This window comes from Fundulus heteroclitus, chromosome 1 (assembly GCF_011125445.2).
Source record: "Fundulus heteroclitus isolate FHET01 chromosome 1, MU-UCD_Fhet_4.1, whole genome shotgun sequence".
Classification (NCBI taxonomy): domain Eukaryota; kingdom Metazoa; phylum Chordata; class Actinopteri; order Cyprinodontiformes; family Fundulidae; genus Fundulus; species Fundulus heteroclitus.
The window spans coordinates 41,598,717-41,662,838 of record NC_046361.1 but is presented as its reverse complement, the minus strand read 5'-3'; the positions used below and the strand labels follow the sequence as shown (position 1 = coordinate 41,662,838).

The 64,122-nt window shown below is 44.7% G+C and overlaps 3 protein-coding genes across 7 annotated transcripts; 2 read left to right on the top strand and 1 right to left on the bottom strand.

Annotated features, from left to right (window-relative positions):
• Positions 1-16,613: 16,613 nt before the first annotated feature.
• On the bottom strand, positions 16,614-24,944 carry LOC105917268 (sorting nexin-21). 2 transcript variants are annotated; one of them, XM_012852022.3, is made up of 6 exons: positions 24,749-24,944; positions 22,510-22,788; positions 20,587-20,783; positions 20,369-20,510; positions 19,618-19,783; positions 16,614-18,481 (listed from the first exon to the last, which is right to left on the bottom strand). In XM_012852022.3, the coding sequence occupies exons 2-6, from the start codon at positions 22,775-22,777 to the stop codon at positions 17,977-17,979; spliced, it is 1,278 nt and encodes a 425-aa protein (XP_012707476.2). In that variant the 5' UTR covers positions 22,778-22,788; positions 24,749-24,944; the 3' UTR covers positions 16,614-17,976. The 2 variants fall into 2 exon arrangements, with proteins under 2 accessions (XP_012707476.2, XP_012707477.2); XM_012852023.3 differs by having other exon boundaries at positions 22,510-22,785.
• Positions 24,945-26,076: 1,132 nt separating this feature from the next.
• LOC105917267 (deoxyribonuclease-1-like 2) lies at positions 26,077-52,633 on the top strand. 3 transcript variants are annotated; one of them, XR_004931944.1, is made up of 11 exons: positions 26,077-26,205; positions 41,724-41,896; positions 42,635-42,723; positions 44,454-44,468; positions 46,127-46,213; positions 48,772-48,866; positions 48,950-49,062; positions 49,372-49,529; positions 49,620-49,716; positions 52,178-52,371; positions 52,404-52,633. XR_004931944.1 is itself a non-coding variant. In XM_012852019.3 (10 exons), the coding sequence occupies exons 2-10, from the start codon at positions 41,732-41,734 to the stop codon at positions 52,307-52,309; spliced, it is 951 nt and encodes a 316-aa protein (XP_012707473.2). In that variant the 5' UTR covers positions 26,077-26,205; positions 41,724-41,731; the 3' UTR covers positions 52,310-52,633. The 3 variants fall into 3 exon arrangements, 2 of the variants coding, with proteins under 2 accessions (XP_012707473.2, XP_035999184.1); XM_012852019.3 differs by having other exon boundaries at positions 52,178-52,633; XM_036143291.1 differs by lacking the exon at positions 44,454-44,468 and having other exon boundaries at positions 52,178-52,633.
• Positions 52,634-55,034: 2,401 nt separating this feature from the next.
• LOC118564577 (minor histocompatibility antigen H13-like) lies at positions 55,035-62,881 on the top strand. 2 transcript variants are annotated; one of them, XM_036143279.1, is made up of 12 exons: positions 55,035-55,408; positions 56,412-56,447; positions 57,591-57,689; positions 57,754-57,836; positions 57,908-57,996; positions 59,358-59,443; positions 59,524-59,649; positions 61,363-61,420; positions 61,488-61,608; positions 61,684-61,786; positions 61,861-61,946; positions 62,675-62,881. In XM_036143279.1, the coding sequence occupies exons 1-12, from the start codon at positions 55,214-55,216 to the stop codon at positions 62,826-62,828; spliced, it is 1,236 nt and encodes a 411-aa protein (XP_035999172.1). In that variant the 5' UTR covers positions 55,035-55,213; the 3' UTR covers positions 62,829-62,881. The 2 variants fall into 2 exon arrangements, with proteins under 2 accessions (XP_035999172.1, XP_035999176.1); XM_036143283.1 differs by lacking the exon at positions 56,412-56,447 and having other exon boundaries at positions 55,036-55,408; positions 62,675-62,877.
• The last annotated feature ends 1,241 nt before the right edge of the window (positions 62,882-64,122 follow it).

Below are 64,122 nucleotides of genomic sequence, written 5' to 3'. Positions count from 1 at the left end.
AAAACTGAATTGAATTGAAGCTGCCCACTGAGGGTGGGGTTACATTCGCAGAACACAGATGTTGGAACTTATAATTACATCGATAAATACAAATTTCTTTCTCTCATCTTCCTTTCAACAGTTCTCCATAGATTCTCTACGGGGTTCTCAGGTCAGGTCCATTTTCAGAGTTTTTTACATCAGCTTCTCCTTTTTCTTGTTATTGTTTTATTTTGTCTTTAAAACCAACCTGGAAATTAGAACTTGACTATAATCTCTGTTTTTTTACCCGTTAAACGTCATTAATTAGGATAAAATCTCATTTAGTCAAGGCAAGTTTGTTTATGAATCACTTTTCAGAAACAAGACGACTGAAAGTTACATATTTAGATGTCCAGATAGAAATTTTATCCTGCTTATATTGTCCCCTTTTCTCAGGCTAAGACTCACGACCTTCCGGCCACCGCCACCGCGAGGAGCTCCATTTTGTGGACGAGTATGCCATGCCAATAACAGTGCAGGTGGACAGTAAGAGGGGGCGTGGCCACAGGAGGAGGCGGTCCCACTGCGCGATGGAGTGCAGCGTCCCATCAGAAAGACACTGGGAGGCGCTGAGAGCGATGTTGGTCTGATGGAGGGGAGGACGGCCAGGGAGACGTCTACGGTGCGGGGTAGGTTCTGAAGCTACACGTGGTCGAGTCCTGCAGAACCGGCCCAATCTGTCCTCACGGGACAACCAAGTCCAGTCCTCTAGCCTGAGGCGGGACCCTGCACTCAAATGGTTGAATTCATGGCATCGCTGCCTTTATGCACAGAGGAGACAAGGTTCCCAGAACCTGCCAGAGTGTCCGCAGCAATCTCCAAGAGGAAGCAACTCTGCAGTGATGCAAAGAAACAGCAGCATGAGTTAAAGGTTTTCCATTTGGAAAATGGAGGGACTGGTGTGGTTCAGCTGGAGGCTGGCTCCTCCTGACGGAGACGAAGCAGAGAGTGTAGACAGAGTCAGATTGATCTGCAGTTTGGTTCGTTGTTAGGAAGATGGCTTTGGCTCCAAATGTCTCCAAAGTTCTGCAGAGGTGAAAACTTCAAAAGTAATGAATGAGGCGATCAGATGAGAGGAAATGTGATTTTATGACGACTCCTGTAATTTCTGGTACGGCAGCAGGTTTAGTTTCGCCTTAAAGCTGAGCTTCGTGCTCTGAGTGTCTCATAAATATTAACGAGCTGAAGGTGGTTCTACTGTCAGAGCAGAACGAGCTCAGGTTCTACACATTTAAATGACATCATGGCTCCATAACTCAGCCTTATGCTGGAGGTAAATGCCGTTTTCCTCCATACAGGAGCTACTATGGTCACATGACCGTGTCACCTGACCCATACCCGACCAACAGCCACATGATGATGTCACCTGACGTGTATCCGCCCAATGGCTACCTGCCCACAACGTCCAACGACCAGCACCCAGGTAACAGCTACCTGCCCAGCGTCTCCTACAGCTTGGACCACCTGGACAGGCTGGACTACCAGGTGATTTTACCCTTAATGAACCCGGGGGGGGGGGGGGTGCGGGGGGGGCTTCCTTTCTGCCATTCTGCCCTCCGCTTGTCTTCCAGGGGCCAGAGATGATGCCCTACCAGCCGAACTCGGAGAGCTGTCTGATTGGCTGCTACAGCGCAGAGGAAGGCAAGCCTCAGACTTTCCCCAGACAGGTACACCAGATCCATGTTCTACTGCAGCTCTGTGACTTTTGTGCCTCTGGTACAGCATCGTTTCCACGCTGGAGATACTTAAAGTCAGTGGAACAGAACCATTTCTAGTGTTTCTGGGTCCGCTGCAGAAGTGAAGGCTTTATTTGCTGTGAATGGAAACATTACACCTCTGGGTTATGTCCTCCAGAACACGTGAGCAGCTGCACCCAGGGAGTTAGCTCCCCCCCCCACACACCCACCCCCCCCCCCTGGGCCCGTCAAGGTCAACACTTGTGTGTTTTCTGTGTGGGACTGTGGATGTTTGGATTTAGAATATAGGAGGCTACATGTGAGAGGCCTCAGATCCGGAGGAGACCAGGCTGTGAGCAGAAGGGGGGGGCAGGCTGCAGCCTAGCCAGGGGTGTGATTATCTCTGCTCTGCTCCTCGATAACATGCTGTAACATGATGGAGTTTTCTTTTATTTAATAAGTGAGGGATCAGTTTTCATTATTTCCCACAGCACCACCGTGTTTTGGTTCTGCAGCCTTCATCAGGGTTAGAGACACCCTGGAGCTGCTGGAGTCTTCACCAGATATCTGACCCTGTCCATGCACATCGGGAGCTGGGGAATTGTACCAGCAACCTTTGTATCTCTGGGTGCGCTGCAGCCCAGCACTTCCCTCAGTGGTCCACATTCAGACACTGTTGCTTATTACAGGTGATAATCTGCTGATAACTGCACAACCTACAAAAGATCAGAGTTTGCAGCGTTTGTTTGTAGATGAAGGCTCAGCGGTTTAGCATCTGTGCCGATTGGTCGGGCTGACAGTGTGCAGGAGTTAGGGAGTTCGTCCTGCGGTCGGTGGGTTTGCTAGTTTGATCCCCTGCTACAACCGTCTCAGTTGTTTTTATCCGATTGTCTCCTGTCTCCTTTTATTATTTTATTTTCAGTCGGACTATCGTCCTCCCTGGAGGCCTGACCGTCCTCTCAGCTACCTACCCCTCAGTGAGCTTGACAGCGGGTTGGGATGCGGGCCCCGACAGCCCCCACCACAGGGTGGCGCTCTCAGAAGCTGAGACAGATGCCATGTCGTCGCTGCCGGGTCACACCGCTTCCTCCCAAGGTCCTCCTCGTCCTCGGAGTCGCTGATATCGTCCGAACCCAGCGACTCCGGCTTCCACAGCGTCAGCACCGGGGAAGCACAGACGGCTGCACAAGATCCCCAGCGGCCACGCTCACCCGGCAGACTCACCACTTCCGCTCAGGCCACTCCCCTCGAGAGCAGAGAGCACGCTGGGATTTGGAGTCCATCCCCGAAACGACGCCGGTGACCACGCTGGACCACCAGCAGGCTTCCCGGTGCTCTGTGGGAACACAGCACGACCACAGTGGTTCATTTCCACAGAGCTGAGAGAAGTCCCACGTTACCTTCGCCACCATTCACCGCCGTCGCCCCTCCATGGGTAAGTAGAGCTGAAAAGACGAATGCATAAACGTCTCCAACCAGGGCGGACCTGTTTTGGCCCCTTTCTATTAATTGATGCTGTTAACCAGCTTGCAGTAGAGGCCAGTGACAGGCCAGAGAAGACATTTGACCTCTTGATTCAGTTCTGCCCCAATTCAAATGAAGTTGGGACGTTGTTTAAAGCGCAAAGACAGAATACAATGATTCACAAATCCTTTTCAACCAACATTCAGTTAAATACACTACAAGAACACCTATAATGTTCAACTGATCAACTTCATTGTTGTTTTGCAAATATTCCTCATTTTGAATTTTGAGGCCTCCACCATGTTCACATGGGAGCAGAGCAGGAGAAAGTTCTGCTCCCCACGGTGCTGAGGGGGGGGAGGAGGAACAGTGAAGGGGTGGAGGAGGAGGATCTAAGGGTGCAGGAGGGAGTGGAGATGTGAAGGAGACCAGAACTGGTTGGGGGGGGATCGAGGTTCTGGATGGACTTCAATGTGTCCAGAAGGATTTTTTATTCTATTCTGACTCTAATCAGGAGCCGGTGCTGCTGCAGGACTGGGCGGATTTGATGAAATGAGGAGGATTTGGTGATAATATGAGCAGCTGGGTTCTGAACCACTTGAAGCTCATGGAGAAGTTTTAGAGGAAGACCAAAGAGAAAAGAGTTACTGTAGTCGATGCGGGAAGTGATGAGGCTCTGGACAAGAACTGATGCAGAGTGAGGGGAAAGGGAGGGACGATTATGTTTGGTGAAGATCTGCAGACCGGGTGATGTCACTGATGTGAGACACCCAGGTTCCTAACCTGAGGGGAGGGAGAGACTACAGAAACCATCCAGTGAAACGGGGGAAACTGTCAGCTTTGGATAATTAGAGGATCTCCAGTTTTATCACTGTTCAGTTTCAGGGACTTGGAAGTTAACCAGGACTTTATCTCAGAAAGGTCAGGAGGTGACGGGAGAGGGTGGGAGTTTTAGAACTTGGCTCACATTAAAGATAGAGCTGGGTGTCATCTGCATAACTGTGAAAAATGGAAGATACTGCAGATAGGAAGAATGTAAATAATGAAAATTAGGGTCCCATGAAAGAGCCCTGGGACAGGATGGATGGGAAGTAAAGGACTTTAGTTTAAGAGCTGAGAGCAGCCAGTGAGGTAAGAATGGAACCAGTCCAGGAGGGAGGGGGGGGGGGGTGAGTGATGCTAGTTGGGGATGATCTGTGGAAAAAAGATGGAATGAGAAATTTTATGAAAGGCTGCAATCAGATCCAGAGGAATGAGAATAGAAAGTACACCTGGGTCAGCTGCCATCAGGAGGTCGTTGGTGCCAGACTGGAAATGTTCATAAAGGTTATTATCAGTTAAATGAGGATGAAGTTGGGAGGCAAAAGAGAGGAGATAAAAGGTAAATTACAAATAGAGCAAAAGATTATTGTAGTTGTTGGGATCTGAGGCAGATTTAAAGAGAATAGGAGCAATCCCAGCGGTGAGGAGGTAAATATGACTGGGAGGAGAGCTTGAAAGGCAGGATTGACCAGAGCTGCTGATTTAGACTTACAGATGATTGAGAGATTCTGGAGATGCTTGGAAGTTTAAATATTGGAAATGAGGGAAAAAAACAGAATTTGACATGTTAGGAGACGAGCATTGGTGAATCCTGTGGATTTTCTCATTGGAAAACTGCGTTGTACAAATACAGGAATCTGTAGAAAACAAGCGTGGGGGGGGGGTGCATTCAGTGGCTGAAAAAAGTTGTTAAACAGTGAAAACAAAGTCCTGCCGCTACATTGATTGGAACTGATTAAAACAGAGTAGTAACTGGATTTAGTTTAATTAATTTTTTATTTCAGCATTTTAAGTCGTAAGTTAAGTCGTATAATTAGAGAACGATAACTATAAATTAGAAAAAAAAGATGTATATGTTCACAATAAAGTTATCTGTTTAATTTAAATACCGGAGACAAACCACTGTTTTTGCACCAAATAACATTCAGTTTGAATCGTGGTAATCCTCCCCAAACAGATTTGCTTGTTACTTGTAATGACGATGATTGCATGAAATCGGACCTCTCCCACATGCTCTCCTGGGGCTCAAAGGCACTTCAGTGCAGACCTAGACAGAGTAGTGGATGTCGTAGGTGTTGCTTTTTACAGACTCACCGAGGTGGTCTGTGACAGATGGAGGATGTGGAATCTAGGGGTTAGACTTAAGCTAAACAAGCGCTAGCTAGCTCTACTCACCAAACGTCTTGGTTGTTTGTTGTGTGCAGGTAGTCGTACGGAGCCCTGCCAGCGGAGGGCGCTGTGGCTGGAGCAGCAACAGCAGGGCGGAAGCGGAAAGATGGAGGCTCCAGGGAGGAGTCGAACAATAACAGATCTGAGTGAAGGCCAGCGGCCTCGCAGGGCGAGTCACCCCAACATGACCGACCCGCCCGCTTTGAGAAACACTCACCAGAACAGCCACCCCGGTGCGAGCGGCAGCACAATGGGACCGAGGAGCAGGGCCAGCTATCCCAGTAACTGTCATCCCAACGATCCCGTCAACCTAGACAGAGTCAGCCTGATCAACCATCACAGCGCCAACCGGAGCAGAGAGGAGGACTCCCTCTCCAAAAGCCCCGGATCTGCGTCCAGCGGAGTCAGCGGCGTCTCAGACTGGCGGGGCTTCCAGACTCTCTGGAGTCACATGGAAAAACCCAAAACCTCCTGCGGCCCCTTCTACAGCACACTGGGAGCCCCAGAGCGTAGCCCCCGATCTCCCACGTCTCCCCGCTCCAGGCTATCCAATCAGAAGTCGGTTAGGAATCAGCTGCTCAGAGCCCGGGCTTACCGATTGGCCAGGGAGCGCAGCGAGGTCACAACAGATGAAGAAATGCGAGGGGACGGGTCGAGAGGTGGCGAGGACGAATGGGAGGACGGTCGGTGGGCGGGGAGGGTACTGGAGTCGGACCGAGAGGAGGCGCCACATGGCGTTGTCACGGCAGCATCGAGAAAGGAGAGGCGGCATGGAGGAGCACGTTGGCGGATGCCAGGGGGCGGCGTCGTCTCAGATGGTGCTGGAGCTGAGCCACCTGAAGCAGAACCGGCTGAGGAACAGCAAGCTGCTCGACGATTGGACGACGGTGGAGGAGCTGCTGACGCACGGCACCCGGGTGGAGAGTGACAGTCAACTGTGTCCCAGTCCGCTGCTGTCAGTCACCACCGTCTGATCCAAAGACAGGCACTTCCTGTTAGCTCGGAGCGAAACCTCACAAAGGCCCAGGTCCGTTAAGGGTTCAGCTATGATCGTCCAGAACAATGATCCCCAGCAGGGGAGAACAATCCCAGCTGCTCCTCCGCAGCCCAGGGAGATACAGCCAACTACAATCAATCTGAACCATCCGGTTTGGTAAGTCAGAACTCATCAAAGGCTAATAGAGACAAAGTTAATTGGCCAAAAAAATAAATAAATTGTGATTTGATAAGAAATCTGTCACAGAATATCATTCCAAGGAACAACTTTCTAGTTACCCAACACAGATTGCTCAGATGCTTGAGATCCGTCCCCCCAAAAACCCTGCTCAGCTCAGAGCATCGTTCACAGATATCTTACCGTGTGGTTGCCAGGTACTGGCCCAGATCTTTGCCCCTTCTTACCTGTAGCTGGTGGAGCTTCATCCGTCTGATCTCTGGACGTCCATAGAAAAACAAACCTGAGCAATAATTGTCACAATTTATGAAAAACTGCCTTCCTGCTGCAACTTCTTAATGTCTGAATCTCAATAATGTCACGACGGACGGGCATGTTGTTCTGGCTGAGAATCAGAACCTGCAGGCCTGACCTTCACCGGATCTGAGAGCAAACCTCAAATACTCGGCCTCAGCTGCGACCCGTTGTGAAAAATATGTGATGAGCTCTGCAGAAACGTTCAACCAGAGACGAGTTTCATCAAACTCTAAAGTGTGAGAGCAGCGCTGCAGAGGAAACTTTCTGCAGGTCTGTGTGAGTCAAAGGCCTTTGGAGAGCTTCACAGGTCTGCTGAGAAACTTCGCGAAGCAGACCGCCTGTGACTGTCATCAAATATCACATGAGGGGTGTTTCCTGGTGGAAAAGCGTCTCATCGTCGGATGGACTCATGTGTTTGTGCCATATCAGCGTTGACTCCCCAGCGTCTCCCACGCTGCAGGACCGCTGGGAGACGCCATCACTGCACCTGGGAGGATTTCTGCACCTCTCTGGTCAAACAGCCTCAGCATCCTCTGGGAGGCTGATTCACCACCGTTTTAAAGCATCACAGTTGCCGGTTTATTTCTGAGTGTTTCTGTTGTTTTTGCAGTTTCTTCACTCTCAAACACAGCTGGTGTGCAAGTATCTCCACAGCACTGTGCTTAACGAGGTTTTCCTGTGTGCAAAAGTTAGCCTTTGTCTGTCCATAAAAGGTCAGTAGAAAGCCAGGATGTCCTAGAACTTAGCCTGATCATCTGAAGACGTTGATCATAATCTGTAAAGAAGAAGCACCAAACAAATGTTGGATCTATCAGATTCTAGGATTTGGAGGTTTTTATTCCTTTAATTGCATTTTTTGACCTTCAACCAAGTTGTGGTCCAATTCACCCCGGAGGTAAAACCTGTTTCTTTTTGGTGCTTCTGCACAGTTAATGATTGCACTTTTTGAAGAATACGAACATCTAATTCAGTAATCAGAGCTGATCGTATTTTAAACTAACTACTTTCTGTTTGATCTATAAAATTTCCACATTCATATTGAAGGACTTGAAAAGTTCAGCACCAAGAGAAAGTGATGGACATCTGTGTTGAAATCTCAGTCCGCCTTCAGACCAGAATCAGTTCAGGTGGATAAAGAGTTGAGAGTTTGGGAACATCAGTGGTTCTGTCCTGGTATAGTGAGAAGGGGTAAGACTCCAGGATCAGGATGTCTCTGATGGTTCCAGGAGAAACACCAGTATGTCTCTCCTAGAGTATGTCCGGCTCGGTCTACTTTCCTCTACGGTACCATGGACTCACACATGATGGTCCTCTGTGGAAATGCGGACGTGAGATTTAAACCTGAACATGATAAAACACCAGCTGTTATCAACCTGCTCAGGTTTTAATGACAGCCTACACTCAGGGCGGTGAACCTACAACCTACTTGGTGCCTGTCATTAAGACACGGTGCAAGACGACATTTACAGAGCAGTAAAGAGTCCAGTACCTCTCTCCAGATGTCTTGTCTTATTAACCCTTTGTTTAACGAGGAAGGCCAGTTGAGAACAAATTCTTGCTTGATGACCAGAGGCATTATGCCCGGCAGATGGAAGAACTAAAGAACATGAGACAGGGAAAGAACAAATGAGGGAAATGTAAAATATACACATTCAGATGATCACACCCTGTAAAAGTGACTAAATTGGTCTTGTAATACTGATAGTCTGGAGTCTTTGAATGAGTTTTAGGGTCTGTTTCATGCGACCGATGAGAGTGACGAGGCTACTGTAGACTGCAGGGTCAGCTATGAAGGTTAAGAAATGCCGGCCGATATAATGAGGGTTTGAATAAATGGACAGATGCCAGTGGATTTTCCTACGAGGATGGAGAAAAACTAAACAAGGAGTGGAGACGGCAGCGGTGAGTGTTAACATAAGAAGGCCGAGAGCCGGATGGTGAATGGCATCCAGTCTGTGGATGGGGAGCGCTGCCATTTTGACCAGTGGCTGTTTTGCAGGATGTGTGAAGAAGGGTTTGTTACAGTAAATGTTTTGCCCATGTGAGCAGTACATTTAGGTGAGCCTCAGAAGGTCAGAAGGTTCTGTAATGCTTGGCACACAATACAGTGATCCTCCCTCGGTCCAGTGTGTATTATAAAGAGTGGAACCTTTTTGTCAGGTGGGCATCTAACATTGGGCCACCGCGAGATTCTGGCCAGGTACTGGAGCCCCAAGCAAATCCACAATGTGACGCCTCTCAATGCATCAGCTGCAGGCTAGAAGGTGTCCTCAGGGTCTGCAGACCTTCTCACGTTCCCAATGGCTGCTGGGCGCTGTGGTTACTGCCGGGTAACGCTAGCCTACCATTGGTGATGTCAACTCTACTGCCCTCTGGTGGCTGTGTTAGACGTGGTAACTCCATACAAACCGAACCAGTTATCCCCACTGCTGGTCTGCATGTGGATCAGTTTACATCAACTCAGATTATTCACTCTTGGTGCTTAACTTTTTTAGAGAGTCATAAAAAAAAATGTATTTTACACTTTTGCTTTGAAGAAGAGTATAAATGTTCAGAAAAAAATGATAAATAAATGGAATCCCAGCTCCTCTGAAGCAACATCCAACAAAGTGAGGACTGCAGGAAGACTTTCACACAGGGCTGTAGCTCCAGTTTTGGTTGTTCCATTTTAAAAAGCCCGTCTGTTAGCGTCTGAAGTGGTGACAGCAAACAATCAGCAGTCTGTACACATCAAATGAGATGTCAGCAGCAGATTCAACCAAACTGTGGAGCTTTTTATCCTTTAAATGACAAAACGAGCCTCTTATCCAGCCTGTCACAGCTTTGTTGATGTCATTCAGGTAGTTTAGCTCTGAGAGTGGATCAGTCAGGAGTGGATCAGTCAGGAGTGGGAGAGAATCTAAGCATCACATTACTGTGGACGACACTGATGACAATATCTGACATTTATTTCATCTGTTCACAAGGGCTGCTGCCAGCCGCGATACGACTACAGGCTCCTCTGGAAGGTGTTTGTAGGAGAAATGATTGAGAGATTTTTGTCAGGGTTAAATGTTTTGATGTAAAATGTTACATAATGAAACTGTTCAATGCAATTTTGTTAAATATGAGCAAATGTCTATTTATTTTCATATTTTAAAGACTGAGGCAATGAAATCTGAGGTTTAGGCTCAAATACACACACACACACACACACACACATATATATATATATATATATATATATATATATATATATATATATATATATATATATATATATATATGTCAGGTTTTTGCTTTTTTTAATCTGTGTGATGGTGCGTATGCTGATGATAGAAAGAGAATATAAAGTTTGATACTAAACTGTCTGTAGTGTTTAGCCAAAGATATTGCGTAAATCTGGTATGTGGACAATCTAGGAGAACTATTGCTGTACGATGTAAGAGTATATTTTATAATCATATTAGTTTCATATATTTTCAGCTTTATTTTGCCTTCTGCTTTTCAAGAACATCCCGCTGGTCTGTACATAGAAGTTAGCATAAACATTTTAATGAGCCACTGAAGTGTCCGATGTCCTTTGAGATTTTCTCAGGACTGTGAATCACATTAAATCCAGTCATGCTGTGAAGCACAGAAATACTTACATCCATCCATGTCAGGTACCAGCAAACATTAGGGACCCATGTGGGCCACTGCAGGGGCAGATGAGGGCTACAGAGGGATGGACTGTAGGAAAGGTGGTACCCTCAAAGTAGGGTGTCACAGTGGGCCCAGGTGGACCTGTGGGGTGTTTCTCCAATTAACCCTGGGGGATAACCCCAAAAGAGCCTCTAGGGAGGAATAAAGTGATTCTTTCACAAAACAGCTCCATCACGACACCACTGAGAGACAACTCTCAGATAAATCTGGCAACAGGTGAGCTTTCACCTGGCATGGTGGAGCCAAAGGAGGTCAGTATAGAGCATCATGCGTACAATGTGTCAGGCATGTCCGGTTCTAAAGGGTAGACACGTCCTGGTGGGTGTTGCCCTTTTAGCTGGGGTCTATTTGAAGCACACTGTCACTGAATAGACTACCTGTGCTTCATCTGATCTCAGCTCATTTCCCTGCAACCTGTCCAGAGACATGCTTTGCAAACAGTGTGTGAGACGCTGCACCCTGCGGGGCTCCTGGTGTGTTTTTGCCTTAAATCGGGGGACCGGCTTTGGTTTGGTCTGACAGACTATTTTTTTCATTCCTGCGTCACACCTACGAGCCGCAAAGCTGTCCAACCCTTCAATAAGTCGACCATCCAGGAGCTGTAAGCGACTCCTTTGTCATTTACAACATCTGAAAACATACAGAGTAAATATGTCATGGTGCAGGGGAGCGTAAAACTCTGCTTCCTTACCCAGCCTGCAGGGCACGTCTGCTGTCCCCTGTTTACACGTCCGCCCTGCTAACAGGATCCAATGACTGACTGGCTTCATTACTGCAGTAATAAACAATCATTTTCATTCTGACGTGAAAATATTTCCCAGAATTTATCCCAGAAAATCTGAGCTTTCTGCCGTTTCAAAATCTAAATCCAACATGGCTGCCTGCCATGTAAAAAGCTTTGATGGCTGCTAGCATTGGGAGGTTAACTGGACTTCTTTCGTGTTAAAATGAAAAAATGGAGAGAAATGCATTAGAAGCTTGTACTGCTAATGGCATGCTAGCTAGCAAGGTCCCCAGGCACAGTAATGGGAAACACCCACTAGATTTATCATTTGCTGCACGGTTAAGTTGGGTTTGACTCCCAGAACCTGAGGTCCATTTTCTCAGGTAAATGGAACCCAAACTCCTTCTACACCAAAGAGATTCTGAAAAAGGGAAACTTTTTGTTGTCTTACATCAATGTGATTGTCTATTTTAACATCGAATAGGGCCAACGGACGCTGTGTATGTTGCGCTTAGCTTAGCTTAGCTTAGCTTAGCGTAAAGACATGCTAGGGTGCAACCAGATGGGCTCTAAGTGAATCTGAAGCATTTGCCGGTTTAAGGCTGGTGAAATATTTCCATTTAGCTTCAAGTTTTCTTCAGTCATGTCCAACCAGCATGCCCTGTTAACCCTTGGATGCACAACTTGTTCAAAAACCTCTGTCTGGGTAATTTCCTTCATCACAAGCGCATGAAACAGAATTGTGGAGGTCTGATCGATGTCCACCACTGACCGGTCCTCAGAGGACAGGCGAGCATCAGAACTGATCGGTGGCAGACTGAAGAAGATAGGCTGGTGCTAACGTGGCTGATGACATCTTTGTGTGTCTCCTATCTGGACAGGAAGATCTTAATCTAGTGCAGCGATCAGAGATCTGGTGCTGGTCTGCTCTAATAAACTCCATATCTGCACGGTATTTCTCACCCTCCGTCTACATGCATGTCTGGAGTCGTGGTGAAACATGGCGGGCTGAGGCTGACACGACTGGGTAGGGCGTCTTGTTCTCAGGTTTGTGATCTCCATGTACCTCACTTACTGTGAAGCTGAACCGTGATGTTTGTGACCACTTTGACCCTCGCGGGCTGAAAGATGTTTGCAGAAGTTTGACACCTGAGCTCTTGTACAGGATCTTCAATAAACTGTTTACTGTGAGTCTGGATTCTGTACAAATTCAGCAACACATCTGAAGTCTAACTTTTGGTCTTTGTCGTCAATCAGTGACTTTATATTCAATTTTATTTCAATTCAATTTTATTTATATAGCGCCAAATCATGAAACATGTCATCTCAAGGCACTTTACAAAATCAAGTTCAATCATATTATACAGATTGGTCAAAAATGTCCTATATAAGGAAACCAGTTGATTGCTTCAAAGTCCCGACAAGCAGCATTCACTCCTGGGGAAGCGTAGAGCCACAGGGAGAGTCATCTGCCTCGACCGACTGGGGTTACAGAAGAAAGAGCAGAGACACAACAAGAGAAACAAAAAAGCACAGAAGCACACATTGATCCAGTAATCTGTTCTACATTAGATGGTAGTAGCGGGTGAGCCGTCTTCTCTGGATGATGTCACAGTTAACAGAACGCCAGACCAGGTGTACCTACTATGAAGATAAAAGAGAGAGAACAAAAAGTTAAAGCAGAAATGACGACAGTCATTTCAATGTAATACAATGCAAAACTGGAGAACTGTAGACTGAAGAACAGTAGAAATCAGTAGAGTGAGAAAATTAGACCCTGATGTCCTCCAGCAGCCTAAGCCTATAGCAGCATAACTATAGAGATAGCTCAGGGTATGAGCCACTCTAACTATAAGCTTTGTCAAAAAGGAAAGTTTTAAGATTAGTCTTAAAAGTAGACGGGGTGTCTGCCTCACGGACCAAAACTGGGAGTTGGTTCCACAGGAGAGGAGCCTGATAGCTAAAGGATCTGCCTCCCATTCTACTTTTAGAGACTCTAGGAACCACCAGCAGACCTGCAGTCTGAGAGCGAAGTGCTCTGTTAGGAACATACGGGGTAATCAGAGCTCTGATATATGATGGAGCTTGATTATTAAGGGCTTTATACGTTAGAAGGAGAATTTTAAATTCTATTCTTGATTTAACAGGAAGCCAATGAAGGGAAGCTAAAACAGGAGAAATATGATCCCTCTTGTTGATTTTCATCAGAACTCTTGTTGCAGCATTTTGGATCAGCTGAAGGCTTTGAACTGCATTTTGTGGACTTCCTGATAGTAAAGAATTACAATAGTCCAGCCTTGAAGTAACAAATGCGTGGACTAGTTTTTCAGCATCACTCCTGGACAGAATGTTTTTAATTTTGGCGATATTCCTGAGGTGAAAAAAGGAAACTCTGGAAACCTGTTTAATATGGGATTTAAATGACATGTCTTGGTCAAAAACAACACCAAGATTTTTAACTTTATTACCAGAGGCCAAGTTATAAACTCTGTTTCACTGCATGAGAGTTAAGCCCAGAGCTGAGGGATATCCAGTAATATTTTATTTAAAGAAACGTTTTAAATATTATTAAAATCAGTCTTTTTGGACTCCCAGAGCAGAGATCTAACCCTAATCTTTAAGCAATCCTCCAGGCCCACATAGCTCTATCCGACCCTAGGGACTGCCTTTCACCTCCTGACTAATCAGCTGAGGCGACACGTCAACAGATGTTAGACCTTAACACACAGAACCAAGTTAGGATCTGCTGATGGCTGATGATTGTTCGCTAACGTGAGTCCTAAAGCTGGACTGGCCCAAACCGGGTCATCAACAGAACCAGAACCCAAACCCAGAAGCAGAACAGCAGATAAATCAAAACAGGTGTAGCAGTACCTCCATGTTTCATAAACTCTTGGGGTGGGACTGAAACTAAAAACCATAATTCCAGGATTTTTTTCTACTGCTGTAGTAAAGCTGCCTGTAGAAAAAAATATCTTAAAGACTTGCGTAAACGCCTACAAATATCTTTTGGTTTATTGTTGGATTTTTAATGTTAAGTTAACATTTAAAGTTGAACAACAATTAATTTCTATTGTGTAATTATATTAGGAATAAGTTGGACATTTATTGATTTATTGAAAAACAAAACAATTACTAGAGGAAAGTCTGGCAGATAGAAATAAACGTGCGATAGAAGGTCAAAGAGAGCGGCTGCCCTGCTGGCAGTGCATGATGGGAGGAAATGCTAAACTGATGCTGCTGTTTACAGTGTGTGGGGGGGGGGGGGGCATGGGTGTAGCAGTGGCCTAGTCAAAGTTCACACCTCAGCCTGGTTGAAAAGCTTTGGCGGGACCTTCAGGAAGCCGAGCAGGAGAAGGCCCAGAACCCGCAAAGGTCCGACAGAGGACCTGCTGAGGTTCTGGTGCCGGACAAAGATCTGACCCATTAGAGGAACAAAGGAGCGTGAAACAGGAAGTGAGCTATGAAGAACCCTTCCTCTGATGTAAACAACCAGAACACCTGAACCTCCAACCTTCCTCTGATGTAAACAACCAGAACACCTGAACATCCAACCTTCCTCTGATGTAAACACCTGTCTGTCGGGTTTATTTTCAGACTGAGCCGTTTGCATCAGAGCGTCGCCATGACAGCACCCACTTCCTGATGTCACGTCTTCCGGGCTCTGGCGTGATCCGTGACCGTTACCGTGGCAACCAGCGTTTCCGTGGCAGCCGCTCGTGGCCCTGTCGCCATGGAGACGTGATTCTGAGCGCTGATTAACAGATAACAGCCATCAGCTGCGCGGAGGGAAGCAGCCGCAGCGGTAAAACCAGCGGGACCAGAACTGGACCAGAACTGGACCAGAGCGGGACCAGAGCGGGACCCGGTCCATCCGTGGCACCCCGCCCACCCACCGACCCACATGGACCGAACCGAGCTCAGATTCTGCTGCTGTGACCGAACCTGGAAGCAGCAACATTCCGTCAGACCTGAGGAATGTCCTCACAGCGGAGCAGGCGGGAGCAGCGCGCCCTCTGCTGGCCAGAGGCCGGAATTACACCTGCGCTCCTACCGACAGTGACGATACAGGGAGAAAAAAAACATATCGATAAAATATAAATCATATTGATCGATATAGATAATTATCAACAAAATCAAAACTTGTATTTTTAGTGCAGGCCTGGCCGTTTTAGCCTGTTGCTTAGCAACATGTTTTTAGATACAGAACACAAGCCAAACCCTCAATTCAAACTCAACCCTTTATTCAACCAACTTTTTACCAAAACTGTAAGTTTAAAAAAAAAAAAAAAAAAAAAAAAAAGCACGTGCTCTCTGAACTCTTTGAAGGGGGCGGTGCTTGGTTCCTGGGTCTGCGTTGTGATTGGTTGGGAGGAAGTAATGATGGTATATTAACCTACATGATAGAATGCATAAAGAAGGAAAACTGTTATTCTATTGAACTTTTTATCTACCTTTTTTTTCAAATATCAATATACATCTATTGATCGATATACATTGTTGTGAATTATTGTCCAGCCCTAGGTTTATTTACGTCCCATAATTAGTGGTTTAAAGGGGACGCGTCCTGATTTTAAATGCTTCCTTTTCACATTGAAATCATTCCTTTGTGGTCCATCTAAAGTGGAGCTGCAACGCTTTGGTCTGAAATCCTCGTTATTGTTGCCCCACAGCTCCTCTTTTAGCCCAGGTCTGAGGTGCGTCTGGGAGCAACTCGTTTTGGTGCCGTCCCTTTAAATCAGACCCCGCCCACCTCCAGGTCGCAGAACGTGCCACGCTAACCCGTTCGGCCATTTTTGTAGTCTCCTGAGGGACGGTGTGGATTAATATGCCCAACAACTGAACATTTTTATTTCCTTCAGCTTGGCCTACAAAGTCACAGCTAAAACTCATTTCTGAGACGTGTAAGCTGGAAGTTCATGACCTTGTTAAGCGGCTGTGCAGCAGATAATGTGACGTTATCGTTCAAAAAGCATAACAGAGAACAGAGAAAACTGAAGGGCTTGAAAGATATGACAGAATATAAAGATGTCTGCGCAGCTCCTGGAGAGATTACTTCCAACTTCTCTGCTCTCCTACAGGATCCAAGGGCTAAAAAGGTGGACTTGGCAGATGTCTCCTTTAAGAGTGGATTAAGGAGTAATGTGTTTGGCAAAAACACAAATAAAAGCCCTTTATAATGTACAAAAAGAAAAAACAAAGAAAAATTCATCAATTTAAGCATTTGAACAATCCTGAAACTTCACTCCAATCGCTGCAAGTGGCAGACGCAGAACGGTCAGAGAATACGGCGACAAAGACGCCAAATAAAAGCCACAAAACCATGAAACAAGGCTTTGCAGAAAATATACAACAACATTAATCTGATTGATTTTAAAGTTTATTTTGACTAAAAACAGCATTTTGCAGATATTATAAACACCAAACTGTAACAAAGAAAATCTTTCTGCACATAGTAAACTCTGAAAAGGCGATTTTTATGAACGGTAAATTGATAAATCTGGACGCTACATTCACCTAACACTAAATGACTTTAATAAACAGTTAAAGTTTATTTTCCCTTTCTCGTGACAAAGCTAGAAATCTCTGACCTCTTGGTGAAATAAAACGACTCCACAGACCGGCGAAGTTTTAAAATGACGTGTAAAAGATATTCTCCATTATATGATCTAAAATTACAGACATGTGGAGCTAGAAATGTGACATTAAAACTAAAACTGTGGGGAAAAGGCCCAAAAAGCAGGAAGTCCAGGTTACTGCCCACTCTGCCCCCTGCTGGACCCAACCTGTAACTGCATGTGCCTCAGTTAAGAGGATTTAACTCAGAACTGATGGATGGATGATGTTAAAGCTGAAATATGCAACCTTAAAGGTGACGTCTCCATGGAAAAAGCTTGCTTCATCATCATCATCATCATCATCATCATCATCAAACAGAAAGGGCCATAGACTCACTGAGTTTGGGAGCAGCAGAGAACAGAGGATGAAATCTATCGATGAATCCTGGTTTCTGTTAGGATGTGTGGAAGTGAACCTGCAGGCTACGCTCTTTAATTCCCTTTAATTCCCTTTTATTCTCTTTTATTCCCTGACAGAGTCCACCAGGTGCTGCTCTGCTCCCTCGTTATTCCCTTTTCCTCGTTAAACCTCTCCAGCATCTCCAGTCTGCCGTCACGTTAAGCTCCTCAGGTGCATTTCTGTCCGGTCATCACCTGGGAGCCACGCCCACGTGTTTTACCTTAAACGAGGCTCCGCCAGGCCTTCCAGCCTTAAAGGTGGAAACTACCTGCTGGACGTCAGGCTCCACCGGGGGGCGCTCTACAGCTGACCCTCAGCTCCCAGACTTCCTGTTGGGCCGGACCAGCGCCGTCTGAGGAGAACCCTTCAGATTTACTCCTCAACAGAACCGTAAACTGTTTGATTGCTTTTATTTTTCCTGTGCAAAAGTTTCCTGGTGAACAACCCGGAACCAGCGGTCCTTCGGGTCTCTGCAGAACCGCCCAGGCAGCGTCAGGAGGTTCTGATGCAGAGTTCTACTCGGCAAGAGGAGAACTAAACAGAACTTCAGAATAAAACCGGACATCTCAGAGGAAACCATTCCAGCCTTGGCTTCTCCAACCGGAACCAGGTGGTCAGGTCCGATCGGGTCTTTTACCTGGTCTCCCCGCAGATATCGGGCTTTTATTCTGAAAGCCTCCGGTCTGCTCGTATCACGCTGCGCAGCTTCAGCCGTCCCCGCTGCCCTGCAGCTTGTGTCTGAGCAGGAAGTCCCGGACCGACCCGCGGTCGTCCGGCGCCGCCTGCTGCTCCTCCAGCTGCTGCAGATGTTCCTCCCACCGCTGCTTGTCTCTTCCCGTCTGCCACGACAGCCGGACCCCCGCCTGCAGCAGCGGCAGCAGCAGGGAGTGGGGCGCGTCCGGCTGCGGGGGGAGGGGCTTGTCCTGCGGGGGGAGGGGCTTGTCCTGCGGGGGGAGGGGCTTGATCTCCGGCCCGGTCTGGGTCTCGGCGGGGACGAGCACACGGAGGGCGTGGTCGCAGTGCTCCCAGGCCTCCTCCAGCTGCTCCACCTCCTGGAAGCAGCACTGCAGCCCCACCAAGGTGAAGAACCAATGGGAGGAGCCCGGAGGCGGGGCCTGCGTCTCGTCGTCACGGTGACCCGCCCAGCCCAGCTTGTGCTGCAGCCTCTTGGCGTTGAGCAGCGGACCCAGAGCCTCCTGGAACCGGCCGGCCCTGGACGGCAGAAGAAGAAAAACAAAGACGCTGAATTCTCCCAGCATGCAACAGCAAACAGAACACGGCGCCAGGAAGATGGCGGACGACGATGCCCCAGCTCGCAGAACGAGACCAGGAGAGACGGAAGGTTCTGCAGAACCTCAGATGGAGATCCAGCAGCTAACGTTCTCCTGATCGGTTCCTCTCCGGTTCCTCGAGCTTCACAGCTTTAACTTTATAACCAGAGCTGCACGTAAAAATCGATACAAAGATTAATATCAATGTTTTTAAAAACAATTTAATATCTATATTCTGGCTTTCAGTATGGATACACCTCCCAGCCCCTAGGGGGCGTTATCACAGCACACCATCACTGTTTTACAGGATTACAGGAAAAATCAGACGTTTGGGCACATTGTTTGGTTTCTGTGATAAATGCATTAAAATAAATGCACTTTATGTTCCTGTTAACACATCAGAGGTCAATAAATTAAACATAAATATAATATTTGGCTGGTTTTGGTGATTGAATCACTTTGAGCATTAATTTGAAAGTGATAAATATCGATATTTGAGTCACATCAAATCAAGCTGAGCTATGTATGCAGAACCGTATTGAATCGTATCATTTTAGATAATTCTCAGCCCTAATATTAACCTTCCAGGATCAAACGGCTGGATTTACATCATCACAGAAAACTGGCAGCTAAATGTCGCTAAAATTTAGTTTGAGACGTTCCTCCAAAAGTTAAAATGATTGATTAACACCGACAAACCTCAGACTGGCCGCTTTGCAAAGACCCGCCCTGCTCTCTCTCTGATTGGCTAATGCTCAGGCTCTGCCAGGTTTCATTGGTTGAGAGCAGCTTCAGTTTAAAACCTTGAATAAAAAGTCTGAACAGAACCAAGTGGGTCTCATTTTCCAAAAGAACTTTAACCCGCGCACAAAATCCACTGAACTGTCGACGTTCTGCAGAACTTAGTGGGTTCTACGCCGTCTGGCAGCAGCTGGAACACGGAGACTCAGACCTGGACGAGTCCAGAAAACCCGATCCAGCGGCTTTTAGGGCTCAGCTCATCCGGTTCTGCCCGGATCTCAGGGTTCTGCAGAGGTTCCCGGGTCACGCTGGAACCCGGCTGAAAGAAGCAGCTACCTGATGAGCAGCTGGGCGTCCTGCAGGTCGCTCAGGTAGAAGAACTGCCGCACGCAGGGCGCCCCCCGCAGGACGGGCAGGGAACACAGGTGAGACAGGTACTGCTCGAAGGCGCGGCTGCGCTTGGCGATGGTCTCAGCCGTGAAGTTCCTGCGCAGCTTCTTCCCTACGGACAAAATGAGAAAAACATTTAAAAAAAACTGGATAAAAGCTGTTAAATTAAAATCAAATGCTAAAACAAACATATGTGAATGTCTATAAATTATAAAAACATGTAAAGTGAATAAACAGGATACTACATAGACATATTAAAAACTTTCTAAATTAGTTTATGTATTTTATTTATTAATTCTTATCCAATTACGTTTACTTTGTGATAAATTTTGTGATAAAGTTATTACCTTTACCTACTGTATTTATTTTATTCAACCATATTTGATTTAATATAATTTATTTTCCATTTATTGTTATTTTATTTATTATTGGTTTAAAGTTTAATTCCCCATTTTAAACAGAACACCGGTGCTATACAAATAAACCAAATTAAATAGTCTTAAAATAAAAACTTTCAGGTGTTTTATCGTACACGTGAATAATTTCTGAAATGTATCGTCTATTTTATTCTATATTTATTTATGATGGACTCATTTATCTGCACTTATTTAACTAAAATAATTGGGTAAATTATTCTCCAGATCAACTGAAACATTGAAGCGGGACGTCAGACGCTGACGCACGGCGCTTCGCTTACGTGGGAAGGAGACGCGCTCCATCTGGTCGCCGTGGTTACGCCTCAGGGTGGCGTGGAGGCGCTGGAAGTCGGAGTAGCGGCGCGTGATGACGGCGGGGGTCTTGTCGCTGCCGCCGGACTGGATCACGTGGACGGTGTAGAGCTGCGGGGACAGAAGCAGCTGAGTCGGACCTGCTGGGGTCACGGACGCCTCAGAACCGGCGCCGCCCAGAACTGACCACGTATTTAGAGCCGCCGTCCGTCACCACGCTGGCGTCCGTCACCTCGAACATCAGGCCGTCCGCCTGCCGCCGCACGCCGTGGCCGGGACCCGCCCCTCCCAGCCCACGCAGGCTCCTCCAGCTGTCCTGAAGCTGCCGCGTCAGCATGGAGGAGGGGGCGGGGCCAACTGGGGACACGCCCACCGGGCTGGCATCTAGAGGAGAACCCAGACAGAACCAGATCGGACCTTTAGAACCTCCATCTGACCCAACCAGAACCAGAAATCCCTTTAGAGATGCAGCTGCTTCCTGTGTCACCTGTAACATACCTGTGTCACAGGTATGTTACAGGTGACACAGGTATGTATGTTACAGGTGACCTGGGTATGTTACAGGTGACACAGGTATGTCACAGGTGACACAGGTATGTTACAGGTGTCACAGGTATGTCACAGGTGACACAGGTATGTTACAGGTGTCACAGGTATGTATGTCACCGGTGACACGGGTATGTTACAGGTGACACAGGTATGCATGTCACAGGTGACACAGGTATGTATGTCACAGGTGACACAGGTATGTATGTCACAGGTGACACAGGTATGTATGTCACAGGTGACACAGGTATGTCACAGGTGACACAGGTATGCATGTCACAGGTAACACAGGTATGTATGTCACAGGTGACACAGGTATGTCACAGGTGACACAGGTATGTCACAGGTGACACAGGTATGTCACAGGTGACACGGGTATGTCACAGGTGTCACAGGTATGTCACAGGTGACACAGGTATGTCACAGGTGACACAGGTATGCATGTCACAGGTGACACAGGTATGTATGTCACAGGTGACACAGGTATGTATGTCACAGGTGACACAGGTATGTATGTCACAGGTGACACAGGTATGTATGTCACAGGTGACACAGGTATGTATGTCACAGGTGACACAGGTATGTCACAGGTGACACAGGTATGCATGTCACAGGTAACACAGGTATGTATGTCACAGGTGACACAGGTATGTCACAGGTGACACAGGTATGTCACAGATGACACAGGTATGTCACAGGTGACACGGGTATGTCACAGGTGTCACAGGTATGTCACAGGTGTCACAGGTATGTCACAGGTGACACGGGTATGTCACAGGTGACACAGGTATGTCACAGGTGTCACAGGTATGTCACAGGTGTCACAGGTATGTTACAGGTGACACAGGTATGTCACAGGTATGTCACAGGTGACACAGGTATGTTACAGGTGACACGGGTATGTCACAGGTGACACGGGTATGTCACAGGTGACACAGGTATGTCACAGGTGACACGGGTATGTCACAGGTGACACAGGTATGTCACAGGTATGTCACAGGTGACACGGGTATGTATGTAACAGGTGACACGGGTATGTATGTTACAGGTGACACGGGTATGTCACAGGTGACACAGGTATGTCACAGGTGACACGGGTATGTCACAGGTGACACGGGTATGTCACAGGTGACACAGGTATGTCACAGGTGACACAGGTGTGTATGTTACAGGTGTCACAGGTGTCACAGGTATGTCACAGGTGTCACAGGTATGTCACAGGTGACAAAGGTATGTCACAGGTATGTCACAGGTGACACGGGTATGTATGTTACAGGTGACATAGGTATGTATGTTACAGGTGTCACGGATATGTTACAGCTGTCACAGGTATGTTACAGGTGTCACGGGTATGTTACAGCTGTCACAGGTATGTTACAGGTGTCACAGGTATGTCACAGGTGTCACAGGTATGTTACAGGTATGTTACAGGTGTCACGGGTATGTTACAGGTATGTCACAGGTGACACGGGTATGTTACAGGTGACACAGGTGTATTACAGGTGACACAGGTCGTCTGATCCAGTCCCAGAAACCTGAACCTTTCAGAGTAGACGAAGGTCACCTGTGCTGCTGAGGCCCTCCTCCATCGACTCCCCCAGGTAGTCCGAGTCGCTGTCCTCGCCTCCTTCCTCGGGTCCCAACTCTCCGCCGTGGAAGCACAGCGTTCCCCTGAGGCGCTCCGTCACGCACTCCTCCTCCTCCTCCAGCTCCGCCTCCCACCACTCCTTGGTGAGGCCCTCCTCCTCCGGTCCGCCTCCCGCCTCCTGCTCCGCTCCCTGGCCGTCCTTAAACAGAGAGCGCTTCAGGCGGTCCAGGAGCCGCGCTGCCATGGCGCCACCTGCTGGAGACGGGCAGTTTAGAGACACCTGACACTTCACCTGCTTTCACCTGCTTTCCTCCAGCTCACCTGGAAACGGTCCAGGTCTGTACAGACAACTATTCCTCCTGAACAGCATCCCACAACTTTCCTCATTACAAGTACAGAAAAGTCTGATATGCCATCAATAAAACTAATAAAAAGTAATAAATTTAATTTAGATAAAATGCAGATTAACCTGAAACTGGTTCACCTCTTAGTAACGGGGAGTCGTTAGGCTCGTTATTGGTTTACCTGATATCTAAACCATAATGATCCTTTTTTAGCAGTAATATAAATCTTAGAGCTCCTTCTTCTCCTGACGTTTGAATTGAGAAAACTTTCTGGATGGGAAGAGAAACGTCTTCAAACTTCAGGGAAAAAGTCCAGTTGTTTTTGTTTTTTACTTTTCTGGAACGATCCTGACCTGATGACTGAGAATCTTCACCAGTTTATTTAATAAGTTTACAGTTTTTTTTACTTTAATCTTTGCAAAGGAAACGTTTATGTGCCCTTTTCTGCCTTAGAGTAAAGAACATGGAGGGTTCTGCTGCTCTCGCTGGAACCTCAACATCGTCCGCGATGAAGACGTCGGTGTGAAAGCTTCAGGGAGACGAAGAATATTCTGCTAGAACCACGAGTCCAGAATGAAGGTCACATGGTTCCCCGGCGCCCCCCCCCCCCCAGATGGCCGTGGGCCGACCTGGCTCCGGTTACCGGACCGGCAGCTCTTCCGAGTGGAAACCGTGTCACTGATTAATAATTCAGAGGAGTCGGCCTGCAGAACCTCCTCCGGATGGTTTCCTCACAGCAGCTACAGCGAGTCGGGACAGGCCAGAACCGCCGGCGCTGCTCGGCTTATTTGGCTGACACACCAGAACCGGCTGAAGATTTGGTTTTAGTCAAATCATCAGGAGCCTGACTTTGGTCTGGCCCGGTTTAAACTGGACCGGCCACTCACCCACCTAGGGTTCTGGGTCCAGAAACAGGATCTTCCAGGTTTAGGTCTGACCTGCTGCTTCAGAGTTTGACCCATAAATTGTTCCGTTTGGACTGAAACGCACAGAAAGAGGAGAAGAACCCAGCAGAACCCGCGACTGAGGCATTTTATTAGACTACAACAGAACAGGGAGAACCATCCGGGCTTCTGCAACACGGTTCTGACTATAAATAAAGATGGAACCTGTTACCTGTGATGCAGGTAAATAACAGACAGAAGACACGTTCAAGGAAATCTAGGAAATCCTGCTTTTCATACACCGACCAGGTGGTTCTAGGTGGGTTCTCTCATAGTGGCAGGAAAATGTCCGCCCAACTCCTTCTGGGTCCTGGTGGTTCCGAGCAGCAGCGGGATTTAAACCGACTTAGTTTGGAGCATTTGAACGCAACACAGACCAACCGGTTAACAACATGAATTATTATTAAAACTCTTTTCATTTCATCTTCTTTTGGTGGCACGCATAAATAAATGAATAAATAAATATACACCGTTTTTACTCTTTTTACTGCAACTTAATAGTTCTAAGGTGTTAGAATCCGTGAAATAATGTCCAGAAAGAGGGGAAAGCTAAAAGTACCGACTGTCCATGAAAGCATCGTCCTGAGCGGCTAAATAACAGGTGATTATAACTGAGAAATAGTTTAACCCGGGATAAATTAACCAGGTAAACGCGTTTAAAGTGTCAAAGAAGCATGAACTGGTCTCCAGACGGAACTTTGTGGAACTCCGCTAACTGACCCGAACTTCCCAGAACAGAACCGGTTCTCCTCCCGGCGCCTGCGGAGCTGTTTCCATGTTTTTTTTTTTCGCCTCCTGAACGAACCCCAGCCGCTTCTGACCCGGTTCTGACCCGGTTCGGAGCCGTTTAAGCGCCGCCGCGGCGAGTTAGCAGCGGAGCTAACAACTTTCCGCCCCGTCTCCCTCAAAGTTGCTCCGGAGACTCACCCTGGACTGGAGCGGGACCCCCTCCGCCCCGGTTAGTCCATGCCGGCTCGGTTCACCCGCTGCCCGGGGTTCTGAGCATGATCTCTGGGCTGGACCGTCCCGTCCGAGGTCTTCGTCGAACCGACACTTGGAGCTGACTGCATCCTGATTCCCTGAAGCTTTCCCCGGCCACAGCCTGCAGGAGGAGGCGGGGCCCGCTGGATGTCAGGCAGTGACCATATTAGGACATGCACTACTAAGCTGTGTCCGGCAGGGGGCGACAGAAACAAAGCAAGCGATCCTGACCTGTGGAAAATCAGATTACTTTACAAAAGCAATACGCACACAACTGCTAATTTACAAATGTTTATCTAGCTACTGTTTTACCTACTGTTTTTGTTTTAATAATTATATTTCTGAATTTAATTGAGGCACGTTTGATTTGAAATATCTTCTTCATAAATATTTTATTTTAAATAGTATTTGATACTTTAAAAGGCTTGTGGGAAATAACTAGGTAATATAATTCAAGGAGGAAATGAACGAGACATAAAACAAGAAAAACACAAAAAGTTTGATAAAAACTGTCAAATTAACATCAAATGCTAAAATAAATAATAGAGAAAATATGTGAGGGTCAATAAATTAAACATAAACAGGATACTACAATGACATATTCAAAACTATAAAATTGTTTCAACTTTCTTAATTGGTACATTTTAAGTGTATTGGTTTATTTATGTATATTATTTATCAATTCTTATCTAATTATCTAATAAATTTGAGTTATTACCTTTCCCTAGTGTATTTATCTTATTATTTGTCTAATTTCTCTTGAAAAATCTTTATTTTTTATTTCATTCATCCATATTTTATTTGATATAATTTATTTTCCATTTATTTAGTTATTTTATTTATTATTGGTATAAAGTTTAATACCCCTTTAAATAGAACACAGGTGCTATAAAATGAATTAAACTGAACTGAATTAAATAGTCTTAAAGTAATACCCACCTTCAGGTGTTTTATCTGAAGGTGAGTATTACTTTATTCGATATTTATTTATGGTAGACTCATTTATCTGCACTTATTTAACTAAAATAAGTAGGTAAATTCATGAGATTCAACGGACTCTTGATTCTTTTAAAATCTGTGTAATTACTTTTAAAGCTTTTTGTTAAAAGCCTCGCTGGCTGGGTGACGTCAAGCCGTGTTCTCGGCGTGTTTGCGCATTTCCTTTTTATTCAACTGTCCTGTGAACGCCACTAAACGCACCTTTTTGAAGACAGCAGAAAGGTTGTTTTGAAGCACGAATCTCCCATCGTGGTTGTGGAGCCTTGAATGTAACATCGTGGAGGGCGTGGCCAACGTGACGTCACTAGCGGAGGTGCGATTAGTGGAATCTCTGACAGGTCGAGCCTCCACCCAGCAGGTGAAACTCGGAGGTTGCGCTGTCGATACACGTCCCACCTGAACAGGTAAGAGAACCAGAACCAGAACTGTTTCCTGGAGCTGAACCAGTGGGAGTCACTGGTTCTGTTCAGTGTTTATTTTTGGATTTTGCTGTAGGGTTGTGAGGGTTTTCTGTTGTTGTTTTTTTGTTTTTGTTTTTTGTTTAGTTTTTTTTTTTGTTCATTCACAGTTATAGACCTCATATTCCCGCACTTTCTCGCCGTGGAGACGTTTTAATCATCTCCACGCGTGAACGTTCTCCTGGCCCGGCTCTGGGCTGCCCGGCTTCAGGCTCTTCCTGTTGTCTCTGTATGTGAGCGGGTGGTTTCTGCGGCTAGACGCGGACGTGCGCTGCACAGCAGACTCTAAAGTTCTGTTAAAGTGCCGAACCAGCAGAACAGCTCCGTTCATGTTTGGCTTTAAAAGAGTCAAATAAAGGCGGAAAATGAATCATGTGCCTTTCCAGCTCTTTCGGGTTTTCTCAAAGCGGCGTAAAACTTCTGAAGTTTGTGTAAATCTTAGCAGAAGTCATGAAGATGACTGATTCATGGCGCACCGCTGCGGGAAGGACGCACCAAGCGCCGGGGAGCGCCAGAGAATTGGGGAGATATAAGCAGTTCAAATTTGCGTAAACGTCAAAAAAAAAGTTAATGCGGAAATACACAATTTCCCATAACTCCAAATATATCATGACTGTCCAGAAAACATGAAGAGAATGTAAATTTAAACAAAGCAAGCAAAAGGATTTTCCTTTTTTAAAAATGCGAAGTTGTGAGGTTTTAGTTGAGAGCAGCTGTGGGCGCGGCGGCCCTCAGTGTGGCTGACAGGGAGAGAAACAGAAACAACCTGTGGACAAAACAGCATCATTTACATGCAGGTTTTCACTAATGAAGCAACACTAAACTTCTTTGAACAAATGAAGAACATGAAAAATGATAAATCCAAAAGACAGGAGAACTGATCTGTCCTAGTTTAAAGATGATTCACTCAGATCAGCAGCGTCTGTTGAGCTGAAATAATATGGAGAGGCTCTGCAGACTTTCAGGGTTTGATGAGTTCCTCTTAATAAATGTTCCTCAGGAAAATGAAACCTGTTCTGATCATCTGGGTCAGCTTCCTCTCTAAAGTCAGACCTTCTTCGTATTTTTAGTGACTGGCTTCAAACAACGCGTGGAAACGACACCAAGTCTGTTCTGTATTAATGCATTTCCTTCCCTGAACTTCATTTGATTCCTGGTTTTAAAGTCAAAGTTTACAGCAACTGTCATGTAAAACGTGTCGTATTCTTAGTTTAATGCATTGGTGTATTTATAATTGACACGTGCTACATAACATTAGCAGCAGACCATAAACAACCCGCGGGCGCGGCCGTTATTTACTGAACCGGAAGTGACGTACAGACTGCACCAGGTAGAGCGTAAACACACCTTCGTATCGTACTGCAAGCTGTCAGTCGGCCTTAATTTCACAATCAGTAAATTCTGTGTGAAAATGTCAGGAATGTCTTCAAATGACATCCAGCCTTACATGCTCCAGCCTGAATGTGGGGAGTCACAGTTTGGAAACGGGGATCATTGCCATGAATCTAGGGCATTTGGTGAGGAATAAACCCTCTGAATCTGCGTAGAAATACGGCTGAGTCAATCATCCCACTGCAGCGTAGGGCTGGACAGTTAAGCACAATTTGAAAAAACACAATTTCTAAATGCCAGAGGTCTTCAGTTTTTGGCTACGTAACAATTAATGGATCAGACGCGTCCTTCAGGCGTCATTAATTCTGTTTAAAGTGGCTTTGCTCCACATGGAGAGCTGCAGCAGCGACATAATGTAACTTTATTTGTGTTAGAGTTTATATAACCAGACTATTTTACCAGAATCTTTCAGGAATTTCACCACAGCATTAAGTTCTGGTCAGACTGTTTAATACACAGACTGGTTTGTTGGTTGCTCTTTATGTTCAACAAGGTTTGATGTCCAACTCAATTAAAAACTATACTCTAGAAAAATAATATTTTGATTAATAAAAACAATTAAAGTTCTTGTTTTAAATAGTTCCTGTTAACAAACATCTTTATCTACAGGCCCTTCTTGTTGCTTGTGGTTAAAGCAGAGAAAAGTCCAAATTAAATCGCAGCTATGGTTGAAATAAATCGCTATTTTGATTTTTGTAATCAGACTCTCATCTCATCTCACCTTCTCACACCTCAGACACACAAATTAGATCACCAGTGTTGCCAAATGCCTATTTCACAAAACCACGATGATTAATCTGGGGTTTTCCAGATTTCCTGGATGATACTGCAGGCCGAGCTAACAGCAGGTTTAGTTCATCCTGGAGCTTTCTCTGTTCAGTCATTGGTCACAACCATCAGAAACCCGTCTTATCAGTGATTGTTTCCTTATCTAGGTGTTTGGGTATCTTAACATGCATTAAAATACCACTGATACACATTGATATTCAGTCTGGTACTATAATTATTTTAAAATTATGAAGGTAGTTTTTACCAGTATTAACTTTATTATTATCCATGTGGGCATTGTTACAGTTCAGCTGTGTTTTTGAAGACTTTTACTCTGAGTTGGACTGGAAGGCCTTTAATAAACTATTGCAGGTGTTGAGGAATTTGAATTAGCTGATGGAGAAGCGAAGGTCTCAATAAAGTCTGGAGTTCAACCATTTTCCTCTAAATCCTGCGACTGTAGGGGGCGCTGTTTTGTTGCGTCCTCCAGAAGGGGACATATTTCCCCTGAAGTGGACAAAATACGCATCTCACAGCCCCAACAGGAAAAAGAACTACATAAACCATGAGGCTCAATGACCTAACAACCTTTAATGGATAAAATATTATGTTATTGATATGTTTTTATCATGGAAAGGTCATTTCATTGCATATCAGATAAACTACATTAACCTATTTCAATTTGTTTTAGTCTATGCTTAGTGTTTTAAATTCAGGCAATATTTGTATTAATAATTTATGCCACTATTAAAATCTGACATGAGGTGAACATTGTTTAGCAAAAAGTCGTCTGATCTACTTCTTCATGAGTTATGGGTCAGCGAAACAGCGCCCTCTACAGTCAGAATCTATAGATCAGAGAAAATAGTTTAACTTTTTTTTTTTGCAATGTAAGTAGCTCCAAACAAACATGTTTTCCTTTATAACAGCAGCAGCGTTTCTTTAGTCTGATGTGCTTCAGTTCCTCATCAGCCTCCATCAACAGATGCTGCTGGTTTGCTTTATCGGCTGGAGCTCATCCATGGCGGCATCGGTGAATCTGGGATCGGCCTCATGGACTGTTTTAGACAGCCGTGGACGCACATTAGCTGGATTACTCACACCCGGCTTGATATAGTCGTGTTTCCTGAGCCTGGATTGGGCTTTGGCAAACGGATAAAGCCGGGTCGCATTTATTACGCTAACTTAAGCCTGGCTTTAGCGCTTAGCCTGGGTTTACAAATCTGGCTTTTGTTAAATGGGCTTCAGATCCTGAGGGAAACAAGTGACTTTCTCTATGAAAAGAAGCTCAACAATCATTACATGTACATGTGTTTCATATTTTTACTCACCGGAACCTTTCCTGCTCACTGACATATGTGTTAGCCGGCTAATAGTGGCATTTTAACCAGGAAAAGGACAAAGACCAAAAAAACGGAACCTGTTACTCGTGAAATTTGCACAAGACTTTAGAGAAAAACGAGCCAGTAGTCACTTATAAGCGGACAACACAACACTGAAGCTCACGTACACACATTAATGGATCGTATGAAGACGTTTTCATTCAGCTGAGAAAAAGCCAAACGTACCTGCACAGGTCGCTGGTATCAGGTCTGGACATCTAATTGTTGGCTCCTTACCACCAACCAAATGTAGAGAACCCTCGCTTACAAGCTCCTGTCCAACGTTGACATTCTCGGCATTTCCTCTGGGTCCATGAAGATGAACGGGGAAAAAAACTCCTATTTGGTCACGATCATCATTATCGAGTCACTCCAGCTGTTACCAACGCAGTCGTGTGTTTTGTTGTCGTAATGTTGAGGCGATATTCAGGACAGATCTGTTCACTATTTGACTCGTACATGTAAACTATGCATGCACGCTGGCATTGGGGGCCGGTTGCTGTCGGTACGACACGATTACGAAAGTGACGCTGTGTTATTTGCCAAGATGGCTGCCCCCATGAAAAGCACAGGAAGCATAAAAGGTACATTTTTACTCCATATGAGCGCACGTTGGTACAAAATTACCGGTGTCAATACGTCAAGTTCGCCACTATATAATGAATGAGAAACGAACATTTCCAGGGTTTTGTTTGATTTTAATCCCACCTAAAATCTGTTGTCTTTCTTAATGATTGATAAAATTCACTTATCTTGTGTGGGAGTATCGGCACTGTTGTTGATGGGAGATTAGCTTTTTTTTTTTCTTTCCGAGATTTAAATTTCTTTTATTTATTGCAGCTGTTTTCCAAACAATAGTTTGGAAAACTTGTTTTGTAAATAAAGAGACAAATACTGTATTATTGTTCATTTTTCAGATGGGGGGCACCACAGAGGACTTGCTGTTAGGGCCCCAAAAGTCTAGCACCACCTCTGCTTATTCTCCATGTTTCTAAATGCTTTAACGCGTCGAAGACACGGGTGAATTAAATTTAAATCGGCTTCACAGACTTCATATCTGACCAGCCTTTAGCTTCTTGAACGCTGCGGTTCATCTGAAAGGGTTAAGGTGTCCAAACGGGGGGTGGGGCTAAATTAGAAACCGGGTTGAACCCGATGCTGAACCAGGTAGTGGAACCAGAATTATTTGAAATGAATAGAAATACCGTTATTGTCCCACAACGGGGAAATTCTGGCATGAACCAGGAGAGAACAAATTTATCAGAAAGGGAAAAATACGGCACAATTATTTACTGATAATACGGCATATTCAGGTAATAATGGATGCATTGCATAGCGATTGCAAAGTTCATGTTAAACAGTAACATAAATTAGAAAAACTGTGAGAAAATGAATCGTTTGCAAAGTCCAGAAGACCTTCGTGTTGCCTTTTTAAAGAGCGAAAACAAAGACATGTTGAGTTTCTCCCTGCTCCACTGGGGTCAGGTTAACGTGTTAACTTCTAGAGTTAAAGATTAACATGTGGAAACTAAAGACAGAGTTAATACTGGAGGGTTTAATGCTTCCGGTTGTCCTGCGTGGGTCGGTTAGGTCTATCAGAGGCTGGCTGGTCCAGGACCAGCAGCAGATGATCTGCTAAAGGACGGCGCTGCTCTCAGGTCCCAGTTCTCTGTCCTTACAGAGCGAACGGTTAAAACCCGTTCTCACTCCCTGAAAGCTCCAGCCCAGCTTTGCATAATCCATATTTTAAAGTTTTCCCCTCATTCTGAGGCGTAAATCCTGTTTTCAGCTCTTTACTAGTAGAACAGCTCTGTCCTGAAAAGAAGCATCCCGCCTCCATCCCGCCGGATCCAGACGGACGGCTCAGCTCCAGGCCCTGCAGAGCACGGTCGTTGTGGAGCAGAGATGCATCTAAAACCTGAAGGAGTGGGCCCTGGGGACCAGGACTGAGAATCACTCATACAGTTAATTTTTGATGAGTTAAGGATTTTATTTTTGAATTGAGAATCAGATGCGGTTCAGCTTCATTAAGCTCATTACGGCCCGTCAGGTGTTAACCAGGTGATTGGTTGTTGGACAGCATTCATCTGATCATAAATGGCAAAGAAAACACCTGCCTGGTTGAAAATAAATTAACTTTCATTTCAAAAGGTTTCAAAATGTCTTTTTACTCCATCTCAGAGCCGTTATTATTAGTATCCTGTGTCGTGTGGGCGCCGTAATAACCCACATATAAGTTTCATAACTAAGTCATGTGGCCGTGTTGAGCCAACATGAGTATGTTTTGATGTTATTCGTGTGAACATTCAGTCCTCAGCAGCATCAAAACCTGTAAACAGAGACGAAAAAATCAGAGTTTTGTAACATTCAGACGGTTGAACATGCATTTACTGAGCGGCTGTGAACGTCTCCCTCTGTCTGCTGCTGACGGAGACTTTTAGATCCGGTGCATTGTCTTCGTTTGATGTTTTTTTTCTGCACTTTATGCAACAGAATAGTTGGAAAATGATGTCTGACTGCAGAGATTATCGCCAGATCTGCTGTAATCTGCCTGGTGGCCGACATTATAATGAAATTACTGAAAGATCGGAAGACATACCGGCTAAAGCTACATGGTCTTAGTAAACGTAGCGCTGACGGTGTCTGGTATCCTACGTCTCTCATCCTCGTCTCTGCTTCCGTCTCTCTGTGACCTTTAACGTTTTGGGTAATCTCGCACGCTGGTGATGTTTGGATCTCTCTTCTTGAGAATTATCGTCATGTTTTAGTATCTCGTTCCAAGCCTAGTCTGTTTTGTGTTAAAGTCACAGAGCTGGTCTTTCTCCTGTGTGGAGCTAACTTGACGTGCGCTGTGTGAGTTTTCTCGTCTTTAACGTGTCTTCGCATGGACACGCATCGCTTGGACGGTTTATGTTACGTAAATCCTTCAGACAGTCAGCGCTGAGTGTTGCGTTTTTTGCTCCGACAATAACAGGAAAAACTGGTTCAGACCATCCAGCTGAGAGGCTGAGCTGCAGCAGAAAAGATCAGTTTGGAGAAAAAAAAAGTAGCAATATGATAAAACTCTGGACAGAAACTTCCCAAAATGGCGTTTAACTTCTCAGGCGCAGCTCTTCAAAATAAATAAATGTAATAAACATAAATTATAACCCAGAGTAAACAGGAAAATCAGTGAGTTTACTCACCTTTGTTCAGATTGGGAAGGGGAATAAAGGGCACCCCCACCTGGTCCACTTCAGTCCTCGTCAACTTTTATACTTGGGTGTTTTATTTCTGTTCTATCAACTTGATTCATAATATTTAAATTCCTTTCATGGATTTCTGCAACAGTTTTGACCAGAATGCTTTCTGCCAGCGAGCGATTTAGTGGTTATGTAAAAGAGCCTCAGTGAAGGGAAGCAGCTGGAAGTCTCACTTTTCTCCACATAATTGATCTTGGTTTTACTCAAGAGGATTTAATTGCACTAGAACAGATAAAAAAAATGTTTTATGGACACCTTCACTAAAACTCAATGCCTCTACTGTTAGGAGAAAACTAACATTAAGTTGTTTTGGCTGTTAAAGGTCAGTTTAAGCTAATGCTAAATGTGTAGTGCATGGAAGGGAAACAAAATACTGACATACAACCAGGCTGCAGTTAAACACGCTCACTCATTTGGCTCTGACACTGAGAAAAACATAGTCTGTGGCTGATTAGGATCAGTCAGAGAGCAAAGCTATTTGTTTACATATTGAAGTTATTTACAGATATCTGGAGACGGTTTCACAGATAGCGTAGAAAACTTACAAAACCACAGTAATGCATGTTGTTTTTCCCCAAGAACCTTTATGCTCACTGTGCCTGTGGTTGCCTCAGTGGTCAGTCTGCTGACTCACTAAATGAACTAACTGTTAAGACCGTGACGAAGTTGGTTCTGCCCTTGTTCCTTAAAGTCAAAGTCCAAAAATAAAGCTCTGAAAGACCTCGAAATTAAAGAAATCTGAAGATCACTTTCTATGTTATATAGTAATAGCAGATGATCTGCCTCCCCTAGCAGCATAACTATAGAGATAGCTCAGGGTAACATGAGCCACTCTGACTAGAAGCTTTGTCACAAAGAAAAGTTTTAAGCCTAGTCTTAAAAGTAGACAGGGTGTCTGCCTCACGGACCAAAACTGGGAGTTGGTTCCACAGGAGAGGAGCCTGATAGCTAAAGGATCTGCCTCCCATTCTACTTTTAGAGACTCTAGGAACCACCAGCAGACCTGCAGTCTGAGAGCGAAGTGCTCTGTTAGGAACATACGGGGTAATCAGAGCTCTGATATATGATGGAGCTTGATTATTAAGGGCTTTATACGTTAGAAGGAGAATTTTAAATTCTATTCTTGATTTAACAGGAAGCCAATGAAGGGAAGCTAAAATTGGAGAAATATGATCCCTCTTGTTGATTTTCATCAGAACTCTTGCTGCAGCATTTTGGATCAGCTGAAGGCTTTGAACTGCATTTTGTGGAATTCCTGATAGTAAAGAATTACAATAGTCCAGCCTTGAAGTAACAAATGCATGGACTAGTTTTTCAGCATCACTCCTGGACAGAATGTTTCTAATTTTGCCGATATTCCTGAGGTGAAAAAAGGAAACTCTGGAAACCTGTTTACTATGAGATTTAAATGACATGTCTTGGTCGAAAACAACACCAAGATTTTTAACTTTATTACCAGAGGCCAAGTTAATGCCATCCAGATTAAGTGATTGATTAAGAACTTTATTTTTTGAGGATTCTGGTCCAAAGTTTACAACTTCTGTCTTGTCAGAATTCAAATGCAGGAAATTTAAAGTCATCCAGCTTTTGATGTCATCAAGACATGACTGCAGTCGAAGTAACTGATTGGATTCATCAGGATTTATGGATAAATATAGCTGAGTATCATCAGCATAACACTGGAAATTAATCCCATGCTGTCTGATAATTTTACCAATCGGAAGCATATATATAGTAAATAGAATTGGTCCAAGGACTGAACCCTGTGGTACTCCACAGGTGACCCTAGAGTTTGAGGAAGATTTATTATTAACATGAACAAATTGGAATCTGTCCGACAGATTAGATTCCCAACGGTTTCCTAATCCAGTGGCCAAAAGAAATTACTTTTCTGTTTGTTAGAGAAACAGTGGAAAGTTTGACTTGTTTTCTGACGTCAGTCTGTACTATAAACGTCTTCTTTAACAGCAGCTGTGCATTACCTAGACATGAATCTCTTTTCAGTGGAAAGAAAAGCACATGAACACAAGCATTGGTTCCTATAAAGCCAGATTCCTGGAACCCCTGAACACAATCAGCAGCGTTTAGGCTGTCACCTGCCAGGATCAGAGAAGAACAACAAAGGATCTGCATTGCAATGAGCTACCAGCATGGAGAGAGCGACTCTTCCAGGAATTTAACAAGCTGTTCTGAGAATCCAGAGCAGGTCTCTTCAGACATGTTTCTCTAAACATGACAGTTAATCTGTCAGGTTTGTCCCTGAAACTCCAAATTTAGTATTTTATTCTGTTTTATGAAGGAAAACAAACAGAGCTGACTGAGACCGGTTTAGTTGTGCCACATTTGGAGGTTTGATTTTTAACTCCTGACTTTATAGCTGAACAATGTGAAGCATGCTGTGATGTTATCGTGTTTTCTTTAGTTAGAACCACAAGTCTTACACCCTGCTGCTTGGATAAGAGGCAATGACGTCACAATCATGTTAAAACCTGAATTTTACCCTCTCTGGAGCTTCTTCATGGATCTATAAATAAAAATCTGAATGAGATCCCAGCAGTGGATTCAGAGCTTCATCAGGTTTTGAGGGCTGCTGTAGCTTGTTGGTAGGTCAGTGGGTGTTTCGCTGCGCTGCAGATGATCGCCCTGAATAAAGTTGCTCCTCTGGTTCTTCCAGCTGGCGGGACTGGGAGGGGCGGACAGGGATCAACAAGCCTGAAACTGACTGAGCTGCTGGATGACAGGGTGACTGAAGCGTCTCCAGCTTTGGTCTAAGTTCCTCTGTAATTTACCCCACGTTCCCCATTTTTACTCTTCTTCTGTTCTGAGCTGCGTCAGAGAGCCACTGGTTTTGGTGCAGGCCGTTCCACTCCACCCCATTCGGCCATTTTTGTAGTCTGCTGGGGGGCTGTGCAATGAACCAGGTGGGTTAATGCACCCAACAGCCGAACATTTCACTTATCCACTTGTAGTTTCAGCATCCTTCAGCTTGGACTACAAAATCGCAGCGGGAAATAAAAAGGGTGCAGATTCATGTAATTTGTTAGCGAGGAACTCCATGACCTTGTTTAGCAGCTCTGCAGCAAACACTGCAGTGGTGATGACAGCTAGCAGCTAACCGTGAAACTCACCTTTTGTTTAGTGGATTATCTTATTTCACTAAACCTGGAAATCTGTAGTGAACCGTTTAGCTTTCGCTCCATAAAGCTCCTCAAACGATACGACCGTTATGAGGTTGTAGGTTTGTCCCTGTCTGTTGTGGGCGTGTCTGCATGAGGCACGCTATCGCCTTACGACGAGCTCACAGCGAGCTGCCGGCTCATAGCGGTCGCTGCTCAGTGTTTTATCAGCTTTAGAAGGTAAGAGGTGCGTTTTTGTTTGGCCTGAGGATAAATGGCGGGTTGAGGAGTACTCTGCACCTCCTGCTGGTGACTTACAGCCTGGGATCCAATGGAGAACCCAAGGACTTCAGGCCTGTTCTTCAACAACATGCTAGCAACCGCACATGTGGTCAGTGTTGCCAAGTCTGCTTATTATAAGCTTTTTAAGCTTGTTTTTCCTTCTAAAGTCAGTTGCCAATTTTGAGTTGCGGACTTGTTTTATTTGGGCTTCTTTTTAAATGTGAAGTTGCTTATTTGCCCCCCCTCCCCCCCTCCCCTTTAAAGCTGCTGGAGGCATCAATGCACACGTTCAGCTGCTCCTAGTGTTTACAAGCAGACATCATCCCAGAATTTGTCTCCAGTCTGGCCTGTCCCGCTCTGATGAGCTCCGTCCTCGTCTTCAGCTCGCTGTAACTAAACCCTCCACCCCAGCAGGTCCCTCCGCCATCATCTAAACCACCTCTGCTGTGAGCTCTGGTTGCTCTCCAGGCAGTTTGGCTCCTAATTGATGCCTAATTGGTTGAATTGAGTCATTTCTGTAGCTATTTTTTTTATTTTATTATTTATCCTTTATTTAACCAGGTTATACCCATTGAGATTAAAAATCTCTTTTGCAAGGGAGACCTGGCCAAGATAGGCATCAAAATTACATCTCATCATTACATACGTACAAAGACACACACAAGAAAAGCCAAATATGCACTTACAACAAAAATCTCATTTAAAACATTGACATGTGAGGGAGTCCAACTCAAAGCATCTCATTCTCAGCTTAAAAATACTCAAAGGAACCAATTTACTAAGTTTCAAGTTGTTTTGCAGCAAATTCCACGTAGAGGGAGCAGAGTAAGCAAAGGCCTTTTTACCCAGCTCAGTACTGACACGTGGGACAAAAAACAAGACAACAGCCTGAGAACGGAGAGAGTAATGACCAGTACTTTTTTTCATAAGAAGTGAACATAAATAAGATGGAAGCGCACCAAGAATAGCCTTATATATAAATGTATACCAATGACAAAGCCTCCGTGTAGCCAAAGCAGACCACCCTACACGAGAATACAGCTCACAGTGATGGGTGCGAGCTTTACAATTAGTAATAAATCTCAACGATGCGTGATAGGCTGCGTCAATCATCTGAAGGCATTGAGTAGATGAATGGATATATAATATATCACCATAATCCAGCACAGTTAAAAAAGTGAATGCCACTAACCGTTTCTTTACATTAAAAGAAAAGCACAGCTTATTTCGAAAGTAAAAACCCAATTTTAGTCTCAACTTTCTCACTAGACAGTGAACATGAGGCTTAAATGATAGGCAGTCATCAATAACAATACCAAGATACTTATAAGTTGTAACAGTCTGTATTTCACGTCCATCAAGAGTAACCACTGAGGGAACATTCAGTGGCCTGTTCCGAAGGTCTGTGAAAAGCATACATTTAGTTTTGTCTGCATTGAGCACAAAGGTGACAAAGGTGACTAAATGTCATACATGATGGTGAGCTACGATCTGTCTCTGTAGGGGAAGATCTAACCTGTGGGTCTGCTTGTTTTAACCCCATCGTGACGCCCTGGCCTGTCGGTTGTCCTGATTGGTCGCACCTCCAGAAGGATTTAAGGTTTCACAGATGAAGATCTTCTCAAATGAATCTGTTTTAGGTTTGGTGGAAACAGCGTATGTCTTTTCTGCTGATGAAGTGTTTGTGTGACACAAAGAGGTTTCACTGAACTTGATGCTGAAGGTGAGCAAACGGTTTGTGAGGCAGAACTCTGCCGGTGTGCGGTCCGGTCCGGCCCGGTCCGTTAGTCTGGTTGGATCAGAGTCAGCTGGAGGTGAAGATTCCCAGAGCTCAGATTCATGAAAAGCCAGGACGGTGAGGAGGTTTCTGTTTTTCAGCCGGCGGTGTTGTTACCTGCGGTCACTCGTGTCTGAACACGCCCTCAGCTCGTGTCGCCTTCAGGTTCAGCGTTGATGGTTGGAGGAAACCAGCAGACACCACGGCTGTGGAGCTCTGTGTGAAAAAGCCTTCCTGATCAGGAGGCTCAGATTTGCTTCTCTACTCGTTTTCAAGCTGTAAGGACGGTTTCAGATCCGACAGGTGATGTTGGTTAGTTCTACTGTCTGCACATAAACGGATATTTTTAGCTAATCTAAACTAGTGATGCACTGATACTGATACCAGTATGGGACGGGGTTCTGATCCAGCACTAAAATGGTGGTATCGGTATCGGCGAGTACCAACAAATAGGCACCGATACCATTTTGATGTTTGTATGTCACTTGAACGCAGCCTTCTCTCTCCTGACTAGTATTATACATGTTATACAAGTTCATGAAAGTTGCACTATTTTGGCATTTGAGAGCCAAAAGTTTATTCAACTATTGTCACCAATTCCAGATAGGTAATAAAAAGTTCTACTACCCTAAGTAGTATGCAGCTCTTCATATATATATATACACACATCAGTGTCAAACAGATGGTATCGGTATCGGCCAATACTGCACAGCCAGGTATCGGGTATCAGTATCGGGGCCAAAAAAATGGTATCGGTGCAACACTAATCTAAAGAGACGCTCACCTGCAGCAGGCTGTAATGTCGCTGTGCTCACTCAAGTGTGACGCTTGTGGCTTTAATTTTATCACTTAAGGCAGGATGAGTGATTCTCTGAATAAAATGTGAACGTAGTAACACATATATACTGTAAATGTGATGTTGTCTCTGAGACTCGGCCACATCTGCTTGTCTTAGAACACAAACACTATTCAACCAGTTTGGTTAAAGCTGCAGTAGGTAAGTTTTGTGAAATTAAAACTTTTTACATATTTATTAAAACTGTCTTTATGTCCTAACAGTAAAATATGAAAAAGATAATCTGTGAAACCAATCCAGCTCCTCTGGCGCCCCCCAGTGGTCCTGCTGCCAACTGCAGAAATCCACCGCGCCCGGTCAGAAACAACCAATCAGAGCCAGGAGGAATGTCTGGCTCTGATTGGTTGTTAGCAGAGTCAACACTCTTATGTACGTTGCTCAAACCCTCCCTCGCACAGCGCTGCCCATTTATTTACTCGTGTGTTTGCTTATTTGTTTTTTCACTTTTAAACCTGAATATTTCATCTTATTTTTCCTGATTGCCATTTTATTAATAATTGTGCAATATTTAGTAATTACGTTTTATTTTTTTATCCTTGCCGTTTCTTTAGAACTAACTTTAGAGAAGAATAGCTTGTTTTTTTTTGTTTTACTTGGCCTACTGTTAATTGTGCGTAATTCTGTCTCTTTGCCAACACCCGGATTTCCCCGTTGTGGGACAATAAAGAAATGTCTTATCTTATTACTGGGTAAGACGTCCTATAAACGGAGACATGCTGACACAGGCACCATTACTGTGTATTGAGTCTTGTTAACAAAACCAAGCCGTTCTAATGTTGAATGAACACACATGTTGAAAAATGGTCGTAGCACCTCTTAATTCTTAGCTGATTTTTATAAACTGCCACTCAAATTAAAGCTGAGGAAACTGTTGATGCTATGATACATAGAAATATTTACTCTCTTTAAACACTAACCTACAAGTGGGAACTGTGCAACTATAGTAGATAGATCTACATAAAGATCTCCACGCTGTGAATTAATTATTTAACAGCTCAGGCTGCATTTCTGTATCCCAGTTTTCTTGGTTTTGTGCCTTAAAGCTGAGATTTCTAAGGGGCGGACTGGTCATTGGGACATTTCCTGGTGTGTTCCAGTGACCTTGTTGGTGATCGCTGAGTGGCAAAATGAAATGCTCGGTAAAGGATTAATTTGTTTTAATAAACAATCCATCCAGTCCATGCTGCCAGACTAAGAGACAGAGACACACAGAGGCAGCGGAAGGGGCAGAAGGAGGAGAGAGAGGCTAAAACTAGCATTGCACCGATACCGATACCAGTATGGGACGGGGTTCTGATCCAGCAGTAAAATGGTGGTATCGGTATCGGCGAGTATCAACAAATAGGCACCGATACCATTTTGATGTTTGTATGTCACTTGAACGCAGCCATCTCTCTCCTGACTACTATTATACATGTTATAATTTCATGATGTTGCACTATTTTAGCCTTTGAGAGCCAGAAGTTTATTCAACTATTGTCACCAATTCCAGTTAGGTAATAAAAAGTTCTACTACCCTAAGTAGTATGCAGTTCTTCATATATACACACACATCTGTTTCAAACAGATGGTATCGGCCAATACTGCACAGCCAGGTATCAGGTATCAGTATCGGTGCCAAAAAATGGTATCGGCGCAACACTAGCTAAAACATAAAAAAAAAATCTCTGGTCAGTTGTAAATTTATATTAGTTCATAATGGAGGAAGGAAGACATAAACACAAGAGTCGTTAAGTCAGAATGCTAGCATAGGCAACTAGCTTAAACCATAGTGGTTTAATGCGAAAATGAAATTCTGACTCTGTTCCCTTCATAAACTCCACTGATAAATTACTTTAAATTAATATTGTCATCCTTGTAATATATATTATTTTATTTACCCATTATTCAGCCTGGTAAAATGTTTCATTTTAGTATTACTACTTTATAACTACTTTTCATGGCATACCTGCGAACATCGCTTATTTTTCCTATAATTTCTTGCAAATAAAATTTTTCTTTGTTCTTCTGACACAGCAGCAGCCCTGACTCAACATATAACAACCGTACAAACTGTGTCGTTGATACATTTACCTTTTTTAAAGGTGTAAAATATTAACAATGGAGCCAGATGAGTCAAGTCCATCTGGTTTTAGAAGGTTCTAGAATTAAAATTATAGAAATGGGGAATTCAGAACTGAATTTAATCATCGGTCTGGTAGTATTTCTTTGTCCCTGCAGACTGACTCGCTGTTTCTTATTACACGTACAAACATTTTGTCACTGAATAATCGTCACATTTTACCTTTTTTATACGTCACTAACGTCACGGTAAAGAAGCGCAACCTCTTTCAGTTGCAAGGTTTTATATTTCAGGGCATGATGTCATTAAGATCGTCCTGTCTGTAGATTCCTTGATGTTGATTATCAAATGATGATTCAGAATCAGAAAAACTTTATTAGTCTCATGAAGGGCGATTCATAGCAGCGACCCGGCCAGACATGCACAGAAAAACAGATATTTTCACACAATATGGTCAGAAACACAAACAAGACACTTAATTAGAGTTTAAGAACCTAATTGCAGAAGATTTAGACTAGCGAGTAGTTTTGATCATAATGCCGACCTGTTTAGTGAGAATTAAACTTTGTTTGTCGTTGCCTTCACAGATCCAGCCATGAGGGGGCGCTCTTCCAACCTTTGTAGTCTACTACTGTTTTCTGTCTTCAGCCTGTTGTTCGGAGCAGCTTTAGTGTCAGGATTCAGGATCTGCTCTTTCAACGTGAACCGCTTCAACTCAGCGAAAGCAGCAAAGCCTAACGTGCTGCACACTCTGACAAAGGTAGGACACACCTACACACACCTGAGACACACACCTACACACACCTGACACACACCTGAGACACACACACACGCCCTGCTGCTGCTGTTCAGACTTAATCCATCTTTGAACGAGCATCTAGCGTCTCTTTGTTTATTAATGAGGTTTCTTCTAAAGCAGGTTTTATTCTGGACCAGCCTCAAGCGGATGGAAAAAGAAACACTAAAGTTTTGAAATGTATAGTAACAAATTCAGTTTTTAGTATTTTTGTAGAATAATTGTATTGGATTTCCACAACAGAACCACTATGAAAGTACCAGTAACATTTTTCTGTTTTTTTCGTTTAGTTGAAAACAATCATTTTCCACAAATATCAGCCTTTTGTGGAAGAAAATGTATCCACCCTCTGTTTTAAGTTCTATTTTTATTTGGTGATTCTTAAAATATGAATCAAATTTCCTCTGGGAGACATTTTTTATATTATGCTTTCTTTTTTCCAAAGGTCCAACAACATGAGGCTCTGAACGAGTTTTATTCAGCTGAACTGAGGACAAATCTAGTAAATATGTAAATATGGCTGCAGAGCTCTAGATCAAAAGATTAATGTCGTTATTGAAGCTAAAACGTCAGAACAGAGCTGAGCGATTTAAACATCTCATCCAAACAAAGTAAAAAGTAAATAACTGAGAAGACGGGAAGCAAACATTTAGATTTCTAGTTTCTTTTCCCTGACGCTGTTCTTCTTGTGTGTCTCTGCAGGTCGTCTCCAAATGTGACATCTGTCTCCTGCAGGATGTGGTCGATTCAGACGGCAAAGCAGTCAAACCTCTGCTGACTTTACTCAACAGGTAAAGTCCTGTAAAATGTCTCCATACTCCTCTGTAGCTCCAGCGTTTTTACCTCCAACCAACCAGTCTGCAGCGTTGCACCCTCTGGGTCTGAGCTCCGTACCGCTAACAGGCTCCAGCCTTTCCACTGCTCAGCAGCAAATTCCCCTCATGTATTAAAACCAGAATTTATACGTTTTTAACTAATGAGCGACAATAGATCTGCATGGTACCGATCCGGATCCTCTGGCTCTTCAGGATCCATCAGATGAAGAGCCTACAGTTTGGACCGGTTCTGTTTTTTAGTTGAACTGAACCACAGAGAGAAGGAGGAACAGACCGGATGGTGGCCATGGAGGAGATGTGAGGACCAGCTCAGCTTGGGTCTCCTAGTGGTGGGTCCAGCAGCCGCCTGCGTTAAGCTCATGGAGCGAAGCTTCTGTAATTTATAAAAGCCACCTGATGGATGCGGCCGCTGTTTCTCCTGCCAACGAGGCGCCAAACTGTTCCAAAAGCTGTGAACTTGCCTCAGAATAAAGAATCGTCCTAAATGCCAAAACTCTGGAAACACTTTTTAAATAAAAACCTTAATAAAAAAATCTCCTTGCATAAATAACACGTCGGTAAGCAACGCCATGCACAAAACGTTCGCTTAATATTCTTTATTATGACACATTCACCTTTAGAGACATGAAATATATTTTAAACTTAAACAAATTAGACTGAGATATTAAGTAATACAACATGACGAAAATAACTTTTATTACTGTACAGTGGCGTCTCTGGCATGGTGAGTTCAGTCGGGCACAAACACTCAACACCTGATCAATTGTAAATACGATAAGTAGAAAATAAAAATAAAGCCTTAATCATATTAAGTTATTCAATCGAAAAGATTCACATCAACCCTTCAATGAGCCGGCAAGGACAACCAGCACTAGATTAATATTTACTTTTAGTTTCCATTTTCCTGTTTTTTATTTGGTTTAAATGTTCCTACAATTTATTCCAACTGTTTTTTTTTATTTGCTTTTATTGTGTTTTTATTTTTCATTGTTTTAATCATTTAAAGCACTTTGCATTGTCCTTGTACTGAAATGTGTTATATAAATAAATCTGCCTTGATGCTCTCACTCTACCCAGCAGAGCGTAAATGTAACGTCAGCATTTCCAGCATTCTGATTGGTCGATCCCATCTCAGGGCCGTAGGATTTGTGCCCCACTATGTCTGCTGAGAGCGTACTGGGCATGCTCACTGAGATTACAGATGTTCATTATTTAAACATACGTTGGTATCAATATCAAGACGCCTCAGGAGGATTTAGCTGCTGAGCTTTTTAGTTTTCTGGCTGACTTTGATATATAGACACAATGTTTATAACTGAATTTTACTGGTAAGGGAATCTGTCTTTTTACAACATTGCTCTATAAAGAACGATCCTGTCAGCTGATTAATGTGACCATGGAGCTCCACAGCGCCACCTGGTGGCCCCACATGCAGAGACGCCACAGCTGCTGTAAATATCAGGGTCAGATCCGTTTCAGCTGGAGGTCAGAAATGGTGTTTAAGGTCCAGCAGATGTCGGTTTAGAGCAGCACAGTGACACGGTACCGACCGTATCAATACAGTTTGGGTTCATTAATGCTCGTTTAACTCGACTCTGTCACAGATTCACAGAAACTGTACTCTAACAACATGCACATTATTACCATAATAATAATAATCCTTTGTGTCTGCCGTCTGCCTCCAGGTGGAAATCTACAAGGTACAGTGAATTTTAATTCAGGTGGACCTTTTAAGAAATAATCACCTTTTACTTCACTAATCCTGATCTCTGTAGGAATTGTTATTGCTTTATTCTGGGTATTTTTTTACATAAACATTAACATTGAGCCTGTAAAGCTGCATGATATGATTCGATATCAATCAGCTGTACAGTTACGCCCCAAGATTATTCATACTCCTGGCAGAATTGGATTTAAAAGTAACTTTATTGAACCAAGAAGTGTGTTTTCGACAAGAAATGAGACGGGCGGTTCTGAAAAGACGATGAAACAATGTAAGACAAATACAATTTGACCTGCTTTTATTTAATATCCATATAAAATATAAAATGGACCTAAACCATCTGAACTCGTCTCAATAATGACTGTAAACAGCTTTATTGACACTTTTGGTCATAATAAATTTGTAAAATTAAAGGATAACTCTGCAAGGTATGGATAATTTTGGGCCTAACTACATTTATTGGGGGGAAAAACAGCATCTTGTGGCAAGACGGGGCCAAGAACTTTGGATTAATTTACCAATATGAGAATCACACTTTAGCGCCGTGTAAACTGTAAAACTGAAATGTCTTTTAAGACTTGAGCTGCAGTGGTTTTTGCTTTGCACAGAGATTCTTTCTCTCCAGAGGCGTCTACCATTGATTCATATTTTCGGTCTGATTTCTCTCTTTGTATTTCTGGTGTTATTCAAATTTAAATATTGGGTGATTGGAAAATAATTCTTTTTTGGCTTTTTTTTTTAAGAGTAAAAACATGGTCAAATAAGTAAACTTGGGATTTAATCTTTTTTTTTTACTAACCTTGCTTTTGTGATCATTTGATGATGATCCTACTTTAAGTGTCTGTATGCATAAAATGCAGAGGAATCTGTTCTTGTTGCTAAAAGTGTTTAGCCTGGTGGTAACAAAGGACAGCACGGGCAAATGCCACCAATTTTCTAACCTAAGGGACATGTGATGCTAATAGCCACGGCAAAGCTACGTTAGCCTAGCTGTCGTTAGCACATTAGTTAGCATCTGTAAATGCTAAATGATTGTGGATAACTTAGCAAACGCACAGAGGCGTTGTATAGGGGGGAAGTTAGGATTTCTAGGGACTAACAGGGGCCCCCAAAAAGAAAGTTTTATATATTTATATGAGCTTTGGGGATGATTTAGATCTTTTTGTCATGGGGCCCATAATTCCAGGCGGCACCTAGGGTTGCCAATTGTCCCATTTTGACCAAGACGTCCCATTTTACTCGAAATGTCCCGTATTTTGAGTAAGTAGTCGGTAAATTTCTAACCCTAATATCAGCGCTGTTAGCTTTTCCCTCGGTGCTGTTTGTAAAAACACAGAATTTGACTCATCAGTTGACCTAGCTGGGTTGTAATAGACTGATTTCTGTTGAACACAAATCAGTTTAGATTATTACTTTTTCTTCATGATCACTTTAAAGTAGCAGCTATTAACAGTATATATAAAAATGATATCAGAAATTAGTGGTTAAAGCCTTATTCTATGTAAAATGGTTCCAGATACCCTGTAGAGTAACTTTCAGCGGAAATGTGAGACTGAATAGTTTGTATGCAGCTGATTTTAAGTGGAATGGGAACTGCTGTGCTTCATAAATGTTGTTTTTCTGTCATTTATTGAGGTATGACAAACTTCCTTATGCGTCTGTGTCGAGTAAAGTTCTGGGAAAGTCCGCTGATAACATGCAGCAGTACGTCTTCATCTACAGGTAGGACACTATCATAGCTCTCAACTCTCACGCATTGACCGTGTGACACACGCATTTCACTAACTTCACACGCTCACACGCAACACAAGACATTTCACACGCAAACATGGAATTTCTCACGCATAAAAATCACAAAGCCCATCTGGGCTGCGGACGACAAAACTCCGCCTTCTGTTGAGCTGTTTCAGCTTCTTTCACAGCTTGTGGCCATCAGTAATTCCTGCTGCAGTTCATGTTAACAGAGCAGCAGGAAGAGTGATCAGAGTTATGAATAATTTTAGTCTTAACAGTGGTGAAAATAAGCCGGTAAGGTCCTGTACCGCGTACACAGGAGGGGGCGGGGGCGGAGCTGCTGCAAGATGACCGGTCCATTCAGAACCAGTCATGGCTGCACGCTGGATCATAAAACAGTTCTGCTAACCAGATGCAGTTTAAAACGCCACTTGGTCAGTTTATAAGTTTCGTTTTTATTAATTCTGCATTTTTTTAACTACATGCACCGTATTTCTGTGCCTCCGCGCTTGCTCCTCTCCCTCCCCTCCTTTCCCTCGGAGCAAGTGCTTTCTGGGCGTCAGTGCGCCCAGAGCGCACTGACGAGAGCAATAGAGATTTGTCTGGTCAGCGCGGCGACTGACTGAGAAACCTGTCGCTGTGAAAGGTGATGAGAATGTTATTAACTGTTACTGTCTAGAATTGCATTGAGCTGAAAAGAGAGGAGACATCAGCAGCTGGATCGTGCGTAAAGACGCAGCGGGAACCTCTGTGTGCTTCAGTGTTGCTGCTGAGGGGATCATAAAGGCTTGATGAAACTCAGCCTGATTCACCAATCAGGTTATAGATTTACAATGATAAACAACCCATAGATGAATGTGCAACAGTATAATAATTCGGTCAATAATTAAAATCTACTTAATTTGATTCAGTATTATTTGAACAATTGTGTATTATTTATGTTTTAATCCATTAACCGAACAATAAAGTATTAATATGTCTCTTTCTCTTTTTAACACAAGTAATACATGTCTACTTCATTGTCTGGTGGGATAAAAATGAGATGGAGTTGACTCCACCGGCTCTTCCAGGGTCCGGTTAGCCCCGCCCCCAAACAAGCCCCGCCCCCAAATTAGCATAATCTCACTCCTAACTTTTGATAAAAGTTGAGAGGTCTGACACTATTCTAAAAAACAATGTATCTTTGGCTTCTATTAACAGTTCAGTGGAAGCAGGTCTTAGATATTTAGGAAACACATCTAAAAAGAGATAAATAGATGAGCGTTACTGATAGTAAAGCTTGCTCTGTATCACTCCAAACATAAAGAGTAAACTGAGCTAAATTATAACAACTCAATTAGCATTAGAAATTGAAAAGTTAAGCATTTTCATTGACTAAAACAAGTTAAGCAATATTATATGGATATTGTGACATAAGACTAGATGTAGTCTTAGATGTTGATTATGATAACATTGTGATATTGCATTGGCCTACGTGCTGCTTTTCCTGGTTTTAAATGCTATATTAGACTACAGTGAAGTGCCGTTATTTTGTGAACTTAAGACTGATGTAGCACTTTTATTGTTATTTACTTTATCCACTTTAATATCCACATTACTGATAGATATGTATCAAAAATAACATCATGTAAATACACTGCAGAATCACCATTAACCTGGGAATGAAAGCTGCATTCAGCCTCAGATGAGATGATTCTGGATCATTTCACCCAGTTCTGCTCTAATCTTGGCTGTAAACTGTAGAAATGCAGCATTGTAGGTTTCTGAGTCAGACTATCAAGTTACATAAAAAGCTTTGTGTGAGATATATGGAACAGCCGTGGTTCCTTTCTCTGTTTGTTTCTTTCTTATTTGAGTGTTTTTAAATAAATTACACTTGTTTTATAGTTTTTTGTATAATTAGATTTTTTATTATATTTTTTTCATTTTTTCTCTCCTTTCTTTTTTCTCTTTTTACGATTGTTTACATCAGGGGTGTAAAACTAATTTCTACAATGGGCCACTTTGGCATCATGAAGTCATTAAAAGGGCCAGTTGCTCCTGTATAGATCATACTTTTGATTTCATAATTTCATTTCAGTTCACATAGAAATATAGAAAAATGCACAATAACATAAAAGTAGCACCCTTAGGCCAGTTTATACTGTTTATCTGTAAAAAAAAAAGTTGATATTTGGGTAAGTTACACTTTAAGCTCATCATTCTGCATCACTTCTTCTCTTTTTGGACGTTTCTGGGTTGTTTTAATGTGTTGTGGGAAAACTGACATCTAGTGGCAGGATGATGTTACTGCAGTTAAAATAAATAAACATTCCCTACAGGAGGCTCAGTTTTAGCCCCTTTATACACTTTAAAAGGATTTATCTCTCTACTTTATGACATGATCTGCCTTTTTTGGCTCTTCAGGTCCAGATAAACTACCTTGACGGGCCGGATTCGGCCCGCGGGCCTTAAGTTTGACGTGTGGTTTACATGTAACCGATGCAGGAAGCCTCGTTTGCTTTTTGAACCCATGTAATGATTTGTGAACTTTTCTGTCTGACCAGGAGGGACATCGTTAACGTAACGGGTCAGCACCAGTATGAGGGGAACGCCTTCGTCAGACCGCCGTTTGTCGTCCAATTCTACAGCAATAAAACAGGTCTGTAGAGTTTAAAAAGAACAACTAAAAAATCTTTAGATTTTCTCCTGTTGATCTGTTTTAAAATATTTTTTTTTCTCCAGATATCAAGGAGTTTATTTTGGTTCCCCTCCACAGCGAGCCGGAGCAGGCCGTCCAGGAGATCGACTCGCTCTACGATGTCTTTGAGAAAGTCAGTGAAATGTGGAACAACACGGTGAGGAAGCAGACGTTTTACTCTGGAGGAAAACTTATGAGATGAAGCCTCTGGCTCCTCGGTAGACGAGCTTGGTGCTGGAGGGATGGAGTCGTAGATGGGGAGACGGGGCAGAGCTGCAGTGATGAGTAGCTAAGAAGGTCCTGAGTGTTTTCCACCCGGATCAGACCAGAGAGCAGACCTAGAACTGCTTTCGTCTGTCCTGGGAAAATCTAGAGAGCTCCGTCCTAGGAAGTGTTGAGTCGAGGGTCCGGCTGTCGTTTCCTGCCCAAACAGATCAAACTTGACGCGGTTTGAATCTGTGTGCAGAACGTGATGTTCCTGGGAGATTTCCACGCCGGCTGCGCCTACGTCACCCGGCACGACAAGAAGAGCATCCGCCTCTACACCAACTCCAACTTCTCCTGGCTGATAGGCGACGGCGTGGACACCACCGTCACCGACCTGACGGACTGCGCCTACGACAGGTCGGTGTTCAGGTGGGAAGTTGATCCAACGCACCAGAGGGAAGGCGTCTCCTCTAACCTGCTTCCTCCCCCCCGCCTGGTGTATTTTAGGATCGTGGTTCATGGACAGGACTTCCTGAAGGCCATCAGGCCGTTCTCTGGAAAAGTCTTCAACTTCGGCAAAGAGTTCAAGCTCAGGCGGACAAAGGTGAGACTGATCCGGCTGATCCTCGTGTAAGACGGCAGGGGAGACTGTTCTAGATCACATGGAAGGATCTTTCTATTTGGATTTAGGTACAGACTTTGACTAGGCCACTTTAGCCCTGAATCTGCTTTTATCTCAGACATCCCATGATATATCCGGATGTATGTCAGTTCAGTTCCTTTGTTATATTTGTCTTGCAGCGAGGCGCTCAGACATGCGCCACAACAACTAAAATTCATCAACATCTGAACAGCAGTTCATAAAAGGAATTATAACATCTAGATTTTTTTTAAATGTGGGAACCTGATAGCTGTGGGTTCAAAGCGGTTCTTGCATCTGTTGCTTTTAGTCAGAGGTGAATCACTCCGGCTTCAGAAAGTTAAAAACCCAGCCTGGCTTCCCTTCACCTGTTCACTTAACCAGGTGATTCTAAAGTTTTCATCAGTCTCTGCTTTAGAGCAACTGCTTGGAGATGATCTGTGCAGCCGTTTTGCTTTCAGAGTGGTACGACGAGCAAAAGGACCCTTTAGAGGAGGTCGGACCACCACAATTATGACCATTTGATTTGATTTCCAAACCAATCAACCTAACCAGAAAAAGTTAGGACAGATTCAAAAGGCTCCTGCTGCTGTTCACACTGAAGGTTTTTAACTTCCTCCAAAAGTTCAGCCTCTGCTGCCCTTTTGTCTTTTTACAGATTCTTTCTGTTTATATTAAAGAGCAGCTTATCGTCAATCATTGCGCCCAGACATTAGTTACTAGTAACAAACCTAGTGTCAGTGCTGTTAATAGATACGGGGGATGTTGGGTGGGTGGTTATCCTACTGGGATTTGAACCATCCACCCCAGTCTGGGGTCTCCTGCGGCCTCCGCAGAGGACCTGGTCAGACCAGAGACGTTAAGTTGTAGCTTTAAGGATTTACTTACTTTATTTTTATTATGTTGAAGCCAAAGAAGTCTGCTTAATTGAAGCTCTTAGAAAAGTTGGACAAAACTGCTTAGATCAGAAACCCGCAAGGATTTAGTTTATTTAGTATGAATAGAAACAATTAAGACCAGTGATTCTATGCTTTCTGTGAGTTCAATGAATAGAAATTATTGAGCTTTGGATGTTGGCTATGAAGCTTGTTTCAGTGAAACTAAAGTCTAGTCGAGGATTTACTTAATTTATTCCTTTGTTAATGTTCTTTCCATGTAATATTTCCCTCTGTAACGTTTTTCTGTTCATGTTCAGCACTTTGAATCGTCGTGTTACTGAACGGTGCTTCATAAATGAACCTGCCTCGCCTCCTGGCTTTAGCTCCATCCATCTCCTCATCACCTGCTGCCCTGAAAGGCCCACAGCATGATGCTGCCACCACACGCTTTACCGTGGCATGTCTACCGTGGCATGTCTGGTCTTCTCTGACCAGAGCAGCTTTTCCTACATGATTTACTGAAAACAGGACCTCGTTTAGGTTTCTTCTTGCCACTCTGTCATGATGGCCACCGTTGTAAAATGCATGGCTGATATTAGTCGTGTCAACAGAGCTGTGGGTCTCTGCAGCTCCTCCAGAGCCACCATGGTCCTCCTGCTTCTCTGATTAATGCTCTCCTGGTCCAGCCTGTCAGTCCAGGTGGACGTCTGCTGTGCCGTTACGCGTGTTTTAAGTTATCTAATGTTTAATAATTAACTATCTGTCTGTTAGGTATTGTCTGGTGAATATCAGCCCAGCGGCTGATTTCAGGACAATAGTTGAAGGGAATGATTCGAGTACTGACATTCTTTTACAGATTTTCACAATTGCTTAAACATATTTTCTGAAACCATTTACCTACTTTTCTGGTCTGCGCCCATGTTGGCTCTCTCCTGTGTAGCGGGAAGGGAAGATAAATCTGGGGTAGCGTGATAAATAGCAGCGTCAGCAGTGATGGTGTTAGTTCCTTCATGCCTGTAAAAGTCTCACATTTCAGGCGTCTTTAAACTTACGGTCTGATCTTCTACTCTCTCCTGGCTGAAAGCACAACACGTCCATGCTTTGGTAGGTCTGCAGGGGTCCATCCTCTCCATGTTCACAGGATGGATTGAACAGAGATCTGTTGTCGTAGAACCGGACCCAGAACTTTCTCCATGACCCTTCTGCTGGGTTCCTTGGTCTCCATAATGCTGGTCATTCTCTAATGTTCTCTGAAGAACCTTTGGGAACTTAACAGACTTCTGGAGGACGGTTGTACTGTATTCTATGAGTAAAAGGATCTAATTGCAAATGCATTAAACACACTTTTTAGAATTTATTTGAAAATTGCTTTTGAATATTATCCTTAATGTTCCTTCTACTTCACAATGATGCACCAGTTCAGGGTTCTATCAAATAAAATTCCAGTAATGAACGTTTGTGGTTGGACCGTTAAATTCTCGTGCCAGTTCTGTCTCTCACCCTTAGATTCAAACTAAACTCTGGGTTCTGTTGCTTCTGTCTGCCAGGTGCTGGATGTTAGCGACCACTATCCAATCGAGGTGCGATTAAAAGGCTCCGCCTTCCTCCATCTGGCCCCGCCCCTGCTGATCCTCCTCGGTGTCTCTGCAATCATCCAGTTCTTCCTTCCTGCTCTGTGATCGTCTGATTGAGTCTAGACACCCATTCTCTTGTGGGTTTTATGAAGCAGTTTGTTTACCTGATGCTGAACCGTGATTATCCAGCAGCAACAATATGAGACAAACGCACATAAAGAACATTTTACTGCAGATTTAGTTTTAGGAGATTAGTTATAATCTGTGTGCCGATTCATTAGATCTAATCTATGTTGTTTAACTCTTGACCTGCAGACACATAAAGGCAGAAACTGGCTCCAAACTGGAGGAACAGTTGTTTTTTTACCTTTCATGTTTTTAAATGAGAAATTTTAGAATAGTTGTTTTTATTAAATCAGAATTTGGGGGTAAATTCTCCTTTTTTTTCATCTTTTTCTATACAGTTTTCTGATTATGTACAAAAACTCATGTAAATAGTTTGAAGATGTCAGGAAGTGTAAGAACATGAATAAAATCTGGATTTTTAAAAACTCTTTAAAGTTGTTTCTGTTGAAATCTGAAGCTGTCATTTTTAGGTTACGTTTCCACAACATGTTAATCAAGCAAAGATGAAATATTTATTGCGAGAGTGGATGAAATGTTGGTGACGAAGGTAAAGAACCACGGCGGCCAGCAGGTGTCCTGGGAGTCAAAGCAATCACTGTCCTTTAGTCCTGAAGTCAAGTAAAACAGAAGATGCATGAAATATAGTTTAAAAATGTATTAAACATAAATGCAATGATTTAACTGGGAGTCAAACGGGACAAACATCATAAAGAAGACGGGGTGAGGGGAGGACAATGTGTTGAGCTATTGATAACTAATCCTTAATCTATAACTCTCCTTATGCTGTTTATTACTCTATCATCATCATCGTTGCCTTCCTCATCTCAACTCGCCATGTTTCAGGAGAAGATAAAGGTGAGAATGTGCAACGACTTTCTATAATATCTCAAAGACAGAAGCCATGACGGTAGATACCTGCCACCAGACTCATCCACCATAACCAGCACCTTCTCTGGTTACAACACTCGCCTCTCCCCACCAGTTACTAACCTTGGAGTTAAAATGGATTACCACCACACCTTTAAATCTCATGTTGGGCAACAATGCCACGTCTCCCTCCATCAGCTTCAGAACATTACCAAACGCCGCTCCACCCTCTCCCTCCCAGATCCACGTCTGTCTGCTCTGACTGGACTACTGCAATGAAAGAGTCTTCAGAGACTGATAGGTCCAAGACTCCTGTAAGCACTTTTGATCAGGTATAATGCAAATAAAATGTATCCCAGAAGTGTGAGCCCTCTTGTTCATCCTCCCCTCTCTGTACTCGGGTCAGAAATGGGGCCTGAGACTCAGGAAACAGCAGATAATGGGTCCACCAAATACCCTTACGGACAAAGGACTCTTAAGCCAAAGCAGAAGTGCGTCGGCGGTCGCCATAAGTGCAGTCAGTGAGGAAGGAGGTAGGGAAAGAAGCGTGTATGTTTCCTGTCATAGTTCCTTTAGCATTGGAACCTCGCAATGTTTCTCCTCCATGTCTCTGACTCCATCCTCCATGTTTCCGTCACTAATGACGTCAGAGTTAAAGTCTGGAATCAGCTCAGCAGCTGAAGCTCCTTTCCTCCCTGATGGAGTTCTGCTGATCCAGGAAAGGTCAGGGTATAGGAGATAGGAGTTAAGAGCAGGAGATAGGAGGTAGGAGATAGGAGATAGGAGTTAGGAGCAGGAGACAGATAATTAGAGCATCTCAGATTTAGCCTCGGTCTCTTTGACACCTATTGTACAATTCTTGTACAATAGGTCGCAGTGTGGACCTATTAGCTGTTTTCGATCTGCCGATGTAAAAAAGAAGAAATGGTAAATGGCCTTTTCTACTATAGAGCAATATCAAGTCCTGAGGACCCCAAGGCTCTTTATCCTACATGCAGCCATCCACACGCTGACGGCGGTGAGCTACATTGTAGTCACAGCTGCTCTGGGACAGACTGACTAAGGCTGCCAGACAATCCGGCCATCGGCAGCAGACAAAGCGAGTGAAGTGTCTCGACTGAGACAGTTAGAGCGGTGGTTTGAACCGGCAACCGATCTGCTACAGGACAGAGGGATTAGCTCCTGCCCCACTGTCGTAGAGGAAGACCACCACATCTCCTCCTTCCCACCCTCTTTGCTTTGGGAAATGCAACAAAGTGAACCCTCCTGTTCCCTCTGCTCTTTGCTTTAAGAAATGTGGCTTTACCGAGGCTCAGGAAACGCATCAGAGTGGACCCTCTCTTTAGCCCCAACGCCTCATTTTAGTAAACCTATCAGAGTGAACCCTCTTCTGTTTCTTCTCTGCTCTAGGAAACAGTGTCCTGAGGCTCAGGAAACACATCAGAGTGAGCCCTCCCTTTAGCCTCATCTCCACGCGCTAGGAAACGCGTCAGAGTGATCCCTCTTATCCTCGCCGCCTCTCTGCTTTAAGAAACGTGTCCTGAGGCTCAGGAAACACATCAGAGTGAGCCCTCCCTTTATCCCCATCTCTGCGTTTTAGTAAATCCATCAGAGTGAGCCCTCCTCTGTTTCTTCGCTGCTCTAGGAAACATTGTGTCCTGAGGCTCAGGAAACACATCAGAGTGAGCCCTCCCTTTATCCCCGTCTCTACGCGCCAGGAAACGCGTCAGAGTGATCCCTCCTGCCCTCACCGCCTCTCTGCTTTAGGAAACGTGTCCTAACTGAGGCTAAGGAAACACATCAGAGTGAGCCCTCCCTTTAGACCCGTCTCCACGCGCCAGGAAACGCGTCAGAGTGATCCCTCCTCTCCTCGCCGCCTCTCTGCTTTAGGAAACGTGGCCTTAGGTTCCTGCAGCACCTGGTGGATGAATGAGCCTCAGACAGCGTCAGCTTCCTGCTCTCAGTTTCCGCCGCAGCCTCAGGAGAACCCCAGCAGAACCTCTGTGAAGAACCAACATGGCGGAGGTAGAACCCGTCCCCGAGGCCGTCCTCAACGCCACCGACTCCAACGGCACCGAGGCGCTGAACGCCACGGCTAAATTCGTGGCCACCCCGGAGGGGACGGCGCTGGCCTACGGCAGCCTGGTGGTCATGGCGCTGCTGCCCATCTTCTTCGGGGCCCTGCGCTCCGTCACCTGCTCCAAGTCCAAGGTACCGGAGCTCACCTGTCCGGGGACCCGGGGGGAGGAGGGGTCAGCCGTTAGCAGCCGTTAGCCGTTAGCCGCCGCAGCTACCTGCCGCCAGGTTCTGCTGCAGGTTCTGGTGTGAGGTTCTGCTGTGAGGTTCTGCTGTGACAGGGCAGCAGGTGGACCCGGTCGGTCACCAGGGGGGTTAACGTGGTGGAGGTGTCCGCGCAGAGTCCGTTAGAACCGACGGGAAGCGGCTTAACGGTCGTTAACAGCCGGTACCGCCTGTGGACTCCAGATGTTCCAGGTGTGCAGCTGCAGGTTGATGTTCTCCGCAGCTTCTCTGAGGAGGGAACCAAGCAGAACATGCGGGTTGGTCCAGTTCTAACAGCTTTACCTGCACCGCGAAGGCACTGGTTCCGACCCAGAGCTCCGAGTGGGCCGGTGTTCTGGATACCAGAACCTCTTCAGGGTTCTCTTCCCCTCTGCGTCAGAACAAGGCAGAACCTGCAGCACAAAATCAAGATATGCAGTTTTGATCAGAGGATAGGAGGAGAACCCAGGAAGAACCAGAACCTGAGGAACCGTAGACCAGGAACCTGAGGAACCGTAGAACCAGAACCTGAGGAGCCGTAGAACCAGAACCTGAGGAACATCTCAGGATGTTCTAGAGGAGCTTTAGCTGGATGGAGGATGGGCAGCGGTCTGTTTGAAGCTCATTTATCTCTGTTCCGTTACCTTGACTCTGATTGGCCGCTGTTGAAAGCTCAGGTGGGGTTTACCTGTGGGGGGTGTGTGTGTGTGTGTGGGGGGGTGTCACGTGACTTCCTCCTGTCTTCTCCTCTGACACTCGTTAATTTTCCTGTTTCTGTTAACGAGCTGATTGCTTCCTGCTTCCTCCCTGCTGATCCTGTCTTTCTCTCTCTGTCCACCTGTCTTCACTCACCTGTCTGTCCTCCGTCCCTTCATCCCTCCTTCCTTCATCCCTCCTTCCTTCATCCCTCCTTCCTTTATCCGTCCGTCTGTAGGAACTCGGAGAAAATGGGTTCGATTCTGGGTTCAGAGTGAGTATTAGAACCGGACCTCCTTGTTTTCCTAGCACAACACGGACACTGTGTGAGTCAGAACCATCAGAACCTTCAGAACCAGCCCAGTACATCAATGTGACCCAGATCAGTTTTACTGCTAAGGTGATCTGCTATGGATACCGGATCAGAACCACCGGACTGGTTCTGGCTCATCTATTGGCTGACTAGATGCATGCATGTCATAAGGTTCTGCACAGGTTCTGGTAACGTTCTTCTGGTCCGGGTCTGTTGCAGCAGAGGGCATCTGAAAGTTGGGTTCTGGAGCTAAAGTGTCCTGCAGCTTCAACACACCTGAACTCCAGAACCGGATCGTTAATTGGACTCCTTAGAACCCGATTCCATGGTTCTGGTGGTTTGGACCAGAGATGCATGTAAAGGTTCTGGACGGCCGTCCCCCGTGGAGACGAGCCGCTGGGTCAGGAGTTCTGGACGCTCTGACTATCTAACCTGATTAAGTGGGAGCAGAAGGTCAGGAAATGGACCAGAACCATTTGGTTCTGGGACCCGTTAGGGGAGGAAATGGGTTCTGTGATCCAGGAAGTTCCTGACATGGCTGCGGACCTCTGACCCGGGCTTTTATTCTGAAGGTGAGCGACTTCCTGGAACACCTGGAAGTGGTTCTGTTGGTCCAGAACTCGCAGTCCGACGTTGGTTCCGAGACACTAAGCTGGGTTCTGCTTTTCAGGACCAACAGAAGTTCTACTAAGCAGAAGGAGAACTGGGTCGGGCTGCAGGCGGTTCTGATGGGGAACTTCTCTGTCCTAGTTTGGGTCTCTGGGGACGAGTCGGAGCAGAATATAGCAGGACCTGGTTCTGGACCTGGTTCTGGCCTGGTTCTTGTGGGGATCCGGCTGTAGAGATGCTTTTGAATCCTCCTGACGTTCTCCGGCGGAACCCAGAGTGTCTGAACAGAACTCTGAGGTTCTGATTTTACGGAGCAGAAGTTCGGCCCGGTCCGGCCCGGGAGTCAGAACCCAACGTCTGCAGTGTAACTAGGGGGAGAAATGTCTCACGCTCCGGTCCAACTGGGCCCAGAGTATTTATCAGCTGCTTGTTCTGGTTCTGGACGGATTAGACTGGGTTCTGATCCGCCGTGGTTCTGTCCGTGTTCCCTCCCAGAACTCCGCCGACGCTCCGGAGACCATCACCAGTCGGGACGCCGCCCGGTTCCCCATCATCGCCAGCTGCACCCTGTTCGGACTCTACCTCTTCTTCAAGGTGAGTTTGGACTCTGTGGTTCTGTGCCGGTCGGTTCTGGTTCTGACCCGGTTCCGTCTTGCAGGTGTTTTCTCAGGAGTACATCAACCTGCTGCTGTCCGTCTACTTCTTCGTGCTGGGCGTCCTGGCTCTGTCCCACACCATGAGGTAAGCCCGGCGCCAGGTTCTGGTCCGTCTCCTCTGTCGACCAGAACTCTGATAAATTCTCTGTCCGTCAGCCCGGCCATGGCCCGAATCTTCCCGCCGTCGGTGCCCAACAAACAGTACCAGCTGCTCTTCACGCAGGGTTCTGGGGAGTCCAAAGAAGGTGAGAGCGTCTGATTCTGATTGGACCCGTGTGACCCAGCTGAAGGCTCAAAGGTTCTGCTGGTGGTTCTGTTCATTTAACTTCTGTTATTTATCGTTTTGGACATTTTTCAACAGTTCTAGAGAAATTCTCCATTTTGATTTACGGGCCTTCAGAACTAGGGCTGAATAATTTATCACATTTTCAATCTAATCGCAATTTAAATAAACGCAATTTGTGGCTATGAAGCAATTAGTGAATCAGACATTTAGCTGTCAGTAAAATGTTTAAAGTGGATTTTCCTCCACATGAAAGGGAAGAGAGCTGCAGCAGAGACATAATAATTTTATTACTTGTTTTAGAGTTTATATATTTATACTGTTTTACCAGAAACCTTCAGGAATCTCATTATAGCATTAAGTTCTGGTCAATCAGTTTAATACATATCAGAATCAGACATACTTTAATAATCCCAGAGGGAAATTACTTTTGTTACATGCTCCAGATATACACACATTTTTTATATATATATATATATATATATATATATATATATATATATATATATATATATTTTTTTTTTTTTACAACATTCCACATAGACGTGTTTGTTGGTTACATTTTATGTTCAACAAGGATTGATGAACATAAATCCTTTGACCCAATCTGTATAATATGATTGAACTTGACTTTGTAAAGTGCCTTGAGATGACATGTTTCATGATTTGGCGCTATATAAATAAAATTGAATTGAATTGAATTGAATGTCCAAATCAATTAAAAGCTGTTCTCTTGAATAATATTCTGCTAAATAAAAACATTAAAAGTTCTTGTTTTAAATAGTCCTTGTTTACAAACATCTTTATCTAGAGGCCATTTTTGTTGCTTGTGGTTAATGCAGAGAAAAGTCAAAATTAAATCGCAGTTTTGGTTTAAATCAATCGTTGGCAGAACGCCATCATTTCTGCTCCGGGTTGAGACGCAGCGGCTCTTTTAGCCCCTGATCTGCTCAGAGATGAAACGGATTGATTTGTTGTTTGTATAGTTTTAAAAAGACGTGATAAAATAAACAGAAAAAAAATAATAATCACATTAAATCGCAATATTAAGATAAAAAATCACAATTAGATTATTTTCCAAAACCGTTCAGCCCTACTTTAGACCCAAATTAACTTTAGCAGTTTTAAATTGATTCCAGGATCCCCAGAACCAGAACTGGTCCTCTCTGGACCGGGTCGTATACAGACCAATCTGTTGAGGGGGACAGGTTCTGTTAGAAGGCTGGGTTCCTGTAGTTGGACCCAGATAATGTTGAACAGAACCAAGCAGAACATCCGGACCAGGCGTGACCCACAAAGACCCGGTTCTCTCTCTGCCCACAGAAATAGTGAACTACGAGTTCGACACCAAGAACCTGATCTGCCTGGTCATCAGCAGCGTGGTGGGCGTCTGGTACCTGCTCAAAAAGGTAAGTGCCGGCGCTGCCACGGCGCCGCTGGTCTGCCGGGCTCACGGCCAATCACAGCTGTTGTTTCTGTGACATCACAGCACTGGATCGCCAATAACCTGTTTGGCCTGGCGTTCGCCCTGAACGGCGTGGAGCTGCTCCACCTCAACAACGTCAGTACCGGCTGCATCCTGCTGGGGGGGCTGTTCGTCTACGACGTGTTCTGGGTGAGAAAATGACTCGACTCACCATCATCATCATCATCATCATCATCATCATCACAGAGTTTGGTTCCATCAGAATCCCGTTACTGCGTCAGAACTCTTCAGCCAAAGCAGAAGTCCATCAGCGTCTCCATGATGCTGTCTGAACAGGTCAGTCAGTGAGGAAGGAGGCAGGAAAGGAGCCTGGATGCTTCCTCCAGCGGCTAGTTTAGCCTAGGAACCTCACAACGTCCCCAAGGACACTTAAAGTATCCCACAATCCTTTGCGTGACATGACAGGCCTTCACAGAAATCATCAAAAATGTCCGTAGAGGATCTGACTCCGTCCTCCATGTTTCTGACTCCGTCCCCCTTAGGGACGTTGTGAGGTTCCTTGGCTAAACTAGCCATGAAAGGAAGCATCCAGGCTCCTTTCCTGCCTCCTTCCTCACTTACGGTTCTATTCAGACAGCATCATGGAGAACGCTGACGCAGTTCTGCTTTGGCTAAAGAGTCCTGACTCTATAACGGTATTCAGATTGACTGAGCCGTTGTTTCTGCTACATGTAATTGATCGTGGCGACCGCCACACCTTCAGAATGAAGTTACTTTTTTAAATATGTTAAAACAAAACAGATGTAAATACCATATTATGTAGAACCTCTATTTGCACATGTTTACTGACTATAATCCAAGTATGAAATGAATTTAAATATCATTAAAAGTTCAAATGTACTTTATTTTGAAAAACCAACATTGCCTGCCCCTTCCTGTCTGGCTGTAAAGCTGCTAGCAGCTACTGTGGCTAGCCAGGAGGGAAGGCAAACTGGAGGACAGGCCAGTTTAGCCATTGAGCATCTTAGTTGCCGTATTTAGCGACTTTTCAGACACACCTAGCAATTTCCTTTAAAAAAGCAACTCGCTACGACTTTTAGCGACTTTTTTTGTTTTAATAGGGACCAGTCATTCTGGAATCACTTCACTGAGGCAGCAGCGAGAGCTGGCATGATGGTTCCTGCTTCCCTCAGCGCTGTCTCACAGGCACACAGCTGCTGCTGCCTCATAAATATGGTTTAAAGCAGTTATTTTGTCCCTGAAATAATTCACACACAGCTTCAGTCTCTTATTCCCCTCGTTCACTGTGTGTTCCTCTCTCTGTCCATTTTGTTTTATGTAGTGTGGATTTAGGCAATGCATTAAAAATCATAAATCATTTTATAAAGGCCATTTTTAGTTCCAAACATATTAAATCACTATTTTAATAACTTTTTTGTTAACAGTAGCTGTCCTACATCCTAGCTCCCAAATGTATGAACAAATACAAAAAAACACCACTGCAGTTTTAAAAATCCTTTTATTTGAAGAAATCAACCCTGCAATAACTTTTTATGGTCGTAATTCAATAAAACGCAGATTATTAAATAAACCAGCGTATATTTTAGTCACATGTTCTCAGCGCTGGACCAGAAGACATAAGATAAGATAAAATAGGCTTTATTGATCTCACATTGGAGAAATTCACATCACGTCGGCTCAGAATCAGTAATCATAGGAAGGAGTCAAGTAGGATTAAATTACTAATGAACGTATTATTATTATTATTATTATTATTATTATTATTATTGATAATTTCTGACTGAACTGTAAATAGTCCAGACAGCAGCAGGAAAAGCTGAGTACTTTGGTCCATAAGTTCTGCTGCGGTCCGGCTGATTCTGACCCGCCTCCTCCCTCCAGGTGTTTGGGACCAACGTCATGGTGACGGTGGCCAAGTCGTTCGAGGCGCCGATCAAATGTGAGTGAACGTTCCTGTTTGAGCTCGCTGGGCTGTGGCCTCAGGCTGACGTCTTCTCTGTGTCCAGTGGTCTTCCCTCAGGACCTCCTGGAGAAAGGCCTGGAGGCCAGCAACTTCGCCATGCTGGGTCTGGGAGACATCGTCATCCCGGGGATCTTCATCGCCCTGCTGCTGCGCTTCGACGTCAGGTAGCGCCTCGCCCAGCGCCTCCACCCCCCCCGCCTCCCCCCGCCCCGCCCTCATGTTTCTGTGTCTGTGTGCAGCTTGAAGAAGAACAGCAGGACCTACTTCTACTCCAGCTTCCTGGCCTACATCTTCGGCCTGGGCCTCACCATCTTCGTCATGCACACCTTCAAACACGCGCAGGTACGACACGCCGCAGACTCACAGCGGTCGGATGGAAGCGGACCGGCGCTGACGTTTCTCCTCTGTGTCCGCAGCCCGCCCTGCTCTACCTGGTCCCCGCCTGCGTCGGCTTCCCCGTCGTCGTGGCGCTGGTGAAAGGAGAGCTCACCGAGATGTTCAGGTGAGTAACCCGGACCGGACGGACTTAATCTGCTTCATCACAGCCTGGATTCTCCTGGAGGTTCTGCAGCCAAAAGCTCAGAACATCAGCTGGGAGAGACGAGCTGAAGGAGAAGTCCAGTTTCTCCTAGAACCCAGAACCGGTCTCAGCGCGTTAAACCGCCTTCCTCATCATTTCTGGACTCCTGGGCTTTCTACTCTGGGTCTTTGATTGGAGGCCGAGAAAAGAAAAGTCCATCCATCCATCCTCATCCATCCATCCATCCATCCTCATCCATCCATCCGCCCACGGTCGCTGGTCAGGAGGCGGTCCAACTCAGAGGTACCGGACCCTAAACTGAGACGATAATGGAGGCCGTGGAACAGGCGGTCCTGTGGAGGCTTGATCTGGATCTGTGAGACGTTCCCTAAAACCGTCCGGACCGCTGGAGTTGGACTCTGATTAGTTCTGCTGGGGTCCGGTTGGACGTTCAGGCTCATGTTGTGGATCCGAGTGGAACCAGGACGGAGCAGGAGTTCAGTTTTATTTCATGGTCAGCCTCCATCTTTTCCCTCTGCTGCTGTTTTCTCTTCTTTCTCTCCATCCACCTCAGTTTCTGTCATTTATAGAGTTTAGAGCTTAAAATAAAAATCTTACATCCCTTCTTCTTCTTCTTCTTCTTCTTCTCTCCTGATTCTCATCCTCTTCATCCTCTCTCCATCCACCTCTCTTCCTTCCCGTCGTCATAGCTACGAGTCCTCAGAGGAAGTCCTTCCTGCCTCTCCACGCATCACTTCCTTCCCAACCGTCAGCGGCTCTCCAGCAAGCCTGGCTACATCCATGGAAACCATGGCAACTGGCTCCTCCCCCCGCCACCGCCGCCTGCAGCCCACCGCCATGTAGAAGCCGAGTCCACGTCTCACCTGGGCAGGTAGAACGGCCATGAGCAAAGAGCGGTGTCCTGTTCAGATGGTTTGGTTCAGGATCAGGAGTCCAAACGTCTTCAGCGACGTTCACAGAGCGGGACGATGATTTCTGGACTCATCCCTGGAGCCCAGCGCCGTTTGGCTCCAGTCCGTTTCAGGGTCATCAAACATCTCAGTCAGATCTTTTTTTCCATCACTGGAAACAGGAAGTTAGTTTTGACCAGTCATGTCTGTTTGGTCTGAATATGTTTCCAATGCAAATATAAATGAGACTGGACAGGAAAAACGCTTCAGCATCTACACCTGGACCTTCTGGATGCCGTCGGTGGGAGGAGTTTGGTTTATTATGGAGGTTAGACGTTCCGAAGCCTTCCTCCCCATTAGTGACCCGTCTAGGCTCAGGAAGCATGTCTGCAGAACCCACACATCCTGGACACAAACCGTTTCGACTTCTACCACCAGGGCGGCGCTACAGAAAACATTGTATATATTTACACAAAGTGTTTCTGTTTTGATCCTAAAAAATGTCTTCACTGAGACCAAAGCAGGACTCCCTGTTTGTCACAAACTCGGCAATTAAAGCCGGTTCTGATCAACTTTAAATATAACAGAACACCAGAACCAACAGAACATTTCAGTCGAGTCAAAAGAGGAAACCGTGAAGCCAGGAGGAATAAATCTATGATTAGCTGTGAGTTGAATGAATGAATGAAAGGAATTTATTTCAGACAATTAACAAATAATAAATTCAGAACTACTTCAAACAAACAACCAAGTACCACATAAAAAAGTAATTGGTAAACATTAAATAAAATTTTCAGTTGCTCCTTACAAAGTGGAGCAGCTGATCTCTGACTGGGAGCTGATTGGATCTTTTGTTCTGGCTGAATCCGTTTTTGCTGGTTTCTTCTGAATTAGGCCAGATTCCAGCTAAGCATCCAGTCCAGAACATTTTGACAGCATTTCCGACCTGGTTTGGGTTCTGACTAAATGTCCAGTGTGGGAAACATGAACACACCTGGTCTCTAGTTTCCTTCCCTGTATTTGAGTTTATTAGTATTTTCATGGTTGCAGGGAAACCCATTGATAACGTGGCGTTTTAGAGCTAGAGAAGAGAAACAATGAAAACGTGACCCTGCTTCTCTGATTGGAGGAACCTGTTTCAGCTCGTTAGAAAGCAGCCAATCGGTGACACGTTCCTCTTCCTCCCTTCTCTGCAGGTACGAGGAGTCGTCTGAGGAGGCGGAGCCTAAAGAAGAAAAGGAGTCGGG

Coding starts and splice junctions, on each gene's coding strand:
- LOC105917268 (XM_012852022.3), bottom strand. CDS start 22,777: ATGGCAGCGCGGCTCCTGGACCGCCTGAAGCGCTCTCTGTTTAAGGAC. Junction 20,784..22,509: donor GGAGGGCCTCAGCAGCACAG/GTGACCTTCGTC, acceptor GTTCTCCTCTAG/ATGCCAGCCCGGTGGGCGTG. Junction 19,784..20,368: donor GGAGCGCGTCTCCTTCCCAC/GTAAGCGAAGCG, acceptor TTTTGTCCGTAG/GGAAGAAGCTGCGCAGGAAC.
- LOC118564577 (XM_036143279.1), top strand. CDS start 55,214: ATGGCGGAGGTAGAACCCGTCCCCGAGGCCGTCCTCAACGCCACCGAC. Junction 57,837..57,907: donor GCTCTGTCCCACACCATGAG/GTAAGCCCGGCG, acceptor TCTGTCCGTCAG/CCCGGCCATGGCCCGAATCT. Junction 57,997..59,357: donor TTCTGGGGAGTCCAAAGAAG/GTGAGAGCGTCT, acceptor CTCTGCCCACAG/AAATAGTGAACTACGAGTTC.
- LOC105917267 (XM_012852019.3), top strand. CDS start 41,732: ATGAGGGGGCGCTCTTCCAACCTTTGTAGTCTACTACTGTTTTCTGTC. Junction 46,214..48,771: donor CAGTACGTCTTCATCTACAG/GTAGGACACTAT, acceptor CTGTCTGACCAG/GAGGGACATCGTTAACGTAA. Junction 49,063..49,371: donor GTGAAATGTGGAACAACACG/GTGAGGAAGCAG, acceptor ATCTGTGTGCAG/AACGTGATGTTCCTGGGAGA.